Below are 72089 nucleotides of genomic sequence, written 5' to 3'. Positions count from 1 at the left end.
TTAAGGAGTCAATCCCATTTACAATTGCACCCAAAAGCATAAGATACCTAGGAATAAACCTAACCAAAGATGTAAAGGATCTATACCCTCAAAACTATAGAACACTTCTGAAAGAAATTGAGGAAGACACAAAGAGATGGAAAAATATTCCATGCTCATGGATTGGCAGAATTAATATTGTGAAAATGTCAATGTTACCCAGGGCAATATACACGTTTAATGCAATCCCTATCAAAATACCATGGACTTTCTTCAGAGAGTTAGAACAAATTATTTTAAGATTTGTGTGGAATCAGAAAAGACCCCGAATAGCCAGGGGAATTTTAAAAAAGAAAACCATAGCTGGGGGCATCACAATGCCAGATTTCAGGTTGTACTACAAAGCTGTGGTCATCAAGACAGTGTGGTACTGGCAGAAAAACAGACACATAGATCAGTGGAACAGAATAGAGAATCCAGAAGTGGACCCTGAACTTTATGGGCAACTAATATTCGATAAAGGAGGAAAGACTATCCATTGGAAGAAAGACAGTCTCTTCAATAAATGGTGCTGGGAAAATTGGACATCCACATGCAGAAGAATGAAACTAGACCACTCTCTTTCACCATACACAAAGATAAACTCAAAATGGATGAAAGATCTAAATGTGAGACAAGATTCCATCAAAATCCTAGAGGAGAACACAGGCAACACCCTTTTTGAACTCGGCCATAGTAACTTGTTGCAAGATACATCCATGAAGGCAAAACAAACAAAAGCAAAAATGAACTATTGGGACTTCATCAAGATAAGAAGCTTTTGCACAGCAAAGGATACAGTCAACAAAACTCAAAGACAACCTACAGAATGGGAGAAGATATTTGCAAAGGACATATCAGATAAAGGGCTAGTTTCCAAGATCTATAAAGAACTTATTAAACTCAACACCAAAGAAACAAACAATCCAATCATGAAATGGGCAAAAGACATGAACAGAAATCTCACAGAGGAAGACATAGACATGGCCAACATGCACCTGAGAAAATGCTCTGCATCACTTGCCATCAGGGAAATACAAATCAAAACCACAATGAGATACCACCTCACACCAGTGAGAATGGGGAAAATTAACAAGGCAGGAAACCACAAATGCTGGAGAGGATGCGGAGAAAAGGGAACCCTCTTACACTGTTGGTGGGGATGTGAACTGGTGCAGCCACTCTGGAAAACTGTGTGGAGGTTCCTCAAACAGTTAAAAATAGACCTGCCCTACGACCCAGCAATTGCATTGTTGGGGATTTACCCCAAAGAGACAAATGCAATGAAACGCCGGGACACCTGCACCCCGATGTTTATAGCAGCAATGGCCACGATAGCCAAACTGTGGAAGGAGCCTCGGTGTCCAACGAAAGATGAATGGATAAAGAAGATGTGGTTTATGTATACAATGGAATATTACTCAGCTATTAGAAATGACAAATACCCACCATTTGCTTCAATGTGGATGGAACTGGAGGGTATTATGCTGAGTGAAGTCAGTCGGAGAAGGACAAACATTATATGTTCTCATTCATTTGGGGAATATAAATAATAGTGAAAGGGAATATAAGGGAAGGGGGAAGAAATGTGTGGGAAGTATCAGAAAGGGAGACAGAACGTAAAGACTGCTAACTCTGGTAAACGAACTAGGGGTGGTAGAAGGGGAGGAGGGCGGGGGGTGGGAGTGAATGGGTGAGGGGCACTGGGGGTTATTCTGTATGTTAGTAAATTGAACACCAATAAAAAATAAATTTAAAAAAATGGTTTTTAGATCTAAAGGTAAAATCTAAGACTATGAAACTTCTAAGATAAAATAGGAGAAAACTTTAGTGGTTTTCTGTTAGACAGATTTTTACATAAAAAACATCAAAAGCCCAATCCATAAAAGAATAATTTGATAAGAACTTCATCAAAATGAAAAACTATTTTTCAAAGACACTCATTAGAGAATGAATAATAATAATACAAAAAAAAAGCCACAATTGGAAAATACTTGCAACTTACGTATCCAATACAGGATATTTATTTATTTATTTATTTATTTATTTATTTATTTATTTTAAAGATTTTATTTATTTATTTATGAGAGACAGAGAGAGAGAGAGAGATGCAGAAACACAGGCAGAGGGAGAAGCAGGCTCCATGCAGGAGACCTGATGTAGGACTTGATCCTGGGTCTCCAGGACCAGGCCCTGGGCTGAAGGCGGTGCTAAACCACTGAGCCACCCGGGCTGCCCAAGGATCTGTATTTAGAATATATAAACAACTCTTGCAAATCGATAGTAAGAAACTCAGTTTTTAGACAGATAAAACATTTGAACAAATGCATCACTAAAAAAGATATACGGATAGCCAGTGAGTGCATAAAAAGATGCTCATTATTAAGTAGGAAAATGGAAATTCAAAGCACAGTGAGAGGGGCATGTGGATGGCTCAGTCAGTTAAGAGTCTGACTCTTGATTTTGGCTCGGGCTGTGGTCTCAGGATCATGAGATTGAGTCACGTGTCCAGCTCCCCACTCTGCGGGGAGTCTGCATGAGATTCTTTCCCCCTCCCTCTCCCTCTGCCCCTTCTCCTGCTGTCTCTCTCTCTCAAATAAATAAATCTTTTAGAAAAAAAAATCACAGTGAGATACTACTACACAACAATTAGGCTAAAATTAGACTGAGTAGACTGACAATTCTTCTGGGTAAACAGGTTTCTTCTCCCAGGTGAAATAAAACATATGTCCCTACAAAGACTTGTACACAAATGTTCACAGAATCCTTTTTTGTAGCCACATGGGAAACATTTGGAATGTTCATGAATAGGATCATGGGCAAATGGGCATAGCTACACAGTGGAATACTGCTCCACAATAATGAGTTTCCTGATACATGAAACAAGAGTGAATCTCAAAATAATTATAAAAAGTGTATTCACAGAGTAAAAGTAGTTCAACAAAAAAGGAGCCCACCGTTCACACCTGGATTTATACAGAATTCTGGAAAGCAAAAATTAATCTAAAGTCATAGAAAGCTGATTAGTCGCTAATTTGTATTGGCGTTCAAGGGAAAGGAAAGGGAAGAATCAAGGAGGGGTGTCTTGCTGGCTTAGTCAGTAGAACATGTGACTCTTGATGTGAGAGGTTGTGAGTTTGAGCTCCACTTTGGGTATGATTACTTAAAAACAAGAACAAAATAAAATGGTACAAGGAAACTTTAGGAGTATTGGATATGATCGTTACTTCAATTGAGGTGATGGCTTCCAAATTTCATATATCAAAACTTTGCAGATGGTTTTTTTTTTAAAGATTTTATTTATTCATGAAAGACACACAGAGAGAAGCAGAGACACAGGCAGAGGGAGAAGCAGGCTCCCTGCGGGGAACCTGATGCAGGACTGGATCCTGAAACCCCAGGATCACACCCTGAGCCAAAGGCAGATGTTCAACCACTGAGCCACCCAGGCATCCCAGATTATATGCTTTAAATATGCACCATTTATTTTGTATCAGTTATGTCTTGATAAAGTTGTTGTACTCTTTAAACTTCTGATATTAAAATAACAGCTGCCAAGGAATTCTTGATTGTCTGTGCACATAAATTTTTGAAGTATTCCTTAATATAGTGATAATATATTCGGCCATATTAGGATATTTCTTTTTCCATGGAAGTGGATTTTCTAAGTGAGGTTTAGTATTTACCATATTGAAAAACGCTTATGTGAACCCTTTTATTTTTTTAAAAAAATTTATTTTTTATTGGTGTTCAATTTGCCAACATATAGAATAACACCCAGTGCTCATCCCATCAAGTGCCCCCCTCAGTGCCTGTCACCCAGTCTATGTGAACCCTTTTAAAGATAAATCTTTATTTAATGTATCACAGCCCCCATTGCTTTTTGTAACACAAAATACAGAAACTGGGAAATCTTTTTCTCTATGTCACAGACGACATGGTGACGGGCAGCCCACATGGCAAAGTGCGGAATCCGAAGCTAGATACTATGTACAGGTTTATATTTGTTTTTCTGCACAAGCAATTTCAGAGTATTTGCAAAATTACATTCCACTCAAAAAGGAAATACATAATTGAAGTGATCAAAACAGGAGAAAAATACAGACTGGTGAATACTAATCCCAGAGAAAATATTAGTGAGCAACAATTATCATAATCAAGGATTTTCTTGTAAAGTGACAGAAAATCCAGCTTGTTAGCTCCAACTGTTGTGATGGTCATGTTACAACAAATGTAAATCAAACCATCACTCTGTGGGACTTAAACTTACACAGGGATGTATATCCGTTACTTCTCAATGAAACTGTGAGGAAAAAAAATCTAGTGCAATGGCAACACAATACATATATATTAATATTTGGTGACTTTAAACTGAATTGGTAGTACAGGTATAATGCTGGCTAAAGAAACAGAATGATATTTACGCTTTTTCCGTAATTTTAATACATTATTAAAACTCAAAATAGGTGTCATGTCAAAATTATGTCTTCAGATATGAGAATAAAGCTCCTTCTGGAAAACTGTATCATTAAATGACATTTTAGAACCTACCAATACCTTGAAAATCATACAATTGAAACCACTTACTTAATTACATTATTTATAAGTAACTCTAAAAGGAAATAATCAGTTATTACTAAAGATTATACAGTGGGTATAGGATTCTTTCCTATTCCAGGGGCAATGTCTCGTAACAATTTCTTGGATGTTCTTGGATATTTCAACACACGAGCACACATTTAATCTATTTAACACCATTGGGAGGAAGCTAGAAAATTGTGATGATTTGCAGTAAGTCTCAGAGATTGTTTTCCATTAATACTTAAACACCCATCTCATTTTCTTTTTTAATATGAAATATTTTATTATTTTTTAATATGAAATATTTTAAATAATGGTTACAGATACAAATTCAATAAACACTTTAAAGGCACAACCTAAATTGAACAAGTATTAATATTTTATTATTTTTTCATCTTCACTTTTTTTTGTTTTTAAAGATTTTATTTATTCATGAGAGACAGAGAGAGACAGAGAGAGAGAGAGAGAGAGGTGCAGAGACATAGGCAGAGGGAGAAGCAGGCTCCATGCAGGGAGCCTTATGCAGGACTCGATTCCAGGACTCCAGGATCATGCCCTGGGCCAAAGGCAGGCGCTAAACCGCTGAGCCCCCCAGGAATCCGTCATCTTCACTTAAAAAAAAAAAAATTAAATTGAAGACTCTTTGATACTGCTTTTCTTTATCCCATCACCTTCCATCCATTCCCCTCTGACCATTCTCCTGAATGTTCCCTTTGCCGTTCACATTCCTATCTTTTATTTTATTATTATTTTTTTATAAATAATCTTTTTTTTAAATTTTATTTATTCATCATAGTCACAGACTGAGAGAGAGAGAGAGGCAGAGACACAGGCAGAGGGAGAAGCAGGCTCCATGCAGGGAGCCCGACGTGGGATTCGATCCCGGGTCTCCAGGATCGTGCCCTGGGCCAAAGGCAGGCGCTAAACCGCTGCGCCACCCAGGGATCCCCATTCCTATCTTTTAAAAAAAAACTCCTCTCTCTGGCACGTGCTCTCTCTCTCAAATAAATAGAATCTTAAAAAAAAAAAACAAAAAAAAAACAAAAACAAAAAAACCCCTCATTACCTGCGTGTGTTCTGTATGCAACTGGTACCATTTTGTGTGTAACAAAATGTCCATAATGGAACTGTACCTGGTTTGAGCAATGTCTACTCAATAAAATATAAACATGAATCCACTTCATTTTTCTGTACTTCTTTTACTCTGCTAAATCTCTTCTGTACTTTTATCTACATCATGGACAGATGTCAGAACTTTCTAGTCATTTGAGGCTGTTAAAATTGTTTAAAATTCTAATTTCATCTTTTTTAAAGATTTATTTGACAGAGAACACAAATAGAGGGAGTGGCAGGCAGAGGGAGGAGAAGCAGGCTCCCCGCAGAGCAGGGAGCCAGATGCAGAACTGGATCCCAGGACCCTGGGATCATGACCTGAGCCAAAGGCAGATGCTTAACAGACTGAGCCACCCGAGTGCCCTCTAATTTCATTCTATTTAAATATTAGCTCTTATAGTTGTTTGGGACTTCATTAATATATAGTCTATATACAATAAGTTTCACAAGCATTAAGGATGGTATTAAGGATTCCACTATGCAAGGAAATACACAATAAAGTATTTATATCCCCCCATGTGACCACTACTCAAACTCTGATTACTCCCAGAAAGTTCCCTCATGTACCTTTTAAGGCAGTATCCACTGCCTACCCCCCTCCCAACAAAATGGAAATACTATTCTGACTTCTATCATCATAGCTTAGTTTTGCCTATTCTGGTATCTCATATAAATGGAATCTGACCATGTAATATAATGTCTGGCTTCTTTCACTCACATCATGTTTTTGAAATTCATCCATGTTGTTACAGATACCAGCAGTTCATTCTTTTTCTTTTTAGTACTGTTGAATGGTATTTTGTTGTGTGAATATTCACAATTTGTCTATTCTGCTGTTGATGGGTTTGTGTTATTTCTAATTTTCGGCAATCGTGAATAAAGCTGACATGAACGACGTGTACAAGTCCCTTTGTGGACATCTGCATTCAATTTTCTTGAGTAGATGCCATCAGATAAAACTGCTGACTCATAGAATAGTATGTGTTTAACTACAAACTGCCAAACACTTTGAAGGGAGTTGTCACGTTTTACACTCTCAACCAATGATATATGAGGATTCCAGTTACCACATTTATGGCAACACTTCATAGGGTCAATATTCATTCTGTTAGGTGAGTAAAAAGTATCTTCTTGTAGTCATTTCCTTTACTTTTAAGTGGAAAACCCAACACGGTTAACAGTTACTGTTCCACGTGCATGCATAGAATATCTCTGGAAGGATGCCCAAGAACCTGAGCATGCTGGTTTTTCTTTAGTGAGGACTGATGAGCCTCTATTTCTCTGGGGCACTGGTGTGGCGAGTAGACTTTTCACCCTGCAACCCCTTAATTCCTTTTGAAAGTTGAATCACGTAAATGTATTATATATTGAAAAAAGAATTTTTTAAATCACTACGTTCAACCATGAACCTCCACCCCACTTCTATCCTAGACTAGGCTTGTGAGTGGGGGGATGCTCAGGGTATGGTCAGGTTAGTTTCTAGCAACTTCACCTCCTTCCTCTTCTAGGCTCTACCTCAAGGCAGGAGGGAGGGAGGGAAAAGGACACACTCATCTGTCTGTCTGGGAGTATATCTTCCTCTTTGGGGGGTGCTGCAGCTCCTCTAACATGGCTGGCATTTGACACACTCTTCGTGGCAGATCCAAAGGCAGATCTATCCTGGGTCACATATGTGCGGTTTCCTTATGGGCTGGAGACCAAGGAATTTGCAGACTTTCTGCTGTACCATTCTCTGATACGGAGCATCCAGGTCCAGCCTGGCTTCTTTCAGCCCTTCTCAACTCTGATCCCTGTGGGCATCAGGCTACAACCTGTGGCCTCTCATTTGTGGCCTTGCTATGGGTTCCACCCAGTTGGCTCAGGCCAGCGCTCCCTTCTGCAGCATCCCCTGCCCTATGGGAACCTCACAAATGTGGAAGTGATACAGGCTTCTTGTCTGCGTCTCCACCTGACTCTCTCTCACCACATCCCTCCCCCTCGCAGCTCAGCAAGTCACGATTGATGAGCCTACAGGTAATTTCGCAAACATTCAGCATGAGAATGAGGTAAGTCTTTCTCCTTCTTGCAGGCACTGTGGAAATGTATAAGTGTCCGAGAATCCTTCACACTTGGATCCCCAGCCAGAAAGGGGAGGAGTGGGGTGAGAAAAGCCAAAGAAAAGGAGAGAAAAGCCTCGGTGCTGTCCTCTAGGAAGATGGCTCAGAGTTTCAGTAATGTTTTCCTCGTGACATCACTGAAGTTCTTACATAAAATGCCCGAGTCAGCTGTTACAGGGCCAGTTCTGCTAAATCTTATTAACCCTTGTCTGTGTGTGTCTAACCGGGTGGAGAGAGCTGCTGCATGTGTGCTGAGGATGGGGTGGAGGTGAGCTACCCCGTGTGGGACGCCTTTCTGGTCCAGGTGCTCCTCAAATTTTAATATGCATACAAAACAATGGGTGATCTTGATAAAATGCAAACTCAGATTCAGGAAGTCCAAGTGGGATTTAAAATTTTGCATTAAAAATGTTTTTAATTGTGTAGAATACACAGAACATTTACCATCCTAGCCGTTTTTAAGCTTACAAGTGAATGGCATGAACTAGGTCACGCTGCTGTGCAACCATAATCACCATCCATCTCCTGAACTCTTTTCATCTTGCAGAACTGAAACTCCATACTCAATAAACAATAACTTCCTATTCTCCTGGCAACTAGCTTTCTACTTTCTGTCTCTACGAATTTGAGAATTTGACTATTCTAGCTACCTCACGTAAGTGAAATTAGACATTATTTGTCCTTTTCTGACAGGCCTATTTCACTTAATATAATATCCTCAGGGTTCGTCCATGTTGTGACACATGTCAGAATTTTTTTCCAGCTGAGATTCGTGTTTCATTTGGCGGACTCCGTAGAGTACACTGACCTCCCTCAAGTGGGTGGGCTTCATCCAATCCACCGAGCGCCTGGATACAGCAAAAGGCACAAGGGAGAGAAGTTTGCCCCTTTTCTCCTGCCTCACTTTGAGCCGGGACAGGTCAGCTCATCTTCTACCCCAACTAGGATTTACATCATGGGCTCTCCTGGGAGCTTCAGACTCAGACCAAAGTACACCACCGGATTTTATGGGACTCCAGCTTGCAGAGAGCAGATTATGGGATTTGTTAGCCTCCATAATCTAGACTCAATTCCTCATAATAAATCTCCTTTCGTTCTTTTCTCTGAAAACTTCTATTGGTTCTTTCTCTATGGGGAATCCTAATACAGTAGTTATGCTATTTTTCATTTTTTGAGGAAATGCCATACTGTTTTCCACAGTGACTATTCCATTTAAGATCCCCAGAGCCCAAGTGTTCCAATTCCGCCACATCCCTGCCACAGCCTGTTATTGTAGGTTTTGTTGTTATAGTGGCCATCCTAATTGCATGTGAGGTGGCATCTCACTGTGGTAAAATCACATCAATGATTACTGCTGTTGACCATCTTTTCAAGTGTCCATTGGCCAGTCACATATTTTCTTTGGAAAAATATCTGTTCAAGTCCTTTGCCATTTTTAATCAGGTTTGTTTGACTTTGTTGTGGTTCCGTTTTTTATACATCTGGGTATTAACTCTTATCAGATATGATTTGCCAGTATTCTCTCTCATTCTGGGGGTTGCCTTTTGTGTTATGTTCTTTTCACAGATGTGTTTAGTTTCGATGTACTCCAATTTTATTTTTTCTTTTGTTGCCTTTGCTTTTGGTGTCATATCCTAGAAATCACTGCCAAATCTAATGTTGTGATCATTTTCCCCATTTTTTTTTTAACATTTTGTTTTCTTCATTTATTTTAGAGAGACAGCATGTGCGTGAGCTGGTGCAGGAGTGGAGGGGAAGGGAGAGGGAGAGGGAGAGGGAGGGGGGGGAGAGAGAGAGAGAATCTAGAGCAGACTCTCCACTGACTGTGGAGCCCCAGGTGGGGCTCAATCCCATGACCCTGAGATCATGATCTGAGCCAAAACCAAGAGTTGGAGGCTCAACCCACTGAGCCACCCAGGGGCCCTAGGCTATGTCTTCTTCTAAGAGTTTTATAATTTTAGTGCTTAAATTTAGGTCTTTTTTTTTTTTTTAAGATTCATTCATTCATTCATTCATTCATTCAGAGAGAGCAAAAGAGAGGCAGAGACACAGGCAGAGAGAGAAGCAGGCTCCATGCAGGGAACCCCGTCGTGGGACTCGATCCTGGGTCTCCAGGATCACACCCTGGGCTGCAGGCGGCGCTGCGCCACCGGGGCTGCCCAAATTTAGGTCTTTGATTCCAATTTGACTTACTTGTATATGCTTTAAGATATGGATCCAGTTTCATTTTACATGTGAATACCTAGTTATCTCAGCTGTATATGTTGAAAGGATTGTTATTTTGCCACTAAAGATCTAGATACTGTTGGTGGAAATCAACGGGCTATATGTGAGGGTTTATTTCTAAGCTCTCTATTCTATTCCATTGGTCTATAGGTCTTTCACTGTGCAAGTACTATATTGTTTTGATTACCATGGGTTTATAATAAGGTTTGAAGGAAGTATGAGAACTCCAACTTTGTTCTTTGTTTTCAAGATTGTTTTGGCTATTCTAGGTCCCTTGATTTCTTACGAATTTTAGTATGGAGTTTTCTATTTTAGAAAAAAATGTCATTGGGATTTTGATAGTGATTGTATTGTAGAGCACTTTTAGTAGTACTGGTATCTTAGGAATACTACAATGCACACATATGTCTTTGCATTTATTGATGTCATCTCTTCTTGGAGCAACATTTTGTAGTATTGTAGTACAAGTCTTTTGCCTCCTTGGTTAAATTCATTCATAAATATTGTTCTTGTTACTGTAAATGGTACTGTTCTCTTCCTTTTGGATCGTTAACTGCTAGTGTATAGTAACACAACTCATTTTTCCTGTATATTTTGTAGACTTTATTAGTTCTAATAGTTTGGGGGAATTTTTAGAGTTTTCTACATATAAAATCATGTCAAGTATGAACACCAATACTTTTACTTCTGGCAAGAACTCTTCAGGACTACTTTGAAGGTGAAAGTGGGCATCCTTTCCTTGCACCTGATCTTAGAAGAGCTTTTTTTTTTTTTTTTAAGATTTCAATTTATTTATTCATGAAAGACACTCAGAGAGAATGAAAGAGAGGTTGAGACATAGGCAGAGGGACTGGATCCTAGGACCGTATAGATAGCTTCTAATAGTATTGACATTCTAAGAACATTAATTTTTCCAATCCATAAACATGTATACCTTTCCATTTGTCTTCTCCAATTTCTTTCATCATTTTCTTGTTTCTGATCTTAGAATGAAATCTTTCAATCATTTACCAGCTAGTTCAATGTTAGCTGTGGGCTTACCATACACAGCCTTTGCTGTGTTATGTTCCTGTTAGCCTAATTTGACAAGATTTTTTTCATAAATGAACATTTGATTTCATCAAATGCTTTCTTAAACCTACTGAGATATTCTCGTGATTCTTTTCGTTCATTCTATTAACGTGATGTAGCACACGGATTGATTTGTTAATGTTAACCATCCTTGCATCCCAGGGATAAATCCCATTTGATCATGGTGAATGATGCTTTTAATATGTTGCTGAATTTGGTTTTCTAGTATTTGAGAATTTTTTCATTTATATTCATCATTACTGATTCAATCTCTTCACTGGTAACTGGTCTATTCAGATTTTCTTGTTTCATTTTTTTGTGCTCTAGATCTGTATCATTTCTTTCCTTAGTCTAACTCTGACCTTGATTTATTCTAATTTTTTTTAGTACCTGAAGGTGTAGAGTTAGATTGCTTATTTGGGATCTTTCTTGTTTCATAATGTTGGTATTACTGCTACCAACTTTCCTCCTAGGACTGCTTTTGCTGCATCTTGAAAATTCTGATATATTCTATTTCCTTCTCAATGTCCTAAGAAGCTTTATTTCCCCTTACATTTCTTCTTTCATTCATTGAATGTTCAGCTAACTTTTGTTTAATTTCCATGGATTAATGAATTTTCCAGGTTTCCTTTTTGTTATTGATTTCTAGTTTCATGCCATTGAGATCAGAGAAAATATTTGGTATGATTTCAATTTTCAAACTTGTTTTGTGGCTTAACATGAGATTTATTTTAGAAAATATTCCATGTATGCTTGACAACAATGAGTATTTCATTGTTGGATAGAATGTTCTGTATATGCCTGTTAGGTCCATTGGGTCTTTGGTGTCGTTCAAATCAACTGTTTCCTTATTGATTGAATGTTTTATCCATTTTTTGAGTGGTTATGAAAAACCCCAACTATGACTGTATTACTGTTTATTGCTCTTATTAGCTTTGTTAGTTTTTGCTTTATCTATATATGTATCTGATGTCTGGTACATAAGTATTTACAATTGTTTTATCTTGATGGATTGGCCATTTTATTATTATCGAATGATCTTCCTTGCCTCTTTTTACCATTTGTATTTTGTGTGATCTAAGTATAGCTACCTCAGCTTATTTTTATCATTTTCTTGAAATGATTTTTTCTAACCCTTCACTTTCAATCTCTGTGTGTCTTTTAGAGCTCAAGTGATCCTCTTGTAGGGGGAATATAATTGGATTTTTTTTAATCCAGTCAGCCATTATATGTGTTTTGACTGGAGAATTTCATCTGTTTAGGTTTGAAGTAATTATTCATAGGTAGGGACTTAGTATGACCATTTGGTTAATTGTTTTCTGGTTGTTTTCTAGATCCACTGTTTCTTGGTTCTTGTCCTACTGTCCTTTTTCATGTTTTGATGTCTTTTAGTAGGAGTATGCTTTGACTTCTTTATCATATTCTTTATGTAATATTTGTTCCCTTGTGCTTACTATGAGATTTACATAAAATCTTAAAATTATAACACTCTATTTTAATATGACAACTTATCTTCAATGTATCTCCTAGACTTTACACTTTTATTTCTCCTCCCTCTGCATTAGATTTTTGTAGATCAAGTTTTGACCTTGGTATCAGAGTCTTAAATAATGGTGGAAGATATACATTACTTTGTTTACAGAAATTTTATATAATCTTAAGTGATAAGTCATACTCTATTTCTACCATAACAGATTTAATTTTCTGTTCTATTTAAAGATATTTAAACTGCCCTTTTTATTTAGAGCTAGTTTTAACTAAGCTATACTTGCATTCTAAGTTAGTATGCTCCATATGTTAACTATATATCCACCAAACGCTTTCAGTTAGATTATCCATTTATTTTCTATATTTAAACTTTGATCACCTCTTATCCAATTTGACTTTTTGTATCAAGCAATAGGCTACAGTGAGAAAAAGGACATGGATCCCAACCCAAAAGGGGTTGTAATCTAAACAGACATGTACACAACTCACTACGAGGTGTACCATAGTTTTAGTGTTACAATACATTGTTAAAAACTACTATAATGGTACTCAGAGAACAGGAATATTTCAGAGCAGGAAGGTCACAGAAGAGGTTGCATTTGAACAGGCCATGAAAGATTCAAACAAACCTTAAGAATGCCCTTATGTTAATTATTCTCAGTAAAATTACTGCTCTTTCCTGCAAAATACTCAGAAGTTGTTGTTGTTAATGCAGTTATTCCAATTTTTATATATTTCTACATAGGGCAAAGTCATTTTTTTTGTTAAATACATGCAGTACCAAGAAAATGAAGGTAATGATAATGAAATATTAAGGAATCACATCTGTAATGTTTATTAACATTGTATAATCTTGTTTTTTATCTTCAGAAGACACATCAAATGAACAAGTCCAAACAACACATTTCATTCACTACAGAATGAACTAGATGACAGAGCATGCATAATGTTTCATATTCAATACACAAAACAAAGTATAAGTTAGCCTAGATCATACTAATAGTGAGAACTTAAAATACAGCATGTTAGTTGTGGAAAAATTCATAGATAGATAATATCAATGACAAAAACCAATCATAATACTTTGAGGTTTGTATCAAATAAATTCACTGAGAGAAATATCCCAAACTTGCATTGTATAGATCAGAGGAAATCATTGATGACAGAGTTATAAGTCAAAGTTTTCAGTAACAACTCTGTCACTTAACCTTTTAGCACCTCTGGTTTCTCAGTTGTCCAAATGGTCATGACCCCAATCATACGTCCTTCGAAGGAGTTATGCTGTTACTACTAACTCTGTTAGGTAAATATACTTTATAAACTATGATTCACTTATCAAATACAGTTGTTACTGGTCAAGTGTATCTTAAGCCACTTTGAATTTTTCACGCTTATCTTAGAGAACAAAAGTTGGCAACATCACATCATGTATCCAGTTAGGACTTTCCCTGTTTTTATTTTTACTATTGCACTGATTAAATTTTGTGTAGAAAAAAAGTTGAGGGGAGAGCCTGGGTGACTCAGTTTGTTGAGCAGCTGATTTTGGCTCAGGTCATGATATCAGGGTCATGGGATCAAGCCCTGTGTCAGGCTCCTCAATTCAGTGGGTAGTTAGCTTGAGAGTCTCTCTCTCTCATTCTCCCTCTGCTCCTCCCCTTGGCTTTCTCTATTTCAAATAAATAAGTAAAATATTAAAAAAAAAAAAAAAAAAAAGGAAAGGAAAAAGTTGAAGAGTCCTCTCCATAGTCGGCTAGCTGTGGGACCTCAGATATTTTCAACTCTGCTAAGGCTCTGTTTCCTCATCTGGAAAGGAGGGATCCTAATAACATCTCCCTCCTAGAACACTGTGTGGATTAAATAAATACCACATGTGAAGTGCTTGGCACAATGCCTCGCTTGTGGTAACAGTACACTAAATGGCAGCTTGCATTATTACATTCCGGATGTTCTGGGAAAATGAGAGAGTACTCGTTGATACATTCATGGAAGTCCTAATGGAGACACCAACTTTCCAAAGATTGTGCATCTAGTCTGTACAACTCCTAAAGAGCTATAAATGGTGTTTTGAAATACACCATCCTGTTAATATCTTTTTCCCCTGGAATTATTCATTTAGAGCTTTTCCTAGCAAGTCCTGTTAAAATTTTTTAATTCTACCTACTGATTTCTTCTCCTTGAAAGAATTTTTTTTCCTTTTATAATCCATCAGTTCCTGTACCCAAGGATGTCAATACTTGGAATGTCAATAGAAGCACCACCTTTGCTCCTACATATGGTTTGGAGTATTCAGGTCAGTCCTGACTGACAGGATAACAAAATAAAGAAAAGAAAGGCCTATTGAAGGTTAACCAAGCTAGAACTATTCCAAAAGAAATAAAGTCAGTTCAGTAAATGTCATTCCATAGGCCAAAATAAATCCCACCAGGGAAAAAAGAGTTTAAAAAAAAAAACCCCAAAAACCTCAGGGTGCTTAAAGGTCTTTGAAAACATAAAAGAAGAATCCCGTAAGGAAAGGATTGATAGATTTAATTTCTTCAAGTCGAAAAACAACATAAATAAAACTAAAAGGAAAGCAACAAACTAGGGAAAATATTCGCAACACAGATGAATGATTTAGGTCTTTATTATAGAAGGAAATAATAAGAGTTGTGTGCAAGGATCTATGTGAAAGGATTTTATAATAGTGATAAATGAGACATTTCAGTTTATAAAATGGGGATAGTTTATGCAATGGCCAAACTATGAAGTGTCTACACTTATTACAAAATTATGTCATAAAAGAATACTTTAAAAATGGTAGCTTAAAATATATTTTTAAGTAAAACACTTAAAAACTTTAAAAACGTTCAGTTATTTAAATGAAAATAGTAACAGTATGTTTAATAGGATACAAACTAAGTATGTATTTTCATAAAATATGAATGATGGTGAAAGATGTGATCATGGCTATTTCAACTTTTCCTTTGCTTTTTTGTGTTTTCTAAAATTTCAACAATCAATATATAGATTTTAACCAAAATGTTGAAAAATATACTTTAAAAACACATCAACAGATTGAGGGTAAATGGCAGCTGAGGAAATCTTGCAGCATTTAACAAAAAGTTAATATTTTTACCTTAGTGCTGCCTCATCTTTTCTGAGATAAAGCTTACCTTTGTATTGTTAATTGCAACATGTGAATAAAGATGTTGCAAATGTTATATTTATTAATAGATACCACTGAAAAAAAAATAAACAGCATTGATATAAGGGGTCCAACCATAGGGTTAAATAAAATTATGCTCATTCAAAAGATAGAATAATATGCATCTATGAAATACTCATGTTTAAAAGAGTAACATTATCAAAGAAACATGTATAGTTGTCTGAAGTGATTCAAATTATATCTTTGTTCAAAGTCAAAATGACACGTTAGATTGGATGAACTTATCAGACATACACAGCATTCCATTCAAAAGCATCTGAATACGCATTCTTCCCAAACACATGGGATATTCTCCAGTAGAGACCACACATTAGGCCACACACAAAAAATCTCAATAAACTTAGTAACACTGAAATCCTGTGAAGCAATATCAAGCATCTTCCCCGATCATAATGATAAGACACCAGAAATCAATTTAAAGAGCAAAACTGGAAAATTACAAGAATGTGGAGATTAAACAATATGTGACTGAACAACCAAGGTCAAAGAAGAAATCAAGAAGAAAATTAAAAAATAACTTGAGAAAGATGAAAATGGAAACACAAAAGGCTAAAACTTTTGAGATGGAACAAAAGCAGTTGTGAGAGAGAAGGTTGTAGCAGTAAATCACATCAATAAAGAAGAGAAATATCAAATAAACAACTAAACTTTACAACTCCAGGAACTAAAAAAGAAGAATAAGTGAAGTTCAAAGTTAATACAACAGAAAACAAATCAAAGATCAGAGTAGAAAAATCTAAATAGACTTTAAAATTTATAAAGAAGAACAGTAGAAAAGAACAATGAAACTAAGAGCTGGTTCTTTGAAAAGACAAACAAAATTGACAAGCCTTTAGCTAAAACTCATCAAGAAAAAGGAGAAGTCTGACATAAATAAAATCAGAAATCAAAGGGGAGACATTTTAAGTGATACCACAGAAAGAGAAAAAAATCTTAAGAGGCTGCTATGAGCCAATATATACCAACAAATTGGACAACTTAACAGAAATTGATAAATTTCTAGAGACCTATAACCTACCAAGACTGAATCATAAAAAGCCAAACAAAAACAAAAACCCCCAAATCCTGAGCAGAACAACTACTAGTAAAGAGATTCAATCAGTAATCCAAAACCTCCCAACAAATCAAAGTCTAGGACCAGACAACTTCACTGGTGAATTCTCCCACACATTCAAAGAATATCAATACTTCTCAAACTGCTCCAAAAAAAATTAAAAGAAGGAACACTTCAAAACTTTCAGAGGCCAGTATTACCCTGATTCCAAAACCAGACAAGGAAATCACAAGAAAAGAAAATTACAAGGAATCCCTGATGAATATAGATGTAAAAACACTAAAAAATTTAGCAAACCAAATTCAGTAATACATTAAATACATAAACACCATGATCAATAGGATTTATTGCAGGGATGTAAGGATGGTTCAAACTTTGCAAATTACTCATTGCGACACAACACATTAACAAAATAAAAGGTAAAAGTCACAGGACCATCTCAATAGAGGCAGAAAAACTATTTGACAAAATTCAACATTTTTCATGATTAAAAAAAAGTCAACAAAGTGGGTATAGAGGAAATGTACCTCATATAGAGGCAAAGGCCATGTATGACAAGTCCACAGCTAACATCATATTTAAAATGATTAAAAGCTGTAACCTTATCCTTTAACATCAAAAACAAGATAAGGATGCCCCTTGCATTCACCTTTATTCAGTGTAGTATTGGAAGTCCTAGCCAGAACAAGTGGCAAGAAAAAGAAATGAAAGACATCCAAATAGAATAGGAAGAAGTAAAATTATTCCTATATGAAGATCATACTATATAGGGATAAGCTTAGTAAAGATTCCACATAAAACCAATGTTAGAAATAGTCAACAAATTCAGTAAAGCTCCAGGATATAAAAATACACAAAAAAATCTGTTGTGTTGTTGTACACTATTAATGAACTATCAGAGAAATCAAGAGAATAATCTCATTCATAATTATATCCAAAAGGATAAAAAACTTTGGGAGTAAATTTAATCAAGAAAGTAAAAGACCTATATGCTGAAAACTAAGACATTTATAAAAAAAAAAAAAAAAAGACAGATACAAGTAAGTGGCAAGGTATTCCAAGCTTATGGAGACACAGAATACTGTTAAAATGTCTATACTACCTAGAGCAATCTACACATTACAAGCAATCCCTATCGATTCCAATGACACAAAAGAAAAAAAGGGGAAGTGCCTAGCTGGCTTGATCAGTAGAGCATGTGATTCTTGATGTTAGGGTTTTGAGTTCAAGCCCCACACTGGGCGTAAAGCTTACTTAAAAAAAAATTCCAATTGCATTTTTCACAGAAGCAGACTCAACAATCCTACAATTTGTATGGATCCTCAAATGACCTCTTTCTTGAGAAAGAACAGCAAAGCTGGAAGGATCATTCTCCCTGATTTCAAACTGTAAAGCAAAGCTCTGGTAGACACATAGATCAATGGAAAGGAACAGAGAGCCTAGAAATAAACCCACGCATATATGGTCATTTAATTTATGACAAAGGAGTCAATAATATACAAGGAGAAAAGAATGACCTTTTCAATAAACAGTGCTGGGAAAAGTGGACAGACACAAGCAAAAGAATCAAACTGGACCACTTTCATACAGCATACAGAAAAATAATTCAAAATGGATTAAAGACTTGAATGTACGCCTGAAACCATAAAACTCCTAAAAGACAACAGGATAAATTCCTTGACATTGGTCCCGGCAATGAATTTTTAAATTTGATACCAAAGTAAAGGCAACAAAAGTCAAATTAAGTAAGCAGGACTACATCCAACTAGAAAGCTTCTACACAGCAAAGGAAATCATCAACAATATGAAAAGGCAACCTACTGAAGGGAGAAGATATTTGCAAATCATGTATCTGGTAAGGGTCTAGTATCCAAAACACAGAAAGACTTAAATAACTCAACAGACAAAAAAATAAAAATAAAAAAATTCCTAAATAGTCCAATTAAAACAATGGCTGAAAATCTGAACAGCTGTTTTTCCCAAGAAGACAGTTGGCCAACAAGTCAATGAAAAGGTCTTCAACATTACTCACCATCAGAAAAATACAAATTAAAATCACAATTAGGCATCATCTTACACCTGTTAGAAGGTATGAAAAAGACAGGAAATAACAAGCGTTAGCAAGGATGAAGAAGAGAAACCTGTGCACCTGTGTGGGAATGTAAACTGGTGTAACCACTATGAAAAATGATACAGAGGTTCCTCAAAAAATTGATAATAGAACTACCATATAATGCAGCAATCTGACTTCCAGGTATTTATCCAAAGAAAATGAAAACATTAACTCAAAATGGTATATACACCCCCCACTTTTTTTCAGTATTATTTATAACTAGAACATGGAACTGCCTATGTGTCCACTGACAGATGAATGGAGAAAGAAGATGTGGTTTAGATGCACAACAGGATAGCAGTGAGCCATGAAAAGAATGAAATCTTGCCATTTGCAACAACATGGATGGTCCTTGAGGTCATTATGCTAAGCAAAATCAAGCAGACAAATACCATAATACCTCACTTACATGTGGAATTTAAAAAAAAGGAGATAAAAGTTAATAAAGTTAATGTTATACATCAGTTATATCTCAGAAAAATTTTTAAATAAAGGATGATACTGACCATAAAACTATTTCCCTATTCTATTAAAAAAAAATTCAATGCCTTCCTTTCTGTCCCAGCTTCTCTGACCATTTTACTCAAACTGCACTATTCTTTCTATGCTCTTAATAACTTTCACTATACAACACTTTCCTTTTATTATGATTGTCTATTTCTGTAGGCATCTATTGAGAATTTGTTGAATTCATTTTAAAAAAACGTATCTACCCATACACCAAAGAGTATGCTAAAAAACTAGTTGTAGCTCTTGCTAGATGGGGTGAGTATGGTGATTTTTCCCCTTCTTTATCAACCCCTAGGTTGTCCTAATTTTCTGTGATGAATATGAGTAACTTTTTTTTTTTTTAAGATTTTGTTTATTCATGAGAGAGACAGAGAGAGAGAGATGCAGAGACACAGCAGAGGGAGAAGCAGGCTCCCCACGGGGAGCCCGATGCAGGACTCGATCCCAGGACCCCTGGACCATGCCCTGAGCCGAAGGCAGACGCTCAACCACTGAGCCGCCCAGACATCCCCATGGGGGAACTGTTTTTAACAAGAGAAACATGTGTGCATGTTTGTTTACAGGATGTTCAACTGGCTCTCTAGTTTTACCCCTTTTACCCCCTGAATCCTTCCCAAAGTTCTTGATTTTCAAAGGTCTCCAGGAGAAACACTACCATCTTTCTCACCAATCTGTCTCAGGGTTTAAGATCCTTCAGAGTCAAAAAATCTCCCTGTAAATGACTTCATTCTGCTTGCCCCTGGCAAGGTTTCATGGTGCCTGCTTGTCTACTGTCAGGCAGGAAGGCAGATGTTGAAGAAAAAAGGAGAGAGATTCATTTTTTAAAGTGATGGAGTGAAGACAACGAAAAGAAAGGTAAGTAGCAGAGAGAAAAAAGGAGGCGGGCAGCGTAATTACCAGCTGCATATACGAATTGACGCTTCCACGTGCTAGTGTCCAGCATAAGGGGGGGTTCGCATAAGGGGGACCGTGACAGAGTCCCCACCCTCGAGGGTTTGGTCCTACAGAAAGGAAAAGCTCCAGGTCCCGCGTTTATGCCACATCTCCTCCCCAAACCTCAGCAGGCATTTTTGACTCTAGGTATCCTGCCTCTTAGCAGCTGCGTGAAGTGGGCAGCTGCCAGAGACCCACTGGGCAGCAGTGTGGTAACTGCACAGAGTGACACCGGATATTGTCAAAAGCGTGCGACAACTTTGAATTATCCTTCTATGGATTATCCCCTCTCTGCAGTTTTATTTTATTGGATGGTGTCTCTTTTAAGGGGGGAAAAAAACCCACAGAGGGTTCAAACTAAGCATTTAGGAAAATAACTTTTCTCTGCCTTGTAGCTGTAGACACCCTGACCTTCCATTCATTTGAGCTTGCCTCATTATTTGCGGTGTCGAAAATAATCAATATACATTTACCAGAATCCCAGGAACTATGCTAGGCATTTTGGATAATTCATCATTGAACAACTCCAATCTCTTTATTGGAGATACTGGTGGGAAATTATGAAGCGCAAAATATAGCACAGCATCAAACCAAAGCTCCTTGAGCTAAAAAGAGAGAGGAGCAGACAAGTTCTATCTACTGGTTGCAGATGGTGGAGAACTTTCAGTCACAGATGAAGGAAAATGGGAAAACTCAAATTATTTGTTTTATTTTCCTGCCTCCACCAAGTCCCCCACTTTGTTAATTGGTACAATGGCTGAGTTGTTTTTTTGTTTTTTTGTTTTTTTTTACCATGTTCTGTCCTGTATTTACTATTTTTCCCCTAGTGATAATGTTGTAAAGTGTTATAGACAAGTTAATCCAATCAATTCCACAGACTCAGTTTTCTTAGTCTTAACAAAATATCCTAATGATGATAAATGTAAAAAAATTGCGCACTGAGAAAGTAAAAATTGTGTATTAATTAGTTCATATAAGCTACATATTTTTTAAAAAATAATTGTATCTTGGGATGCCACCCAGGTTGCTCATTGGTTGAGCATCTGCCTTCAGCCCAGGGTTTGATCCCGGAATCCCAGGATTGAGTCCTGCATCGAGCTCCCTGCGGGGAGCCTGCTTCTCCCTCTGCCTGTGTCTCTGCCTCTCTCTGTGTGTCTCTCATGAAAAAATAAATAAAACTTTTTAAAAAAAGTAATCATATCTCTATTTCAGGGAAATCTAAAAATACTTATTCTGGAAAAGGGCAAATTCTGGCAACAGTAAAAAAAGAAAAAAAAATCAGTAGTTGCCAGGGTTGGGGATGGAAAGAAGTAAATAGGCAGAACACAGAGGATTCTTAGAGCAGGAAAAAATACTTGGCATGATATTATAATGGATATAGGTCACTACATGTTTGCCCATGCCTAGAGACTATCCAACACCAAGAGTGACCCCTAAGGAAAGCGGTGGACTTGGGTGATTATGATCCGTCAGTTCATCTGGCTTGAAAAAAAAATGCACCGCTCTAGTGGGTGATGCTGATAATGAGGGACACTATGCATGGGTGGGGATGGGAGGTATTATTATGGGAAATGTTATGGGAAATATTCCATCCCCTTCCTCCCTCTTCACTTTGTTGTAAAAGAAGGAGAGGAGGGGAGAGGAGAGGAAAGGATGGGTGGGAGGGGAGGAGAATTCATGTTTCAAGTTTGTGCTTTAATTATAGTTCAGTTCATCTGGCCAGTTAAGTCCCCTAAGTGAGGAGCTGTCAATCACCAGTGCTAATCAGGTGCTACTACATCCAATGAACAGCTTTCCTGGTTTGAGCAGATGTTGTGACATGATGATAATTAGCCTGATGTGGTGACCACTGTGTGGTCACAGCAACCTTGCAGCCCTGTATCTTCCTTGTTAGCAGTGCTCATCTCCCTAGAGAGGCCTTGAAGACTCACAAACTAGTTCCCCAACCTTTCTTATAGTTGGAGCACGGGTTTAAGACCCAGGGGCATCTGAGAAGTTGGCTGAGGGGCTTCTGGGGAAGGTTTTCTCACTAACAAATGGTTTCTTAATAATGTTATGGTTATTTTTCCCCAAATTTTTATTTAAATTCTAGTTGGTTAACATATAGTGTAATATTGTCATCAGGAATAGAATTTAGTGATCGTGTGTGTGTGTGTGTGTGTGTGTGTGTGTGTGTGTGTAATGCTATTGTTATTAATACACGCACTTTTCTGCCTTGTGCTGGATGGATGTGATGTCTGGAGCCATGGCAGCCTTCTCGGACTGGAAGATAAAAGCCAACATCCAGAACATACTATAGCAGAAAAATGCAAAGAATCTGGCCTTCTGAGGACATCTCTGAATCCTGCACTGTCCTTCAGAGCATCTATGACAATAAACATCCTCGCTGCTAATGATCTTCCACTGATTATTGTGTTAGAAGAAGTCAAAACGATGTGACCTATTAGTGTCCTTTGGCCATCCATGCTACATGATCAGACATTTTCAACTAAGTAACTTATTTTCCAAATAGGCCCATGTCAATCAGTAACGTGTTTAGATAAGAGCCGTGCCCTGTCCTGTGGGAATTAGGAACTGTGGGTTCCACTGAAGTGGGGAAGTCCACTAGTTAAGTGATTGCTATTGAACAAGTCCTAGGACACTTTTTGTGTATATTTCCTTACCTGTAAAATGAAGCATTGACACTGAGAAAGCACTTTGGTCCTTTTCTCTGACTCTGTGTTGATAGTTTTATCAAGGGCTTGGTTCCTCCAGGAAGCAGACAAAGAGACACTTGGAGGATTATTAGGAAGTACTCTTGGAGGGGGTGTGATAGACACAGGATCGGCCAGAGAGAGATCAAGAAATGCAAGGCCTGGGGATCCCTGGGTGGTTCAGCGGTTTAGCGCCTGCCGTCAGCCCAGGGTGTGATCCTGGAGTCCCAGGATCAAGTTCCACATCGGGCTCCTTGCACGGAGCCTGCTTCTCCCTCTGCCTGTGTCTCTGCCTCTCTCTCCCTCCCTCCCTTTCTGTGTCTCTCATGAATAAATAAATAAAATCTTAAAAAAAAAAAAAAAGAAATGCAAGGCCACCTCAATGGAAGCTTTGGCTGGGACATTGGAGTGAGACCCAACATCAGTGTGTCACTTGAAGAGACCACCCCAGAAAGAGTATGCTACTGTGGGTCAAGTGTCTCCCTCTCCAACCCGTCTACAGGCTCCTGGTGGAGGATCTGGGAAGGAGCATTCCAGCAGCTGGAGAATATGCTTTCATTCCTGAAGGGGGTCTGAGGAGGGCATCAAGGTATCTGATATGGACGGGACCAAAGGTGATTTGTGTTAACAACGTAAGATAGGTCATTATTCTCTGTCCATTTTAACCACTGAATTAAAAAAAAGTTCACTATGGAAAATCTCAAACCTTCCAAGTCGAGAGAACTGTATAAGAGTTCTTATACAGAACTCTTTTCTATCCATCCCTCCAGTCTTTTAAGCAAACTCAAAATAGTGTATTAACTTATGGTTAATTAAACTCAACATAATATGGAACATCCATATGTGTCTCTAATCTTAGAGAGGTTTTTTTTTTTTTAATGTATATATAAAGATTTGAGAGTGAGCAAGAGAGCACGAGCAGGGGGAGGAGCAGAGACAGAGGGAGAATCAGACTCCCACTGAGCAGGGAGCCTGAAATGGGGCTTGATCCCCAGACTCCAGGATCATGACCTGAGTGGAAGGCAGACACCCAACCAATCAAGCTACTCAGGCACCCCTAATCTTACAGATTTTTACAATAATATTTTAAGTCACAGTCTCAGTAACATACAGCCCTCCTCCCCCTGCTGTAATTCATTTCAAGGGCTTCTCATGGAGCCCTGGAGAGATACCCTCACTCCCAGTGGTTTTCACTTCCCCTGCACCCCCTCATCCTGTAGTAGGAAACCAAGAAGTGTGGACCAGGGGTTTAGACTGGCTGGGAGCAGTGGGTCCCATTACCAGGCAAGCTGACTAGGGGTCCCCAGTGAGCACTGCATTTATGCCACCAGTGTTCACATGAACAATGGCGAGCCAGGCATGCAGCATTAGCCGGTAAATGATGATTTTGTGGTTCCCAAGGTCAATAGATCCAGGTTTAAAAATAGTGCTTGTTTTAACTATGCTCTCACTTTTCAAAAATTCTTCCACATAATGGCCCTGTTCAATCATTCTCATTTCCAAACAACCATGTCCACTGACACTTCTAATAAAATGAAGGGCCTCAGTCCTACTGCCATAAAAGGGATCCTAGACCTAAAGGGATCACTAACAAAGTGAAAGGTTTGATTCCTCTTATAAGTCAAGTGGAGCGTGTAGAAAGTGAGACAGTGGGGGCCAGTTCAGAATGAACCGATCTCCTGCCCTACGTGTTATCTCAGGAATTCACGTGAGGGCTGCTACTTCATTTTGTGGAGTATGCATCTTTAGCTCAGTGTTGTTTACTCCCCTGTGCAAAGCTAGACAAATGTTTTTGAATTCTTAAGTGACTGTGGAGAAGCATGAAGGCCTGAGACACTGGCTTTTACCACTGCCCCACACAGCATGTTTATTCAAGACCTCAACCATCAGTCCCTGTTTACGGAGAGCACAGCACGCTGTGAACTGAACACAGGGCATGCGCACTAGGGCAGACCAGATTAGGACAAGAGGAGCATGTATGCAGCCACTCCTAAAAAAGCTAAAGATTTGATTGTGAGGAAGAGCTAGGCAAGCATGGTAATCTAATAAGCACAATTACTTGGAAGCACAAAAATAAACTGGCTGTATGCTTGTAGATACAAGAATGCTTGTAGATACAAAGTCTGGATGCATCTTTATGGCTTAAGTCCATAGGAACCAGGTGCAAATTGTTAGTCTCCAACTATCACCTTCAAGCATCACCTTCAAGTTTAGTTTTCTGTCATGCTGGTTGAAAAGTTGTTCAGATAATGCATTCAGGGTTTAAAAATCAAAGGGCAAAGAATAAATTTGCAGAGTAAAATACCAAGTATATACAGTGATCCTAGGATACTCATGAGAGACTTTTATTTGAGGCATACATTTCCAGGTCACAATGGGGAAAATAGTTTTTGGTTTTGTTTTGTTTTGTTTTTTAGTTAGTCTTCTTACGTTCGGTATCATTGAGACTGGGTAAACACTGGTGAGATTATTTTTGCTTCCACGAAATAAAGACTTAAACATTAGACAGAAAAATCCTAAGAAAACTATTAGCAGACCAAACCCAAGGATGTAAATAAGTTATATATCATGATCAAGTTGAGTTTTTTCCTTACATTGCAATGTTATTTTAACATTAGAAAATCAACTACAGAAATTCATCACAGTAACAGCTGAAAGCCATGTGATTATCTCAGTAATGAAAAAATGTTGAACAAAATTGGATATATAGTCATAATAAAAACATTTTATCCAAGAAGGAATAGAGCTATACTTACTGACCACTGATAAAGGGTTTCTACAGACAACATTACATATAATGGTGAAATGTTGAGAGCATTCCTTTTAAAGTCAGAAGACAAAGTTGCCTGCTATTATTAATTCTATTCAACCTTTCCAGTTAAGGCAAGAAATTTAAGTAAGTATACGAATTGGAAAGTAAGAAAACTATTTTCCCACAAAAAAACGACTGTGTAAAAGAAAATCTACAGATAAAGAATTCCAAGTTTCTAAATACAAAAACCAAAGGACAAAAAAAATCAATTGTTTTCTCTTCTCCACCAATGAATGCTTCTTTAGCATCATTAATATATCATCAAAAGTTAATATTCTAGGAATAAATTTAAGAAAAGTATGCAATTTATATGCAGAAAAGTATAAAGCTTTTTTGAAATACATTAAATAAAGCTTAAATCAAATCATATACCATGTTCATGGATTGAAAGGTCAACATCAGTAAGGTGTCCATGTTCCCCCACAGGATATTTACAGTAAGATTCCAATAAAAATCGCTTAAGTTTTTTTCATGTCACTAACAAGCTGATTTTAATATTTATGTGGAATATCAAGGGATAAAGAGGGAATTTAAGAGATATCACTATTCATGATAAAACTGTAATAGTAGATTCAGTAGTTTATCAAATTAGGGATAGAAAAACTGATCAAAGGAACAGAATAGAGAGCCCAGAATGTGCAGGTGTGTGGGCGCGCGCGCGCGCGCGCACACACACACACACAGTTTTTAACATCAGTCATTGCACTGCCAGGATTTTGATAAAAGTTACTGAGACACTGGGTATCCATATGGCCAAGAATGAAACTGAGTCCATACCTTACGCCATGTATGAAAATCAATTCCAGGTGGGCTGGGGACCTAAGTGTACAAAGTTAAGTTATTAAATGGTTAGAAAATATGGGAGACCATCTTTGTAACCTAGGATTAAAAGAGGATTTCCTTAAATAAGACCAAAAAAAACAAAAACAAAAACAAAAAAAACCCAACTATACAAAGACTGAGAAAGGAAACTACCTTAAACTAAGAACCTCAGTTCATCAAAATTTGCCATGAAGACAGTGAAAGGACATGCCACAAATCAAGAGAAAATATTTGCAAAATACACAACCAATAAGCGGAAATGGGCAATGGAAAACAGGCCCTTGAAAGAAGAGGAAATCCAGACGGCCAACGAAAAGATATGCAACCTCAGGAGGAACTGGAGAAATGCAAGTTAAAATCACTGTAAGGATCCATTTTTCTTAGCACCCAATTGACAAAAACAAAAGCAGAAACCTGACAGTAGTCACTATCAGCAAGGCAGCACACACACTGCTAGAGTTAATCTGTGCAGCCAGTATGGAAAACAATTAGGCATTATCAATAAAGAGGCCCATCCCTGTGACCCAGTAATTCCACTCCCAGCTATTGATCTCTAGGCCTCAAAAATTCTAGATGACCTATCAGGACACATGTATACAAAAATTCACAACAGCACTATTGCAATATAAGCTATGGGGAATATCTCAGATGCCCATCAGCAGCAGAATGGAAGACTGTAACAGTGAACCCCAGTGAATTATATCTTGCCACGTGCAGCAGAACAAAGGTCTCTTAGGGACATAATGTTATTTGAAAACAATCAACAAAGAATAGGTTTTACATGATTTTATGTATATAAAGTTCCCAAATATGCACAATTCCAAAAAACCAATTTTTACAGATGGAAGCACATGGTAAACTCACTTCATAGTGAGGAGCTACTCATTGGGAATTCCAGGTAGGAGAGGATAGGGATCAGGAAGGGACACTGGATGGTGGGGAGTTCGAAGATATACACTCGCTCTTTACTTACACTCTTTATTCACTCTACATTGTTCTTTATACCTTATGGATCCTCCGATTCTTTGTGCCAGCTTAATAAATGCTAAGTTTTTAAAAGGAGAAATACTGATCTGCAGCAATCTTTATATTGATTGCATCTAATTTGTGGTTTTGAAAAGAATACTTTACTATAGTAATCATCTCCTGACAATAATCCTGGAAGAGAAGTCAAGAATAAATCCTTGTTATCCCAATAAACGTGACAGGAAATCTTCAAAGAGGAACTTCAGGCAGAGGAGAGGAGAAAAAATAAAACTACTGCCAGCTTACATGAAGCCAGAAGTCTTCTCTGGAAATGGAGCTACGGAGACACATACCCCCACCCCCTTCCCCAAACCAAGAGTGGCTGAAATTCCATGATAAGGCTGTAAATTCTCTTCCCTGGCCTGGAGTTTAGTGTAAACACTCCAAGAGCCTGAGGGACCCCAGACAGAGAGAAATGGCTGGGCTCTACTAGCTGCTTCTCCTCTAGGGGAATGCTCACTGTCAACTGTTGAACCGTCAAACCCAAACTCTACCCAGGACAGTGTGCCCCCGCTGTGGGGGGAGTGCTGGGTGCAGGGGGCACGTCCTGGGGAGGCAGGTGGAGCAGCTCCAAGGCCAGGGCAAGAAGGAGGGGGGCGGGAGGGCCCCACAGGACAGGGGGCAGTGCAGCCAGTGTGGCCTCTGGATCTGGGACCCAGGGCCAGGCCACAGCAGCTGCACCGACTGCACCCGGCTCAGGCTCCTCCTCGCATCTCCTGCAACTTGCAGACTCCACTTCCTTTTTAGGAGCAGGGGCTGACCTTGAGCACCTTCGGGGTCCCACATCAAACTGGCCTCTGTAAACAAAGACACAGAACAACATTCCAGAACTGCTCCCCAACTGCCATTTGGGGAATAAAAAAGAGACATATGCTGGGCACGAAGTTGCGGGATGCTTATTTCCGTGTTCATGGGGGAGCTGAAAGCCCATGGTGCAATGACCTGGGTGCCCGGCCATCCAGGACAGAGAACGAAACACACCCCCGGGGTTCAGTGAGAGCCAGCCTGAAACTTCGCAGATAGCAGCTGGCGAGGACAGCTCAGCCTGTCCACTCTGGCCCTCAAACCTGATGGGATATATAGTATTTTTGTTTGAGGGGAACCCTCGATTCTACCATTAAGGACTCCTTGAGGAGGAGTTCAACCATTTTATATTAAAAATGAAAGAGGATTCAGAAATGTTTTCTGTGGCTTCTCACTAATGCATCTACATGCAATAAAATGAACTAATTCTAAGTGTACAGTATTGGAGGGAAATTTGTACAACTACTGTGATTAAGAGGTAGAACATTTCCAACAGCCCAGAAGCTCCCCCTGTACCCCCCCCCCCCACTCCTCTGGTGTCAGGCAAACTCTTATCCGCAGTCACTATGAATTAGTTTTGCCAATTTCAAACAAATTAAGTCAGCTCATGTATTTTTAATTCAAGGTTTCCCTCATTCTGATAAACTCCTATTTTCTGGGGGTATTTAAAAAAGATTTTATTTATTTAAGAGAGAGAGCATGAGCAGGAGGAGGGGCAAAGGGAGAGGGAGAAGCAGACTCCCTGCTGAGCAGGGAGCCCCACATGGGGCTCGATCCCAGGACCCCAAGATCATGACCTGAGCCGAAGGCAGATACTTAACCAACTTGAGCCACCCAGGCGCCCCTGCAGTGTTCATGTTAATTTTCATTGCTCAAAAATGGCAAGACATCATGTTTCCCCCAGCAGGTTTTTTCAGTTTTAATATATCTCTGTGGCCCGAAACGGAACACTTGTGGCCTGGTTTTAAACTTAAAATCCAGAAAAGTTAAAGATTTCCAAATAGAAGTGAAAACCTATCAAGCTCCTGTAGGGATATTTTCGAACACCACCCCAACATATCTGCTCCATAGGAGTTAACGGGACAAGGTACCCATCTCGTGACCAGGGCTGGCTCCAAGTGTCGGCTTCTGGGGGAACGTGACAAGATCCATTTACAACATCCAAATACAGAAAGAACAAAAAAATGCTGACAGGCCAGCCAATTGGGAAATGGTGAAAAATCTTAAAGCTGCCAATTGCAATCTCCTATGAAAATTTCCTCTCTGTGCCGTTGCCGGCGGGGGCCACAGGAGGTGGGGAGGTCTCTGAGTTTCTAAAATGCCTTCCGAGAGGCAGGATGCTGTGGGCTAATAATTTAGCCTGTGTCCCACGGATGGCCAGCTGTACCTAAGCCAGGTAGAGCAGGAGTCACCGCGCCACGGTGACACCTTCCCCAGCACAAAGCATCCGGGGACTCAGGAACCAGGTGGCCTCCCAGGACAGCTGCGACCTTCCAGGCCATTAGCTTTGCAGGCTTTGACAGGCTGCAAGTCACATGATCCTGAGACCTGACCCCCCACGGCAGAGGAGGAGAATACGGGCTGTTTTCTTGCCTTCTATTTTTGTTACCCTCCGTATCTATTCTAATGGCAATTAAACTCGGGTGCCCTTGCTTATCGCTGCTGGCTAACGTATTTAATTCCACCACTCCCCAAGGGAATAATCCCCAATCTCAAGCCTGTGCTGTATTAAAGACCCACGAATGCTTAATCAGAGCAAACGGAGGATTTGGTTTGTATAAACAGCAAAAGCTCATGTCTTTTATGTCCAGAGAGCAGAACTCAAAGAACGAAATGACGATAAATCATTTCAAGAAACAGCGTAACGTAAATGTTGTATGTTTATTTAAAACTTCATACAATCATTTGTCTAGAGCTACAGCCCAGCTTCGAAAAGGGGCTTTGCCATAATGAGGTTCGGAGGCCAGCAGCGTTCAAGAGCCAAAGACATATCGCCTCCTCCCCCAGACCTGGCTTATGGGGAAGATGGTAAGCTCTTAAGTACAACACATGCACCCAAGAGGATAATGCACCTTTTACACAGAGCTTTTTTAAGTAGTTCTTTGTTCAAGTATCAAGTTTCACAAAAATCTAAGATGCTTTTATAGAGAATAAAAGGATGGGATTTCTCTTTGTCCAAGTTGAAGTGAGAAATCCAAGTTGATAGCACCCTTAATTTCACTTCCAACAAACGTAGAGGAAGGGGAAGAGGAGGAGGAAGAGGAGGGAGGAGGAGGAGGAGGATAAAAGTATGGAGGGGGTGCAGTTTGGTTGCCCAGGGAGGACATGTCCACTCTGTGGGTTACCTAGGAAGTAAATGCTCAGGGACTTAGAGCTAGGGCAGGCCCTGGCTTCAGGCTGCCTGGGTTTGAAATTTGATCCTGCCACTTTTCAGCTGATTAGCTGGGGCAAGAGCTCACTTTCCCTCAGTCTCCTCATCTGTAAAATGGGATGATAAGGACACCAGCCTCACAGAAGTGTTGCCAAGATTCAACACCTATGGAATGCTTAAGGAGTGCCCAGTGCCCACTGAGTTAGAGCTGGCTTTCAGTGGGGGAGAGAGACCTTCCATGTGCCTCTGACCACAGCACGAAGGGAACCTCGGTCATGATTTTACTAGAAGGTGGTGATGGGTAAGCAGTGATAAGGAGAGAGTCATTCTGCCCTGTGACCCTGAACACCAGGTTTCCTGGAGAGACAGAGCAAAATTGTTCTCTAATTGTTTCTAATGTGAAGGGGACACACAATTCTGTCTCCACACTGCGCCAAAACCACTATCTTTGAAGCAAGAGCAAACCCTTATTTTCTAAGTTTGCATGGTCTTTTAAGGCGTGCGTTCTGTTCTCTTTCGTGCAGTGCACCACAGAAGCAGCTGCGCCGTTGCGAGCTTAATAGGTTGTGGCTGTCATGATGGCAGCACCCGTGATCACACCTGAGGCTGGATTTTTTTTCTTTTTTTTTTTTTTTTTGAGGCTGGATTTCTTCAAGAAACACAACACTGCCACGGTTCATGAGCTCAGAGCCTGACTGGTAGCAGCAAAATCTTCAAGTCCGCGTTCATCTGGTTACACTATCCTGTTGATAGTGTATATAGTAGATTTGCTTTCATTCCTCATGGATTTATTTGATTGTGAAGTTGGGGAGGCATTACATAGGGACCCTGATGAACTTTCAACCCTGTGATAACCCAACAGAGAAGGAAATGAGTGGTGGGGACTTAGTTAAATAAATGCTGATACAGAGTCATGTGTTTTGTGGCCACACACTTCTAATAGATACAAACAAACTCAAAGAGGGGGGTGCCTGGGTGGCTCAGTGGTTGAGCACCTGCCTTTGGCCCAGGGCATGATCCCCGGGTCCTGGGATCAAGTCCTGCATCGGGCTCCCCACAGGGAGCCTACTTCTCCCTCTGCCTGTGTCTCAGCTTCTCTCTCTGTGTCTCTCATGAATTAAAAACAAAAACCAAAAACCCCAAACTCAAAGGACGTGTCCTTAGAAAGACAATAAGGTTTATGAGTAGTGGTAAGAAGGGATTCTTGGGAAGGAAACGACTCTGAAGAATATATAATGCAACCTCAAAACAAAATACTCCAATTCTGCAGTTTGGGAAAAATACTAATAAAAATTTCAGCATAACCCAAAGGCAAGTATGGTTTCAGGAGTCTCATGGCCACCAAACACAGCCCTTCTCAATCAGGAGGGAGAGGCTATTACAATGCTAGGCTATGGCACTTGCCGTTAAGAGACTTCACTTTCTCTAGTAAAGTCTTATGTAGTGTGTACAATGGTGCATTTCTTATCTAGATAAATAGGACTTTTAAAATCAATTATTCAGTTGAGATTAGGTTGCTATTAATGATCAATGTGCTTATGTCATCCAGCACTGTCAAATCCTGTTTTAAGACATGGAAACAGTAAGATAATATGCCTGGTGCCTTAGTTTTCCCACTTCCACTTAATTTACTTCCACTGAAAGATGACACTTGCTGAGGCGCCTGGGTGGCTCTGTCGGTTAAGCAGCTAACCCTCAGTTTCAGCTGAGGTCAAGATCTTGGGGGTGCAACACTGAGCCTAGCATCAGGCTCCATGTGCATGGAGCCTGCTTGGGATTCTCTCTCTTCCTCTCCCTCTGCTCATCCATGCTCTCTAAAAATAAATAAAATCTTTTAAAAAATGACATTTCCTTATAAAACCCAATCACTAGCTCTATTTATGTTAGAAGCATTAAGGAAGCAAATTTGTGAAGCCCCTACCTTTCTGAGGCTTATAATCCAAATACAGAGAGCTAAGATAAACATGTGAAACCTTTTAGGACAGAAGAGGACAAGTATTCCAAAAAAAAAAAAAAAAAAAAAAAAAAAAAAGATGACAAGTAAATTTTCGAACACATTTTTGAATAGATTTTACGGTCTATATTGTGATTAATTTTTCCTAAAATTCACCATGAAAATATTTGCTGGATAGGCAGAGGAGAAATTCACTTCCCAGAGGGTTGGTGGGAGGGAGAAAGTAAAATTTTGCTTGAAGGATGGGAAGGAGGGTGGGGTGGGAAAGCCTGAGGAGTATTTTAAGAACTGTACAGTCATCTACCCAACAATTATTTACTGAGGTTCTACTACATTCCAGGCATTGGGCTCATTTATGAGGTGCTGGGGGTATAGGCTAAATGAATAGATTTCACTCCTTGCCCTCTCACAGATGTCAAAAACAGGCCCAAATGGAATCGCTTATGCTAAGTCCTAGGTCACCAAACAGACTTAGTTTTTTGGCTCTTCCAGAAATGGAATTTTATTTTTTTTTTAAGATTTTTATTTATTTATTTATTCATGAAAATAAACAATTAATCAAATCACACAGAAAGAGAGAGGCAGAGACACAGGCAGAGGGAGAAGCAGGCTCCATGCAGGGAGCCCGATGTGGGACTTGATCCCAGGTCTCCAGGATCACGCCCCAGGCCGAAGGCAGCCCTAAACCGCTGAGCCACCCGGGCATCCCCAGAAATGGAATTTTAAACCAGTCAATCTGGAATCCCTTGATCAACTCTAATCTGCCTGATAGACCCTGGCCATGCCCTCAAAGAAAGTGACCTTGCAATAACCACGATGTGCCTTTTTTTTTTTTTTTCTTTTTTTTAACCTAATTTCCTTGTTCCCATTCCTTTCTGCCTATGGAAGTCTTTCATTTTGTTCAGTTCCTTGGGGCTCCTTTCTATTTGCTATAGTGGATGTGGTCCGATTCTCAACAGTTTATGCTCAAATAAACTCGTACAATTTTTAACATGTCTGTTTATCTTGTAACAGCTTACCAAGAGAAACTTTTTAATGAAAGTAATTATTTTTATTTTTGTTACCAAGCTTGTTTAAATGACCATTTTAGATGTGCCAAGTAGAAGGACACCTGCTGATTCATCTTCTCTCCTCTCCTTGCTTTCTGATCCTGTCCTCACGGGGAACACAAGTCAAATGCATTCTATCCTTCTCCCTATTAAAAAATTCTTTTCATAGGGGCACCTGGGTGGCCCTCGTTGAGCGTCTACCTTTGATCCCAGGGTCAGGGGATCGAGTCCCGCATCAGGCTCCCCATAGGGAGCCTGCTTCTCCCTCTGCCTATGTCTCTGCCTCTCTCTCATGAATAAATAATCTTTAAAAAATAAAAAATAAAAAATAAAAAAATTCTTTTCATGAACAACTGGATACACTCACATAAAAGACAGAGGACACTAAAGGGCTGTCTTCCTCAGGAGAAGTATTTTAATAGGAGATGGGAGTCACCATTAATGGTTTAATTCCAGATATTGGTGAAATTGCCCACAAGGCAATTCTGATGTGACAAGATGTTGGAGGTGGGGGCGGCGACACGGAGAGCCTTCCTCTCCCCTCACCCTGGCATTCACATCCCCAGGAAAATATAACTACAAGTACTCACTTACTCAGGACTTAACACTTCCTGGAAATTACTTGAGCTTTTGCAATGTGCCAATGAACTTGTCATCTCAAAGGATTTCTCTTAAGTCATTTAAGTGAATACAAATATAATGAAAACCTTTGAGCAGATTTATTCTGTTCATATCCCTTGTAGATCTTAGACTTTTCTTCCTACTCTGTGCTTCTCTGAATATTTTAGTATGTTATCCTTTTATTTTGGGTCAATGTTTCCATTAATAATGATCAATAAAAATAAGATTTTAACTATTTTCCAAAAGGAAGGACTTGTGCTGGACTGATCCTTCGCCAGAGATTCTGAGGAGCAGGGTTGGGAAGGTAAAATCTCAAAGGCAGCAGAGCATGGCGAAGACCTACGGCCTGTGGTTACCATGCCATTGACAGTAGGTAAGTTCTACCACCTAATAAACTGCATGGCTTTGGACACGTTCTTCAGCTTCTTGTTGGCAGCTTTCTAAGATGTGGATAATCCTCTCATCTGTCTTATTAGATTGCTGTAAGAACCTGGTGAAGACTGCATGGAAAAGGCCTAGCACTGACCAAGGCCGTACTGTAAGCTAGCTGTCATTCTAGTATCTAGCAAGTGGTCATTGCCTCCCATGCGCCAGGCCCTGTTTAAATGAATGTTGGGACACCGCAGTGAAAAAAAGTCCCTGCTCTCACAAACACAGTTCTTTCTTCCTTTCCTTTCCTTTTTTCTTCCTTTCTTTCCTTTTTTCTTTTTCTTTCTTTCCTTCTTTCCTTCTTTCTTTCTCTATCTCTCTTTCTCTCCTCCAAGATTTTAAAAGCAGAGAGGGCAGAGCAGAAGGGTAGGTGGGACAGAGGAAGAGGCAGGCTCCTCGCTGAGCAGGGAGCCTGATGCTCTGGGGCTCCATCCCAGGACCCCAGTCAGGATCACGACCTGAGCCAAAGGCAGATGTTTAACACACTCAGCCACCCAGGTGCCCCCAAAACACTGTGTTCTAATTGGAGCTCACAAGCAATCAATACTTCAGTATCTAACATACCAGCTGGTGAGAAGAGCTTAGAAGAAAACCCAAGTGGGTTAAGTAGAAAGACAGAAGTCACTAGCTGGGAAGAGGGGTCACCTGCAAAAGCAGATTAGGACAGGGCTCTCTGTTATTTAGGCAGAGACCTGCCTGAGGGGAGAGTGTGAACCTGGTGGATACCTAGAAGGTAGCTCCTGAGAGAGAGAGAGGTTGGATCAATATCATCCCAGGAGTCCAGGAGCCCTAGAATCTGCTTCCTCTTTGCTGGGGTCAGTTTAGGTTGCTCTGTGTCCTTTGACATGTCTGTTCTCTTCACTGCTCTTCAACTTCCTTGGTTATGAAACACAGACATGGGGATCCCTGGGTGGCTCAGTGGTTTAGCGCCTGCCTTCGGCCCAGGGTGTGATCCTGGAGTCCCGGGATCGAGTCCCATATCAGGCTCCCTGCATGGAGCCTGCGTCTCCCTCTGCCTGTGTCTCTGCCCCTCTCTCTCTGTCGCTCATGAATAAATAAATAAAATCTTAAAAAAAAAAAAAAAAAAGAAAGAAACACAGACATGTTTATGTGCTTCCCTGGAACTGATGGGAAGGCTGGAGAAAAAGAATCTGGAATAAGCTCAGATGAATAAGTCTCTGTCCCCCGCCCCCTCCCAGAGCTGTGGCCTCTGCAAGGAAGAAGAAGCTGCCATAGGAATGGAGAGGCTCCCCCATTTATGCCAGCCCTGGAACCAACACCCATCTACAGGAATCTGCAGCAGTGAAATGATCCTTCTGCTGCAGGTGCCTTGGGACCCAGCTCTTGAAGACAGTCAACTTCCCCAGATCCTGAAGTAGAAACTTCTAGGTCATTTTGCATCCCAGGGGGCCTGCATTTTAAGCAGGTATTCTGAATTCCAAAGTGCCTCAGAACAGTCTTGGAGGAGCTCTTCACACACGGACAGGCCATTGCGGGGAAGGATTGACTGACAGAGGTCAATCGCATCAACCCATTCCACAGATAGCCAATGTAGCTCTAATCCAAATCTGATTTGAAGCCAGTAATGGCCCCAGGAAAACTCATCTGTCTAACTCACAAATATGTCACAACTACCGGGAGCATTTAGTATTAATCTAAGTAGAAATATGTTTAAGCAAGAGGAAGGAGTTTCTCTTGGCCAGAGCATTCCTCAACCCAGCCATCATTTATTGAGCTTCTCCTATGTGCCATAGCTCCTGTAATAAAAACCATGTTCTCAAAAGGCACTTGAGGACCAGGAACCTTACCACCTACGAGTGGAGTCAGCAGAAAGCTCTCACGGCTTTGGGATCCCTGGGTGAGGGCAGGGATCTGGGATAATCAGCAAAGATGGATGCACTTATCTTGTACACAGTGGTCCTGTCCACAGTACCATGGCCTCATCGATAACCTGCAAGTTGTCCAGACGCATAGTCTCTCCTCTTGAGGAGGAGATGAAGCAGGAGATCGGCAGAGAGGAAAAGAGCAAAGGATGTTCTGGAATACATGATGAGACCGGAGAACTCTGCCCTGCTACAACCAGCGTGGCAAGCCCCGGTTAAAAGAAACTCTGGATAGGCCACAGCCCTCCTGGACTTACCCAAGACCCTCAGAAGCAGCAACCTAATCAAACATGATAGAGGAGACATGGTCACACTTTGAGCTAAGGCTACAGGCGTTCCTTAAACCCCACAGCCTGTTTTATCTTTGCCTGCAACGCTCAGTGTAGCCTCCTGCCACAGCCTTCCCACCTCCTCCCCCAGTGAGCCACCTGCTTCCCCATTTGGTCTTCATTTCTCCTAGGTTTTCATCATTCATTTATTACTCTACATCCCATTGTCACAACTGGATGTGGGAGCCCAGGAGAGGGGTCCCTGTTCCAGAGGGAGGAATCTTTGGAGTCAAGCGATGGTACTCTATTTTCAGTGTTCACTTGAGCCTCTGCGGTGGGTTTTACAACTCACAGGGGTGGTGGGTGGTTAAGACGTATATCCATACCCTTCTGGCTCTACAGTACGAGCCTTTAACCACCACACTCTTTGTGAGCTCTTAACATTTTTGTCTCTCCACCGTCAATTCCTTAACCTGAAAGAATCCGTGAGAAAATCGGTCAGATAGTTGGGAATTAGCGGGAAGGTTCCCAGGCCCAACCACCTGGATGTTCCCACACTTGGGATGGATGTAGAGTGGTGGCAGCTGTTAGGATGAAGGGCTCAATGACGTGGAGGGCAGTCCCCCCGAGGAATTCTCAATCCAGAGATTCCAGAAGCTTAGAATGAGGAAGCATCTCCTTCTGCGTGTACACACCCTTGTCACACGGTCAGGTAGCGGGTGGGACACTCATCAATTAAATCTACGGCAACTATGTTGAAATCGACCTTTTCCCCCCTGCTCTTTAGGATCTGTTCTTACTGACAACACTTTCGATAGCCATTACCTCCACCGTCAGGCTTGCCCACAACATGGGAGCTTGAGGGTTAATACAAGCCCTTGGGGACTATTTTCAGATTTGCAAGCACAATTTTTTGGGACTACGGTATCAAGCTTGGGGGCCGTGACTGAGTTTTCTTGAATGGTTTTTACACTCTGTTTGAAAACATCTTTCCACACACAATGGAATGGGGGGGAAATTCCTCACAAATAACAAGTCCTGCTGGCAGGTGTTTTCACTGCTCTAAAATTATAAAGCTAAGAGCTCATTCCTCTATCTTTAAAAATGGCCAGGCCCTATGGGCTCCCGTTATTGTTTGAGCACGACTATTAATAGACTTCCTTAGCTGGTACCCTGCAATCTATAGTACATGGCATGTTTTATGGAAACACTAACACAGACTCTATTTTGGAAGTTTCTTTTTCTTTCTTCCAGACTTGACATTTCATGTTTTGATCAGAAGTAATCATAATTTATTTTATTTTATTTTTTTGGGTACAAGCTACTTGTTTTAGTTTCTCCAAGTGGAGAATGTCAGTGCAGAGAAAGGTCTGTTTGTGAGTTAAAACCCTTTGAAACACAGAACACGTTTGATACTTGAAAACTGTTCCAAAAGTCTGTTTGGTTTCCCTCTTCAAAGTGATCAAATGAACCTGAAAAGTGTTTCAAATGAAAGCCCCACCGCTGTCTGTCATCTCCCAGACTTGATCAACACACCCAAGAATGAAAAGCCTCCTGGCTCGGCTCCGGAGCGTCGTGGACAACCACGCAGTCTATTCCCATTGCCAAAGAATGGATTCTGGTTCGAAAAAGTCATTTCTACACATAGCCACACAAACACAAAGGGACTACCATAAAATGCAGACCTAGTTTTTACACTAGCCCCCTGGTCATCCAATTCCCTTGCTTCTCATGTCATCCTGAGGTAACACTCCACTCCGATGACAAGCATCATGTTACACACATCACCTGGTAGCCTACTCTGCATAAGGGTTTGAACCTTGTCTTTCTCACTACACATTCTGGAGATGGGGCCTCATGAGCCCACACAGCCCTCGAGAAATATTTTCAGGGGCGCCTGGGTGGCTCAGTGGTTGAGTGTCTGCTTTTGGCTCAGGTCATGATCCCGGGGTCCTGGGATCGAGTCCCGCATCGGGCCCTCTGCAGGGAGCCTGCTTCTCCCTCTGCCTAGGTCTCTGCCTCTCTCTGTGTCTCTCATGAATACATAAACAATTAAAAAAGAAATATTTTTAAAGGCTGCTTAGTATTCCATCATGTTTTTGACAAGTCCCCTTTTGAAGGATGAGGAGGTCATTTCCAGGCTTGTGCTATTGGAAACAGTGCCTGGGTGAGGCCGGATTCCCAGGGATGGGGAGACCCCTGAAAGCAAGGGGTAAAACACAAGCACAGCAAACCAGCAGGCCTGCTTCCAGTGGCTCCCAGGAAAGGAAGCCCCATAAAGGGAAAGAACAGAGGGCACACACTTCTGTTTGGGTATGGATAGCTATGCACTTGCCACAATAGCATGGTTTAAAAGAAATGAGCAAAATAAAGTAATCGGAGTCTTTGTAACCTCAAAACATATATGGCGATCATTCTTCAAGTCAGCGACCTCCATTCCAGGACACATTTTTAGTGAACTTGGGGACCCAGACCTATCTTCATCTCTTTCTCTCATTCTGTCTTTACTTCATGCTTAATATGCAAAAACTCACTGTCTCTACTTGTTGCCCAAGATGATTTTTATGTATCGTTAGCAGGATTTCCAATACAAAATAAATCATTGATTAGTTGAGCAATTGTAAATTCAAAATTTACCCCCCCGCCGCCCTGCGAAGTAACACAGCTTAAAATGTTGAACCTGGACCTAAGGAAACCTCTAAATCTAAATACCAAATGATGGGAAGACACGGAGACGATCCAGCTCAAAACCACCTTCAAGAAGCCATCAGCCACACTGGCAGGTGAAGTATTCTACAGAACAGATAATCCAGCATTTTCCATCAAGTTCCACCACGGAAAGGGTAGAGACTGAGGTTTGTTTGACAATAAAAGAGACTTACCAGAAATAACAACCAAATACATGAACTGGATTTGGATTCAGATGATCTGTCAACAAACTAATGCCTCCTTTGAGACAACTGGGAAAACTTCAATAGGCCCTAGACGATAGGTATTAAGAAATTATCATTGGTTTCATTAGGTGAAATAATGGCCTAGTGAATTCATTTTTGAAAAGTCCTTTAAAAAAAAAAAAAGTCCTTAAACAGAGATGCATACTAAACTATTTATCAGGGAACTCATATGATTTCTGGGACTTTTGAATGTTCGAGAAAAAACATTTGAGAAGATAAATAAAATATGAGGAGCACAACTTGGTATTTGTTGAAGCAGTGGTGAGGACACAAGTTTGCTTCTACTCTTCTGCTCGTTTTGAGGTCCCTATGAGCTTATGAGGGCTTCCATAACAAAGACCACGGTAGCTCAAATAAGTCAGTGACTTAAACAAAAGAAAATTTTTTGCTTACAGTTTTGGAGGTGGAAATCCAAGGTCAAGTCCCCATTCTGGGGCCTCTCTTCACGGCTTGTAGATGACTGCCTGCTGTCTTTCTCTTCCCGTGGTCCTGTCTTCTTATTCTTCTTCTTCTTTTTTTTTTTTAAGATTTTCATTTATTCATGAGAGACAGAGAGAAGCAGGCTCCATGCAAGGAGCCCGATGTGGGACTCAGTCCCAGGACTCTGGAGATCGCACTCTGGGCCGAAGGCAGGCACTAAACCGCTAAGTCACCTGGGGATCCCCTGTCCTCTCCTTTCTTATAAGCGCTCCGGTCACGTAGGATCAGAGCCCTTGCTAAAGATCTGATTTACCTTTAATTATCTTTAATTACCTGCCGAAAGCCCTGTCTCTGAATACAATCACATTCTGAGATATTCGGGGTTAAGACTTCAACCTATGAGCTCGGCAAGGAGGAGGCAGTTCAATCTATAATCAGTGTCTATCAGCACTTCCGCACGGAAAAATGTAGTCTAGGTAAAATAACTGCTAGCTCGCACAGGAGGCAGTCAGAAGCAGCTTTTCTGCTGATGTTCAAAACAGTGTCAGGTGAGCCTGCCCTCCTCCTTCTCCGCCAGCACCTGCAACAGAAGCCCTGGGCCACTGACCATAACCCAAATCAGCTGAGCTGTTTCTGTTCTCTGATAAACACTAGACCTCAAACTCTAAGAACCCACTCTCAGAGGATGATGTGGTTTTTTGAGGGGCAAAGAGGACTCCAAGGTCACTGGGAAGCATTTACATTCTGAGAGGGCAGGAGGCGAGCTGTTCCCAAAGAGCCTGGTGTGGGGGGCCGACTGACGTATGAAAGGGTTGGTTGTATCGGGTTGACTCCAACTCCCATTTATTTTCAATATGCCTTAATAGACCTGTTTAGGGATGCCTGGGTGACTCAGTGGTTGAGCATCTGCCTTTGATTCGGTGCATGATCCCGGGGTCCTGAGATCAAGTCCCACATCAGGCTCCCAGCACGGGGCCTGCTTCTCCCTCTGCCTATGTCTCTGCCTCTCTCTCTGTGTCTCTTATGAATAAATAAATAAAATCATTAAAAAATAGACCTCTTTAACCCTACAGCTCCCACCTCCATTTTTCCCCACTTTTTGCCCACCCCATCCCTCTTATAAGTAAAGCCAAGGACCACCTGTAGAAATGTCAAACTACAAATGAATGTCAGGTGTCAATCTTTAAGAAACAGACTATTTTCTTAGTAATCTCACAGATTACTAAGTTTTCTTTTTTTGGAAACTAGCTTATTTTGCCAATGTATTATCAGGAGCCATGATCGAGTACTCCCACTTCAAAAATATATTTTGCCCACAAAGTGGGAAAAAAAACACAAGCAGGAGATACATGTTTAATGGTATAACTGTTAAATAACACATCCAATTGCTAGAAAATTCTACAACCATTAAGGGAGAATACCATAACTGAAAACCTTGAAATACTTTTGTACCTGAATCTTTTAAATTCTGGTGGGGAGGGGACACATAAAGTCAGAATACAGACTAATCTGGGCAAAATGTTTGTTAACACATTCACAAAACTAATGAATCAACAACAATAACAACGAAACCCCAATAATTCAAGAAAAGAAAAAATGATGGGGGGAGTGGATGCCTGGGTGCCTCGGTTGGATGAGCATCCAACTGTTGGTTTTGGCTCAGGACATGATCTGAGGGTGAAGCCAAGATGAACTCTACACTTAGGTAGAGTCAGCTTGTCCCCCTCTCTTCTCCTCTCTTCTTCCCCCTCCTCAAATAGGTTCTCTTTCTCTCTTTCTCTCAAATCAATCAATCTTAAAAAGAGAGAGAACAATGGGGAGAAGAAAGCCACAGAAGATGAAATATAAACGGATAAACATATAACAATGTCAAGTGCACTCAACATTGAAGAAATGCCTATTATAATTACAGCAAGACACTAGGCCTCCCTCATCTGGTGGCAAAGATCCAAAGACTGAGCAGAGGATTTGGAGGTAGAGGAACAGTGGGTGAAAATGTAACTAGAACATTTACAGAGCACAGTTGGACAATTGTCTCTCAAATTTTCAAATGCACATTCCCTTCCACTCAGGGATTCTACTGCTAGCGATTTTCAAGATTACGTTTCTGCGCACACAAGGACGTGTGAGCGTGGGCTATTACTGCAGGCTCCTTATGGGAAAAACTACCATTGGCGTCTAGTTGGATAAATTATGGCGTGTGTAATTATGGCATGTCTATATGCAGCTATAAATGAAAATGAAATAGGTTTGCTGGCATGAGATAATGTCTGTGATGAAGTAAGGGGAAAAGTTTTCAGAAGATGTCTTTTTGTATAGCAAATATGTATATATGTATGTATATGTATATATTTATATGCATGTTTGTATGTATATGTATATATGTTCATTTGTGCCGGCAAATGCTCAGATGTGCGGAAAGATGAGCTGGTTATAGGCACGGGCTCTCTGGGGAATGAGGTGCGGTGAGTGGGCGGAGAGTCCGGTGGTGGAGGTCACCTATGCTTTCTATGATTTTGTACCCTGAGAGCTTCAGACAAGTGTGAATTTGAGTTTATAATACAAAACCTTAAAGTGACAAGTCATCAAAATCTTGGAGGCTCACGGGAAATGTTGGAAATGCTGAGTGATACACAGGGGGCACAACTGAATTTGCAAAACTGTAAAACTTCCCACGGCAAAGAAAAGGGATCAGAATGCTCTCAGACTATCATAGTTTGTGATCTGGTGACGGCATTCCACGGGAAATTTTTTGGTCTGTTACCTCAATTTTCTGCAAACTGTTGGCATGGCTTTCCCCATTTTTAAAGTGATGGAAACAAACTGAAACAAGCATTTAAGTTTTCTTGGTGGACTTCAACTAAAAACCAGAAGTCCACATGGGCATCTTGCAGTGCATCAGTGAGGTGCAGAGCAGAGTTCGAGGAAGCCCGTGGCTAACCCAGAAGCCCAAAATGAGGGAGGTTATCTGAGATTGCCCTTTGGCCATCCAGGTCCTGTCTGAACAGAGAACCAGCTTTATGTCTTGACAATCCTGAGAATGATGTCATTTTTCCTTGCCTCAAATCCATGCTGTCCTCCATGATTTCTCAGGGCAGCCCCATAAACCATGGTGCATGCTTCTCTCCCACAGTCCCATTCTCTAGTTCTCTCTGGCCCTTAACTTGGTGCCCACTACCACCCCCCAACAACTTTTCAAATCCTTGCACGTGTTCCACTCTGACCTGAAGCTCTCCTGCATCCTCATGAACCCCATCTGCTTTCCTGCCATCATTGAACCTGGCTGTGTTGCCAGATTTCTCCATCAGGGCTCTCAAAGGGAAGCTGTTCATTCCCTTTGTTGCTCCCCATCAGGCCCAGCCCTGCCTCTCAGGATACTCTCTTCTGAGCTCCAGATCCATCTAGCACAGAGCCCATAACAGATCTCCTGCTGGGATGTCTCACTAGCACATAAATCTGATCCTCCCTTTGCTGTCTACAAGCCGGCTTCTCCTCCTCTGCTGCTTTTCCTCCTGGCAAAAGGATCTATTCAGGCCGGAAGCCTGGGCCTCCTCATCTTCCTTCTCCCCCACACCCATAACCCAGACATCACCAAATCTCATCTTCATCTTCTAAATACCCCTGGAGTCCAGCCCCTATTTTTACCCTCCCAGAGCAAGCCCCTCTCAAACAGACAATGGCTATCGGCTCACCTGGTCTCCCTTGGCCTTCTTGCCTCTTTCCCATCTGGTCTGCACCAAGCACTCCTACACGCACAGCATGGAGATATCAGATCCTCCTCGAGACCCTCAAATACAAGCCTCTGCTCACAGGGTGAAGCCCAAGCTCCTCAGTCAGCTCTGCATGGCTTTTTATGATCTGTCTACACTCCAGCCTCCTTCATCTCCCAACTGTTTAATGAGAAGATGAAAGTACCTGCCCTTGGGGAATGAACAAGTCAACAAAATAACCTTGACCGCAAGTGCGATGACAGGAAAGAACCGGTTCAGAGATAGAAACAAATGGGGTGGAAAGAGCTGACCTCCCTGACACGAGGTGATCAGGACGGGTCCCTGGGAAGAGGTCACAGTTAGGCTGCTTGCAGAAGGATGAGGGGGTACCCGGCACAGTGAGACCACGAGGAAGTGTCTTCGCACCTGCAAAGCCTGGAGGCTCGCATCAGTGGTGAGGGAGGGATAGAGAAGAACCATGTGGCCGAAGAATTCACAGGTGCAGGAGCACGAGGCGAGGCTGGGGATGCAGGCAGGGCCTCACAGCCACATCAGGCAAGGAGCTGGGATGTTAGTCTAGAGACATACCCTTCCCTGATTACATTCCAGGCTCGCTGGGGTCCTTTCATTTCTTTGGATAGTTTCATATCGTGCCTGGTGCAGGACGATCCAAACCCAACGTGCTCTGTGTTGGCAGAGCTGGTTTCTTCTTTTGTCATCTGGCTGAGGCCAATACACCTTCAGGTCTCAGCTAACATCCATTTCCTCCCAGTGGCCATGCCTGGCCTCTCGGCTAAGGCCGGACCCTGTTACAAACTCTCCTGTCTCTCTGTATTTTTCACTGGCGGTGCTTATCACAACAGAGATGGATTGACTGCATTTCTGTCTGTCAACTGCTCTATCCCAAGTGCTGGGCACAAGTTAGCTACTTTAAAAATATTCTTTTTTTTTTTAAGGGTGTATTTACTTATTTGAGAGACAGAGTGAGCAGGAGGGAGAGGGAGAGAGCATCTGGAGCAGACTCTGCATTGAGCACAGAGTCCAATGTGGGCCTCCATCCCACAACCCTGAGATCACAACTTGAGCAGAAACCAAGAGTTGGATGCCTAACTGAGCCACCTAGGAACTCCTAAAAATATTAAGTAAATGAATAAGTGGCACACTTAATAAATTAAGTTGGAGGAGATTTAGAATCCCCTTAAGCCAAGCCAGTTGGTTTATCAACGAAGGATGGGGTCCAGAGAGGAGAAGCCCTACGTCCATAGTCACTGAGCTCACTCACTGAGCTCTGGACCCAGAGACAGGCCTCCACATTTTTTTTTTTTTTTTTTTTTTTACTGAACTGTATAGTACTCAAAAAAGGTCCTGGGGGAAGTGAATTCCTTGAGACAAAGTTTTTCTGGCTGCTAATAACTGACTCAGGAAAAGAAAAATGATGTAGACAGCATTAGTATTTCACTGATGGATTTCGTTACATAGATTAAAGTGTCAGCTTGGTAAAGTTCCAGCATGTCTGTGGTCTGACACCAGTTTTAGAAGGAAGGTAAAGACATCCAGGGCCGGCTCCCCAGTGAGCCGGGCAGCAGCATCCCATGGGTCTTTCCCTCAAAACCTCAGTTCAGTTTGTCACGGTGGGTCTGGTTGGCCCCAGAGAGACCCACGGCTAGAAATCATAACAGGGGTGTGCACTTGAGGCCCGAGACCTGTTGGCACTGAAGTGTGGGAAAAGTTCTCACAAGGCCGGCCCACAGGCAGCCTGGTCCAGACCGGGGTTATTAATCTTTCATGTCCCCAAGCACTCAAGTCACTGAGTTTTGAGAAGGAAAAATAAAGTGGGATGGCAAGGAGGCAGCGTGGCAGGCTAGAAAGCAGAACAGAAGGTGACCTGAAGTCACGTAACTAAAATCAAGAAGGTTGAACTGTCTGCCAGTCTCACGACTGAGTTCCAAGGCTGTGAAGCCTGTTCAAGTCTGAGAGATCTGAACACATTTTCAGGCAGTGGGGAGAGCACCTGTGATCATGGGGTCCAACTGCCTTGGTTCCAATCTTGGCTTTGCCATATGGAGCCGTGTGCTCTGAATATCTTTCTGCCTCAGTTTTCCTCATCTGTAAAGTGGGTCTCCTGGGGTTGTTCTGAAGATCACAAGGGATACTCTATTAAAGGGGCTGCTAGCGTATAATACGTGCTCAGTAAACGTCGGCTATTACTATTATTCTCTTCTGACATAGGAAGAGTGCCCAGAGAAGACAGACCAAAGAGAGTGGTCACTTATACACAGTGGACGGACGATAATTGCTCAGCTGCCACCTGTATTTGTTTTTTTTTTTAATTTTTAATAAATTTATTTTTTGTTGGTGTTCAATTTGTCAACATACAGAATAACACCCAGTGCTCATCCCGTCAAGTGCCCACCTCAGTGCCCGCCACCCAGTCACCCCCACCCCCCACCCACCTCCCCTTCCACCACCCCTAGTTCGTTTCCCAGAGTTAGGAGTCTTTCATGTTCTGTCCCCCTTTCTGATATTACCCACTTATTTTTTCTCCCTTCCCCTTTATTCCTTTTCACTATTTTTTATATTCCCCAAATGAATGAGACCATATGATGTTTGTCCTTCTCTGATTGACTTAATTCACTCAGCATAATACCCTCCAGTTCCATCCACGTTGAAGCAAATGTGCCACCTGTATTTGAATCACATCAAAGGAAAGGATGCTCAGGACACCAATAAATCGGCAAGTTCCCAGACCGTTCATACATCTTGACTTCATGTTTGCAAAATTCCACACAAAAGACTGTTAGCATCCATTATCTCTGGGAGGACACAATAGGACAATCAGTGGTTTTTATTTTATTTCTTATTTCTAAATTTATTTGGAAACATGTATTACTGTTGAAACCCTCCCCTCCCCTTTCTTTTTTTCACATTCAGGTCAGGGGGAGAGGGTGAAAATAAATCAAATCTTTGTCAATGGCTTTATCATATTTACAGTTTATCCATCGTCTGGGACCCTGACTCATTCTCCTTCCGTACCTGTCCATTTGGAAGGTAGTCTTAGAACTGTTTCTGAGCTTCCAGTTGCAAAACAAAACAAAAGAAAACCTGGAGGAGTGAAATGTCAGTGAGACATTGAAACAGGAAAAGGATGCACATGATAATTATTTGTTAAGTGACTGAACGAGTCACATGATACTGTAGGTAGACTGTCTATGACACTATGGTTTCGTAGACTAAGATCCATGCTCCTTAATGTAACTCACAATATCATTTCAGTTTTACAGGAAAATACCCCACAAGCCTTACCAGCCTGTAGGTACAGACGGAGCTACCTTGTTACATTGACAGTAATAATTCAGACTCCACTGGTGCTTGTCCCTACCTGCTTAAGGCAGGATCCCTTGAAACTAATGAAGTCAAGGGATAAGGAGAAAGGAGAGACAGATGTTAAAAGAAAATTATGTTCTGTTGTCTTGAAAGTGGTTCTTTCCAGTTGATTTTTAACCAATCAAACTATTAAAATAACTTGCAAAATGCACTCTTTGGAAAAGTCTATCACATATTTTGCTTCTGTGAAACCAGGGGTGTGTGTGAATGTGGGGGCTTATAGGCAGGGGTAAGCTTTCGCAAACACCCTCTGCCTTCAGCCAGTGTCTTTCGGGAGGAAATGAACGGTCTTAAATGTTTTCCATCTTCCCTGGTACGACGTCAGTGCTGGGTACGTATCACAGATAAACCACATTTTAAATCTCAGAATAAACCTTCCAAAGCTCTCCCACTCATTGGCCTAAGAGGGTTTCCTAGACTCTCCAAAACCAGGCAGTCCTTTCGTGGTGAAGCTGGGACTCTTTGTGCTAAGTCTGGTTGGTTCTCTTTTCTCTGTATAAAATACTTACTGATTGAACTGGAACCCAGGAGCACTTGCTGGAAGGCCCCAAATGACTTCTGTCAAAGCCCTCAATCCTCTTCCCCTCAGTAATCCAAGCAGTAGAACAGACCACTCGAATTTAAGGACTTAATGAGTAAAATAAGAAAAATTCAAAAGCACTTCTGGCTTTCAATACCTCATTCCTTCTGAAATATTTTAAATAGTGGTTTGGGGAAAAGAAAACGTGAGGATGGGTAGATGAAGAGTTGAATTAAGTTCTTTTCCTATTCATCGGAAGCATTTTATTAGCTTGCTGCAGCTTATCCAGAAAAGCCCAGAGACCTCCAGGGCTCACTGTGGGTTCTGAGTTGACCCCCCCTACCTTTGCCCCTATGCATTCCTTTGGACCCTCCCCTGCCTGCTTGCCACCTCTTATCCCTGGGAGACACCTGTCTTAGAGCATTAATGAAATCACTAATGTCTGGACCTGACACCCTAGTACCACTGTTTCTAGAATGACATTTATATTATGCTCTGTGTCCTGTATCTTTCATGAGCGAGTTTTTATGTGTCACTAAAAAATACTGGATAACACTCTTTATTAGCCCCATGGTACGCCAGCCCATCAATACTTGTCCAGGCCTGATGAGATCATGCTATGGTTCTTAATCAGAGTGAAAGAGAGCAAGAAATACCTTTATTAAAAAATCAATTAAAAACCAGTTGCCCCAGGTACACAAAAAGCATCAGCAGGGCATGCATGACAAGAAGGGTAATAATAAAAGGAAGTAGCAGGAGGCCATACTCAGGAGAAGGCCTAGAGATTACTGGTCACGTCTGTTCACTTGGCAATAAACTTTTTGTTTGGCTTTAGGTCACACTCTTTCCTTCAAATATAAAAACGCAGCCACCTACCACTTTCAGGTGCTCCAGATGATTTTTCAGGGAGTGGGGATGGATTTCTGGAGAAACATCAATAGACACATCTGTTCCTCAACATACCCGGCCACAGGCAGGGAGCCTGACTGATGTCCCCTTGCAAGATGGTGCACACCTAGGATCTCTGCTTCCAAAGCAGCTGGGCTCATGGTTTACCGTGCAGATTTCAGGGTCCCGGTCCCAGAGAGTCCTGGTTAGCCATGCTGGGAAAAGCCACAAATCTGTGTTTTAATCAAGCATTTCAGGTGAGTCTTATGCAAAAATAAAGGCTGAAGGGTGCCTGGGTGGCTCAGTCAGTTATGTGTCCGACTCTCGGTTTTGGCTCCGGTCACGATCTCGGGGTCATGGGATTGGGGCCTGCCCCAGGCTCTGCCCTCAGCACAGAGTCTACCTGAGGTTTTCTCTCTCTGCCCCCCCCACCACACTCTAAATAAATAAATAAAATATTTTAAAAATTAATAAATAAAGGCTGAGAACCAGGCTTGTAAGAAATGTGGGATCCTTCAAGCAGAAAGTGCACCTTTCTGCTTTGAGTGGATGCTGGATGGTCCACTGAATACATGTGTGTAACCATCTGCCTCGGCCAAGATATGGAACACCCAAATCCCCTACAACAGACCCCTTCGAAGTTCCACTGCAGGCCGGCCTGACTTCCACCCAGGCACCCACCGAACCGATTCTAACCACTACAGGTTAGTTGTGTCTCTTCCAGGCTTTGTAGGAATCAGACTCTCTTGCATCTGGCTTCTTTTGCACGATGTCATGGATAGGAGATTTTTAATGAATGTATGGCACTCAGCACAGTGCGGGGCTACATTTACGTAATGCGAGCAGTTCATCATCGTCATCACCAATATTTCAATTATTAAATTGAAATATTTAAGTTATTAAAGTATTTTGGTTTTCTTTGCTATTCAGAAATAAGGGGATACATATGGTGGCCACAGAGCCTAGGGAAATACTTCTTTTGTAGGCTGATAGTCTTCCTGTTGGAAGGTCCGACTCCCTCAGGGAAACCCCAGGATATCAGACACAAGAAGGCTGATTGGCCAGGACAGTGTGGCTGCCACACCATCAATAACCAGGGCTCTGTGACTCTGACTACAGCAGTTTATCATGATTTCCCAGAGAACTGAGGCACAATTGTTGGGTATGAATATTCCTGCTTAAGAAATACTGGTTTACAAAGCTTGTGAGTAGTGCAGCCAGATTCCCTCAGATATGGGAAGAAACTTTTACTGTGAGTACCACTCTACCTACCTCTCAATTTCCCCAAAGCTGGCCATGGAATGGCCTGTGGTCTTTTTACTTGCTTCCCAGCTATAATTATGACACTTAGAATACAGTTATTTAGAAAAATAGGGAGAATACGACAAGACACAAATATTATTCTTGTGTTCGTTTTTGGCTCAATTGGAGTTCTTTATATGGGAATGTAGATAGCACAGCAGCTAGTGTTAGGTTTATTTTCTTACTTATGTATTTATTTTTGTCAAGAAGGCCTTCAACCTGAAGTCCCTCCAGAGCAGATTAGAAATCCCTTCCAGGAAAATGAAATCTAGGCCTAAAAAATATTCAGTCCTAGGGCTCTCTTTAGTAAGGTATTCCCCTGGTACAAAGCCCAATATTAGACATTATGCCCTGCGTGGAAAAAATAACATTCATATGAAATAGTTTGCATTTGGAAGAAAAAAGGGATAGCAAGAAATAAAAAAAGGCAGAAGCAGTTCTTTCTGCTGGTAACAGAACAAAGGGGCTCCCAGGAAAGACATACCGTTCATTTCATGGTGACCAAGGCATCTGACAGTGTTGGGACCTAGACGGTAGAGCAAGGACTCAGAATCCCCTTGTGTGAACTCTTGGAAAAAGCACCCAAGGCCCTACCAGTCCTATTCACTCATGGTTAGTTTGGAAGAATCCCTTCGCTTTGCTTTTAGGGTATAATTCTGTGGGCATTCTTATTCATTAATTTGTTCAATAAATATTTATGCAGTGCCAATTTTGCGTGAGGTACCAGGCAAGCGACAAGCTTCTTTTGGCTCTGGCTGAAAATTTTCAAAATAAATTTAAAAGTAAAATTTAAAAATCCCTCATTTTAATGTGGAAGGGCAGACATGCTAATTCCATGAAAATTTTGTTTGTTGGCTCTATTTAAAATTTTGTAGGATTATTTTTTCTTTCATGCAAAGATGCAGGGTTGGATCTGTCTAGGTCCTACGTGGGCCCCACTACATTATGTTCTGTGTAGCTTATGTATGTCTTGTCTCCCTTGTGAATTGACCTCTTTGAAGGCGGGGATTGAGTTTTAGTCATCTTTCTCTTTCCACGGCTTACCACAGGACTCAGGATGCAGAAACTACTCAATTTTTTTTCCAAATTATTTTGGATTAAGTAAATAAACAGGAGCTTTTCTAATTTGCCTCCGAAAATGTACCTACAGACATAAAGACTTAATTTGAATAGAAAGTAATTAGATGAAGAATCATTCAGAGTTGATTTTAAATGCTCATTCCTGGGCCATCCTTGGGGAAAGCTTCATGAGGTCTGGGATGGGTCTCAGGAAAGCAAGCATTTAATAAGCTCCTCAGGTGGTTCTTAACATCAAGCATATTTGGGAGCCTCTGCCAAAGTAAAACATAATAATACAGACGGAAGATGAGCTGAAAAGTAAGGAATAATGTTTTAGCTGGAGGCCTTATTTGTATGGACAATAAGCACTGGAACCTAAACATAACTTAAAAAAAAAAAAGCTGCTGGTAGTATTCATTAGCACCGAAGTTCTATTTCAGAGCCAGCCTTCCTTTCCCTGGAGGCATAATACTAAGTGATTTCAGTCTGCCCTAGTGCTAGGAGGCCTGTGGCCCTACCTTCTGAGGTTGTCGGACCTGAGGGTCCCATAGCCAGGACATTCATCACCCTATCTCAATTCCATATGTAAATGAGGGCCACTCTGAGGCTGTCTGAGAGGTAAATTTACTACGCATTGATTCTCACAAATCCTGGGGGTCCTGCGAAATCCTCTTAAATAAGTATCAGACACAGAAACAAAACAGGGGAAATTGAATAGGAAACACCATAGCTCAGAGTGAAATGCGAATGTTCATCTGTTCTGCTGAAGAACACAGGCCCAGTGTGATCCACCAGAAGCCCAGGCCCATGCTGGTAAACACATATTTTAAAGAAAAGCCTCAGACATGCCCCAATTATTGTATAGACGTCCAGGTTAAAGCAGGACAAATGGGGCGTTCGCACTAATTGGCTGCATGGACAAATTCAAATTTTGAACAAGCCAGAGAAAGGGTGAGATTGTTGCAGCAACACATTGCAATCACTTCTTATAAAAGCATTACTTAAATGGCATGGTGAAACATCATACAGCCCCTTGTAGAACCAGTCACGAAGTGCCACTTGCAAGCTAACGAATCCACAGTGTTAAGCAATGATGCTTCCGGCAGTCAAGGGCAGATAACACGAGCCAGTTAGCTTTCCTCCAGTCCAGACTCAAAGGTGATAGTCTTGCATGCAAATATGCCTATTTGCATTTTAGTGTCATTGAACACATTGTGTATCTACTTTATTAGGGTCTCCTCGGCTAGGTGCTCGAGATATAAAGCAAAATGAGTCTTGGTCTCAAACCATGCAGTGTTTAAAATCTGCTAGGATAGCTACCTAAAATAAATAATATCATAAGGGTAGACTGGAAAAAAAAATCCTTAATCATGATATAGACCAGTGCTTCTCAAACTTTAATGTGCAAACGAATCTGGGGATCTTGTTATAGTGCAGGTTCTGATTCAGTTGGTCGAAGATGGAGCTCACGATCCTGCGCGGTGACACAATGGTGTTGATGCCAGCGTCACACTTTGAGTAACGAGACATTGGGCATCGGAGCAGAGGTATCAAGCCGGCAATCGGGGACATGCCTCTGGAGTCCAGAGAGAGGTCCAGATTCAATTTGGGGAATCACAGACACATGGATGACGTCGGAAGCCCTGAGACCAGCTGAATGAAGCCCCTAAGAGAATGAAAGTGGAAAGAGACCAAGGAGTAGGGGTCGGAGGATGCTTTTCAGCCATGCAAATTCAGCTGAATCAAAAGGTAGTGAAAAAATAGGAGCTCAAAGTCTGGTTGTAAAGGGGCTCAAACGCCACTTCAGAGAATTTGGGCTGAAGAAACCATTCTTGTTCTTGATGGTCTCGGGGGAAATCCAGCAGTTCGCGGAGCCGATGGCAAGATGACATCAGCCTCCACTGTCGCAGCACCCGGTGCTTATACAAATAGACTCATATTAAACAAGCTGGGCTAATATGCTAGTCTGGGGCTCCAGTAATTCCACAAAACATTTAAGAAAGCAATTGTGAATGACTTTCTCAATGCTGCAAGCCAGTTATTCCCGTAACCGAGGGCAGACTATAAATATGACACATCTCTGTTTAGTAATTGCCTTTTTTTTTTTTTTTTTTTGGATTGAGACTAGCAATTTTCTTGTCAGAGCCAGGCATGCAGTAGAAAGGGAGCGGAGATATTTGGACAGCTCAGGCAGTTTCTGCAATTTGAAAAGCCATCTACAGTTAATTTCTTTTAAATTAACATGGCAGATTCAGCATTAGCACCAAATTTGTTTTCTCTTGTGGTCTCTTCGGTCTGATACTCTTTAGAGCTAAAATCTTTGTTAATCCTGTTAAGTACAGACCTGTTGTGGCTTGTTCTTGCCCTCACCCTAGACTGACTTGATTGCTAGAGTTATTTTGGCAAAAGGGGATGGGAAAATTGGAAAAAGTGGATTTGGGTCACAGGCACACAGGTTCCCCGATCCCCTCAGCTTGGTCATGAAACCAACTGTAATGCACTTTCAGGACTGCATAAAGGGGACTTCCTCTTTATCTAGAAAGCTCTATTTTATCTACGTAGAACCGTCTGAGGCAAAAGTGACCGATGTTTAATGTCTGTTAGTTCTGCTGACTACCCTGGTGTTTGTTATATTTGTTTTCCCTACCTTTTAAAATATTTAACTTTCTTCACACTAATAATTTAAAGAGCTCTCCTGACGACCCAGGGTTAACCAAGCCAGAGGCAAAAAGTCATTTCCCTCCATCCTGTCTTTCTTGTCTCTACTTGCCTCGAATCAGAAACCATGGCAGGAGATGAAAAAAGAAGTTGTAACGAACTTTTGCACCTTGATGTGAACTTAAAACTACTTTTGGTGAGGGTGATTTTTTTTTAATATTGAATTTTTTTTTTTTCTGATTTACACACAGTAAAATTCACTTTTCTGGGTGTACAGCTAAGTGGGTTCTGGGAAGCACCCAGTCTGCAACCACAAGCACCGTCAAAGTATTTGGAGTCAAGTTGCCTTCCCTCACCTCAGTGCCTGGCAACCTCGAATCTGTGTTTGCCCCTATGTGTTTGTTTGTTTGTTTGTTTGTTTAAAGATTTTATTTATTTATTTGAGAGAGAGAGAGAGAGAGAGCAAGAGAGAACACATGAGGGAGATCGCATGAGCAGAGGGAGGGATAGAGGGAGAAACAGGCTCCTTGCTGAGCAGGGAGCCCGACACAGGGCTCGATCCCAAGACCCTGAGATCATGGCCTGAGCCAAAGGCAGAAGCTCAACCCACTGAGCCATCCAGGTGCCCCTGCCTCTACGGTTTTGTCTTGTCCAGATATCATTATCTTTTCAGGACTGTCACTTCCTTAGATGGGATTTTCAGATGACTTTTATTTCCTCCGCTCTGTGAGCAATTCTTCACAATCAAACACAGTATCATCTTTTATTTTCGGAGCCATTTGGAAGTAAACAGTAACCGTGACATGGTTTCCTGCCCTAAAGCTCTTCCTTCATTTTTCAGGCCCCAAACAGCTAATGCACATCTTCTGAAATTTCTTAGGGATGTACAGATGTTAATGTGCAAGAGGGTTTCACACGCAGCTGCCGGAGAGAGCTAGAGGCAGCTCGCACTTAGTCTTCGGGATCTCACATGCGCTTTCTGTCAACATCCCTGCGAAGGGGTGCAGAAGGAGCCAGCACCGAATTTAATTCCACCCTCAAGGGCTCCCCTGCACTTCCTTTCCGGTGTCCATTCTGTGTCAGGGCCCACAGTGAGCCGAGCTGACACAGAGGTGACAGCGTCTCTTTTCTCCTTCTCCACTTAATTATTTTTAGCAGAGACATAAAGAGGTCTCAGAATTGCTTTCAGCGCCTTCTTTTCAAATACGGCATTCCAAGTTCAAGCTCAAACTTAAGCGTAATGAGCCTGTTATCAACACCTGCCAGAAAGGAGCATAATGAATGAATCTGTTCAAACACCCTCTTGACAAGACTGCTTATATCTTTCCTTATGAAAGCACAGTATAGATTTATTCCCGTCTACTTTTTTACGCGGATCATTTTCAGAAACTCTCGGGGTGCCTCAGCCACGGTGGGAGTTTCGGAGGCAAACAGCTTCACTCTACAGACACCGCAGAGAAAAAAATGAAATGAGAGAGGAACCCCCCCTACCCCTCTGCCCTTGCTTCGAGAAGTCACGGTGGGTTCCCCCAAAGCGATCAGAGACACGTTGTGACTTGGGAAATGCATGTGCCGTATCCGTGGAAGTCAAGAAGCAAACGTGATTATGTTCTTTAGTAATGTAAAGAGAAGACAATTTTATAACCCACATTAGGAAAAACCCCAGAGGCTCAGGGGCCATGTGAAGTAGCAAATAGATCGATGGACAGAAGAACACATGCGACTTCTGAAGGACCTCTCCTGATTTTAGCGTGGGCTATTTTAAGGGGCTTAGTGTACATATTTAGACATTAGTTTTAATTCGCCATAATGTTTTTATGATATCAAATGAACAGAAGCTAATTGTTTTCTTTAGTAAGGCCCAAACCTAACACAGACACAAAAAAATTCATTTAAGAACATAAAGTTCCAAAAAGAGTAAAAGAGCCATATGGTCTGTCATCTTTTAATACTTATAGCTGTACATGATTTCTCAACGTGAGAACTGTTTTGTATGTATTCTTTAGATAAAGCAAAGGGCTGCTTAATATATTTGAAAAAGCAGCAGCCAAAATAATCAGCCCCTAATCTACATTCCCATTATAACACTTTGGACGTTTTAAATTTACGTATATGGTCTACTTGAATACGCAAGCAAGTATGCCTCTGCAAAGAAAAGACAAATATTTATGTACAAATAAATAGTGTTTTAGCAAACAGGCACTCAGATGTGAGGGCTGATATTTTACGACTTGACTTTTAACCTCGATAAAACATGCTCACAGGGCAACATTTTTCTTTGTGGATAAGTCATAACTTTGCCAAGCAGGGCTATTAGGGGCCCAATTACTGACATGGGGTGGAACCTACAACTACTATGGAGAAACGTTACTTAAAAAGGAAGGCTGATTTTCAGGAAAATCCCCTCAGGAGACTTGAAGTTCCCCAGGTAGTGTCAGACGTGCGATGCAAAATTCCCTATTGGAAATAGGGAATACCACGCGGCAGCAGTATTTGCAAAGCGAGACATGGCAGGAGCACATAATTTCTCCACAGAAGGTGTCTGCAGGTTTATATTGATGGAACACTCACAGCATGAAATCTCAGGCTGTTTTTAGAATTCTCATGGGCTTGCCCAAGAGCATGTTTATTTCCCTATCTATGTACGGGGAGGCATGCCCTTCGGTGTAAAGTCTAAGAGTATTTCCTGGGAGTGGACTTGCCCAGAGTCTAACGGAATCGAGTTGTGGGAAGCTCTAAATTGATTTCATCACAGAGCCACAACATCTCTAATGCCCCTGAACGGTTATCAAAGTAGCCAAGTTTCTCCACCTTCTGCCAGGTGCTGGAGGTGTGGGGGGAACTTTGCAACACATATTTATCTGCAGGCATCTCCTCCCTCCTACCTCCACTCAGACCTGGACTCAGGCCCTAGGAAGTTTACTTTCCGCCTGATGACCAAAGACTGTGTGGTAATAACTAAGGATTAATTGGACATTGCATTTACTAGGGAATAGAGCGGCTGAAACACTTTGCCTCATGTCTCTGTGTCTCAATCTCATGGAATTTCTTTTTGGGGCAATGAAAAGGGCCCAAACACAGACAAGCCAAAGAGGAGCATCAATCCTGATGGGCTAAGGCCCATCTTGTACACTCTCTTCTGCTCACCAGGGACCAAGTGAGAATGGGGGGCAGGATCCCCCACAGCCAGCAGAGCAACAGTCTTTCTGGTTTTAATGAAGACGGAGCTAGAGGAAATGAGCTGAAGTCACAGTATGAACATTTGGATTGCACGATCTTCTAGTTGCGAGCAAGATTCAACATTTCAGGTTGCTTCCAAATGATTATCTTGCTATCTCCACCCAGCAATCCATCATCCCAAGATGGGGGCTTCTTATTACTACTCATTTAAAAATCAGGCCACGAGATTCGTGTCTTTCTTCTCAAACAAACAAAATTCCTGGAGAATTTAGCAACACCTATGACCAATGCTCCAGAAACAACAGCCAACATTTGAAGTATTCATGATATGAAAGGTATTCTCCTTAGTATTTTATATTCAATTATTTAAGTTATTTATTCAAACCTGTGAACTATGCATGTGATGCATTTTATATGCATTATTAAATTTAATAATTATTAAATTATTAAATATTATTAATATTATGCATATTAAATATATATTTGCCTTTAATTATTCATCCCCACCTAGGAGATAAACGATGGATGAGAAAAATGGATGTCCTTTAGTGGAACAGCACTGGATTTAGAGTCTGATTAAAATTTCAGGTGCACTGGTGGTACAGCTTCCAGGTCAACCACAGAAAGGCTTAAACAAGCAGCCCTTCTTCACCTACCAGTTCTCTGGTTTTGGGTCAGTTACTTTGTCATTCTTCCTTCTCTGTCCTCTGAGCTTAAATGAGGATAAAGCCCCCCGGAGTCATGGGTGGATATAAAGAGCTGGTGTGAATAATCTGCCTAGAGTAGTGTCTAACATATAAAAGTACTCCCTGTGTGCTGATTCTCTACATTATTTTGACTTCCTAGCCAAATATCACCAGACAAGCCACTTCTGCCCACACTGAACCCAAGGAAATTCTGATGGTAACACCTGCCTAACTCACAGGCTCCAAAGAGATAATACACATGACAATGAAAATAGTTTTCGTTATAATTCTCCAGAATTACAAAGTTCTAGAGAAATGAGATACCATTTTTAGGACTTCTAAGTGTGTCTCTAACCCTGGCCAGTCCTGAGATCCACTCCTAACTGTCCATTTTTCCATGGAATTAAAAGGTATTAATTCCTTGACTTCATTCTCTGAGTAAATAGGAAGTACTTCCTCTGGGCTCACAGACAAGATGTAGAGAAAAAGGCGGCATGTGCTCTCGAGACATTTGCAGTGTGGGAGTTGAGACAGACAAGGAAACCAGTGTTGACCACACAGCATCCTAAGGGCTGGGGTGATGGGGTGGAGGGAGGCAGGTGGAAGCCGTAGACTCGGCACACAGAGGACAGAGGGGCCACAGAAGCCTCTCTGGGGTACACAGTTCAACACCACCACATCCCCAGGTAACTCATGGTGAACCGCTTCAACCTCTTTCCCCAGTAGGGGAATGAAGTAAATTCATATCCATCAGAGGCCTTATGATGGTTTGCTATACAGGGGGGACAGTGATCAAGGGCCTCTTAAAGAACTCCTGTGTGTTGTAACTCTCTAGGGTTGGACGCCAAGAACTGGAGATCTCACCATAAATCCTCAGATTTGAGCTGTTTGGCAGGGTGGAATCAGTGTGTCCTGAAACAGGCTGCAGAAGATCGTGGCTATGACCATTCTTTCGTTACAGATACCTTAATAGTCAGATATCATTAGCCAAAAGAGTTTTGGAATCATAATTATTTTTTAACCCTAGATATGTCACTCCACCATTCCCAGCCTTACTCCGATGCTTCTCAAACTCTTCCTCTGAAGTGCCACCAATGGCAGCCAGGAGGAATCAAGGGCTGGAAATAGCTTGGGGTCTTTGTCAAGCACCGTTTTTTTTTTTTTTTTTTTTAAGTTTCATCTTTTATCCTAAAAATGAATGCCAATTTTGCATATTATATATATTATTTTATATCTTATACTATACAATAATATTATTTTCTGTCCAAATCTTATTTTGTTTCATTTCTTAATATCTCTGTGCTTTCCAATCATAAAAGCAATGTCATTGTAATAAATCAGGAAATTGTATCAAAATATAAATTAAAAAAAATCATGTGTGGCTCAGTTGGTTAAGTGTCTGCTTCGGTTCAGGTCATGATCTCAGGGTCCTGGGATGGAGTCCGACATTGCACTGTTCAGCAGGGAGTCTGTTTCTCCCTCTGCCTCTGCATCTCTGTGCTTCTGTGCTTCTGCTTGGCTTGTACTTATTCTCTCTCTCTCTCAAATAAATAAAAAAAATTTTTTTTTAAATTAGGCTAACTACTAAACTACTAGCCATGGTTAGTGCTTTTCCTTCTACCTATTTCCACATACACATATACAATAAGTAAATATACCATTACATGAATACATACATACAATTTGAAGTTATCCTGTATCTATATGTTCAAGGCTTTTTTCATTTAAGAGTAATTATGTGGTGAACATTTTTATGTAATAGTTTGATGAGTTTAAGACTTTGAAGTAAGGATTTGGGGGGCATATGGCTGGCTCAAGTGGTAGAGCATGCGACTCTTGATCTCAGGATTGTGAGTTTGAGCACCACATTGGGAGTAGAGCTCACTAAAAAAAATTTTTTTAATAAATATTTTAAAAAATGAAGCACAGGATTTGTAACCTGGGTTTGAATTCAAACTCTTACTTCCGTACTAGCCTCAAGTATGGGAGAAACTGAGGTTAATGATATTACTTTGTTCAGAGGGTGGTTGTAGGGATGAAGTAATCCAATACGTGTGAAGTGCTTAGACACCCCCTGGCACAAAGTGTGTGCTGTATAGGATCAAGTGTTATTTCTTCCCACTAATTTAAGAGGCTGCTTTTTCATATGTTGGTTTCCCTTATGTATTTTTGCCTGTCCTGGATCTTCTATTTTCTTCCACTGAGAACAATTGATTTATGTGCCAAAATGACCTTACTTTACATGCTGTCTTTACAATAAAAAGGCTAAACTGACTAGGCTAATTCCCCTTTTGTGCTTCTTTTCAGGATTTTTAAATTGTTTCTTGTCCATTTTTCCATATGAACTTTAGAATAACTTGCTTAGTTAACATTTTTCTTATTATTTGCACTTAAATTGTATTTGCTGAATATTTGAATACATGACCATTTAAAATCCTTCTATAATTTACTACTCTTCACCTTCGTTACGTATTGCTTTATTTGTATCTTTGTCTATTCTATTTTTCAGGCCTTCTCCTACCATGATATGCCTTAGGTCTGATATGTATTCAGTTATTTTTAAAGAATTTTGCCTCCAATTCGACAGAAAAAAGAGATGAGAGAAACTAAAATAATATCCTAACACTTCGAAAGCATGATCTATATACCTATGTATTGAAATAGCTTTCCCAAAGCATAGTCCTTGGAACACTGGTGTTACAGAATGTTAACAGGTTTTATTACAAGAGAAATATAGTAGGCTGTGTGAAAAAAATGTATTTCAGAAATTCTAAGTTAAACAGAATTAAATAAGTTTTTAGTCTGCAAGAATTCTCACAAACATAATAGTGCTCAAATACTTTCTGAATCTCCAAAAGAGATATATTTCACAGAAGTGCCCAAGTGTTTGACCATGTGCCCTTTTCTAGAAGGAACATACCTTAGGGATTAAGCTCCTAGACGCTCCACAGTTTGGGAAATTCTACTGTGAATGGGTTGCTTCCAAAATTTTGAAGTGGGTACCAAGGGAGATTTTTTTTTCTCTTTCCACAACCACCATTCAGAGAGGTGGACTATTCATCTTTAAAGCTAGGACAATTGGTCTTGAGTCTAAAGGGAACTCATCTCAGATTTGGTCTGTGGGCTGTGAGTTCCATGCTTCTATGATAGGGTGTGTTTCACCTCTTCCAATGTTTTCATATGGGTTTTAGTGGGAAATTGGGAGAGACCCAACAAGCCAAATACTACTCTAAATGAGAATCCCAGTCCAATATCCTATTGGTTACACACTGACATGACAACACTAAGTCAGAATGGTTGACAAGCACAGAGCAAATGTTTCCTAAAATACACACTCAATTTATTTTTAAAATTCTTCATTTGGAAGAGAATTATTTTTCTTCTCCAGAGAATTGTTATTATTTAAATAGAAAAACACCCTGCACAAGTATTAGGCTATGTACCAAAATAAAGGTTGTTTTTTTTTTCTTTCTGTCTTCCTTTTTTTTTTTTTTTCTTTTTTTGGCAGGCGGGAAATCATTTTCATGCACTCTATTTGTTGGGCCTTGGGGTAAAATTATATTTCATAGTTCCCTTGTTCCCAGCCTATGGTAAAAAAGAGATTGATGTCTGAAATTTCAACTATATTTGTTTTACAAATTTGTTTGATTCTCTTGAGAATAATTATCTCATATCATTTAAAGGTTAGTAATTCTTTAGGAATGACCTCTCTGTTATAATTAGAGTAAGGGTATTTATATTTAGCTAGGAAAAGTGAAAGCCAATGGGCTTAGTTTCTGGAATTACTCTTTTATTAAACTGTTGTTCCTTGAAACAAATAGAAGTCATAGGGCCCTGCTCAATTGAATAATCACTTTTTTTCTTCCATTTTCTGGAAACATAATGTTATAAAACATGGTAAAATAACATTTAGGAACAAACATCTCATAATAAAATATTAAATATATATAAGCTAGGGAAAGGTGTGGCTGTTTGGAGGGATTTCCAATGACTTCTTTCCCAGTTTGTTCCAGTAATTTAGTTAGTCCCAGACACCAGATTCAGGATTTCAGCAGAGCAGGAAGGAAGGAACAATAAAATGAAGACAGGTTGGAAAGGGGTGGGAAAAAAAGGAAAAAAAAAAAAGGAAAAAATCTGATTTTATAAATGGTGAATCCAAAAAAAGAGAATCATAATCTTTTAATAACAGCCCCCCCACCAAAAAAAAAAAGAGAGAAAGAGAGACAGAAAGAAAGAAAAAGAAGAAAGAAAGAAAGAAAGAAAGAAAGAAAGAAAGAAAGAAAGAAAGAAAGAAAGGACTTAGCTTTGTGCAGGCAACTGAGAACTTTGGTGAATAAATGGGCTAGAAAGACATGGCAAGGTAATTTAAGAGAACCTTCAAGCTCTATCCTCTCACATCCAAGACAAAGGAGAATGGGAACAACCCAACTTTGAGATTTTGAGTGAAGTGGCTCTTTCACTGCTCTCAGAAGAATATTAAATTGAACATTAGATCTTTGCACACATTGATGTTGCTCTAGCAACATAGGCCCTCTGCTGTTGGGTCATGGCTCAAGACAGTAAGAGGACTCTTGAACCTAGCCCCAAGATACACAAAATGTTTCCTATGGGTCCTTAGATTCTAATAAAAAACTCAATATGGAATGTATTACTCATTTCTGTAGCAACTGCAAATAATCCTATGATCAGAAATAAAAACTAAAGACTTAGCAAAAACATTGGATAAATCACAACTACTTTCATCTCCTACTTTATATTATGCCAGTTAGCTATTAGCCTACTGTACTTGATCTGATACCACCGTGACCTGGAAAAATACTACATCCAGCAGTAGACATAAATGTTAGGGTGAGCTTTTAAAGCCCATGCAGTGGTCTCTATGAATTGAACAACAATTAGAGCTTTTTATAAAGCAGGAATCCCTAGGACAAATGTCCTTCTATTAAAGAACAAAAACAAAAACAAAATCCTCTTTCCAGGGACAAAAGGAATCAGTCAGAAATCTCAAATATCTCCCAGTAAAAAAAGAAACTTGAAGCCTAGGTCAGTTGCAAAAATTGAGTATGATTTTAGGCCACAATGTGTTATGGAATATCAATCTGAAAATTTAATGTAGAAGGACACCCAACAGAAGCAAACTGCTCTCTAAGGATACTTTAATAATCTAGGGTGCACTGGGCTTCCTTAAAAAAAAAATCCCTACTAATTATGAGTCACTGAAAAAATTATAAAACAATGAGAAAATAATCTATAATAAGTGCCAGCAGACATAACTAATAGGATAATTAGAGCTCAAACATGTTAAAATAATTACAATATACTTTATAATGGTTCAAGAAATCAAAGAAGGAACAGAAACCATGATGAAATAGTAGGACACACCAAAATTAACTAAATGATTTTGAACAAAATCAAACAGAACTTTTAAAAATAAAAACATTGGCCCTTAAATTAAAAATTAAAAGCAGATTGGCCACTGCTAATGAAAACATTATAAATTAGGAGACAGAGTTGGGGGAATTATCTACAGAATAGCAGAGAAAGATTTTAAAAATGAAAGAAAGCAGACAATAAAAAGGAGAGCTTAAGAAACATGCAGAAAAGAAAGCAAAAGTCCCATCTGCATACGAGTTTGACAAAGAGAATAGAAAGAATGGGGGTGTGGAACTAAATTGCCATGAGCCCTGAATATCTTTTTTCTTTGTTTCTCTTAAGGAGGCTCCATGCCCAGTGTGGAGCCCAACACAGGGCTTGAACTCAGATCTTGAGATCAAGATTTGGATGCTTAACCCATTGAGGCACCCAGCTGCCTAAACCTTGAATACTTTCAATAGGACATTTGTTACAATTATAATTGAAAACTAGATGGTGGGCGGTTCATTTGCAGCTACTGAAGGATGTCAGGAGAATGGGTTAGAGTATTGAGAGAGCTTTAAAAAATGCTGAACACTAGATTAGCTATCAGTCTTCATTTAGAGAAATAAGGTTATAAAATAGTTTCCTCAAACTCTCTTTAGTAAGAAAAGTAAAGAACCTTTCTATAACATTCAGGGCTTTTTAAAAAAGCATTTCCAAGGACTGCTGACTTACAACCTTGAGACTATATTTGTTTTAGGGAACTACATGTATTCCTTTGTTCCACAGGACTGTGTTTGCTCACTTTAAACTGTCACAGGAAGTTGTAACATTGTGACATTTCTCAATCTCTTAAATTAGTAAAACAAAACAAAACAAAAAACAAACATCTCACATTTTCCCAAAGAAAATGATATTATGCAGGTATTTTTAAAGATTATTTGAAATAGCAAGAAAAGCCTCTCATTCTTCTACAGCTGATACAGATGAAAAGCTGGAAAATTTTCTGAAATTGGGGAACGACATGAATCCACATGTTAGGAAACAAATTAGTCCAGCAGGATAAAAAAAGAGTCACTGCATACCTAGGCATACCAGAGGCCAGAGTGAAACCCCAAAGAAAGCTTTAAAAATAAACCAAAGGAGAAGAGACATTACCTCCCAAGGAACAACCATTAGAATGACATTAAACTTAGTATTCACTCATTCATTCCTATTTTCGGCAAATGCCTCAGATATTTATGAAACCCCTCCATTACTCCAGACATTTTTGGACGTGCTTGGAGTGGGTGTGTGTAAATCTTCAAACAGAGTGTATTTAAAAAAAGAAAGAAAGATAAAAGGTCAGAAGGTGAAGAAATAACATAACTGAATTTAAATAATTATTTAAATAAACTGAAATAACCTTGTGATAATGAGCTCACTAATCCTAGCCTCTGTGATCTCATCATATAGAACTCAATCTGTCCATTTTTTCTTTTCACGATAATAGTCTGTAGTAGTTATAATGGTTTTCAATGGCTGCTATAACAAATTCCCATAAACTTAGTGGTTTCAAACAACACAAACTTCTTATCTTACAGTTCTGGGGATAAGAAGTCTAAGATCAGTCTCACTGGGTTAAAGTGCTGGCATCAGCTGGGTTGGCTCCTGCTGTGGCTCTGGGGGTGAATGTGTCTCCTCTCTGTTTTCAGCATCTGGAGGCTGCCTACATGCATGGCTTAGGGCCCCTCCTCCACCTTCAAGCCAGCAGAGTAGCATCTTTTCATCTCCCTGTCTCTCTCCATCTTTCTGTTTCACCTGGACACTCAAGATCATCTCCCCGTCTCAATATCCTATTTGTATTTGCAAAATCCTTGTGCCATAGAAAACACACTCACAGGTTCCTGGAGATGAGGACATGGACATGGACATCTTTAGGGGGACCATTCTGTCAACTAGAGTGATGGCTTCCCCTTCCCTTTGGAAGAACAGTCATCTGAAAACTCTGTATCTGGCTGAAGATAACAAGAATATTTCAGGCAATGAACGACCGAGAGTCAAACAGGCCCTGACCCTTGTTGAGATAAGCCCTGAGGGCTTTTCTTCAGTAAGAAGAAAATTGAATACAGAAGGAAGGATTGAGGAGCAAGATGCAAAAGTTTTTACAAATGCACACATATGCATTAACTATATTAAAAGCAATGATACGATGTATAATTCTAAACGTTTGAAAGACACAGTGGCATAAAAATGCTGGAAAGCAATCATATGGAGGATGAGGTGGGGACCCAGTACTGACATGAGTTACAGCAACCCCAGGCTCTCAAGAGGCATGGGAAGAAGGCAACAATGTTGATTAACTGCAGAGATCACATGTTACCATTTTTGAATAATCTCTAAAAGAACAGAAATATACAGAAATGTAGAGGGAGAAAAAAATTCACCCAAAACATACCACAATCCACAGACTGGAAACAAATCATATGTGCCTCACAATATAGCCTCAAAATATATGTAACAAAAATGGACAGAACTGCAGGATTATATTAATAAATGTACATTTCTAGTTTTATTTTTTTTAAGATTTTATTTAGTTTTTCATGAGAGACACGGGGGGGGGGGGGTAGGCAGAGAAGCAGGCTCCATGCAGGGAGCCCAATGTGGGACTCGATCCTGGGACTCCAGGATCACACCCTGAGCTGAAGGCAGGCACTCAACCACTGAGCCACCCAGGCGTCCCCATTTCTAGTTTTAACATTCTGCTCTTGTATGACAAAAGAGGCAAAAAATACTAAGAATATATGATAGATGAACAATTCAATTAACAGACTTGAGCTAATGAATTTGTAGAGACCCCTGGACCTGCCAGTGGAGTCCGTGTTCCTTTCTAGTACACCTAAATATTTGCAAAAATTAGCCAAACACTAAGGCACAAGGTGTCAGAAATGCCAAATAATCTATATCAGTGCTGCCCAATGGAAACACATGAGCTGGGCAGCCCTGGTGGCGCAGCAGTTTAGCACCGCCTGCAGTGCAGGGTGTGATCCTGGTAGACCCGGGATCGAGTCCCACGTCAGGCTCCCTGCATGGAGCCTGCTTCTCCCTCTGCCTGTGTCTCTGCCTCTCTCTCTCTCTGTCTCTCATGAATAAATAAATAAAATCTTAAAAAAAAAAAACCCACGTGAGCTGTGTATGTAATTTTACAGTTTCTAGTAGCCACATTTAAAAATGTGAAAGGCAGGTGAAATTCATTTTAAAAATATACTTTATTTGACCCAATCTACCCAAATTCTATTACTTTTTCATCCTAGGTCTTAGAAATACAGTGCATCTCAATTTGGACTAGCCCTAAGGCAGGCATTCATCAGCCACATGTTACGAGTGACTACCGTAATGGATAGAGCAGCACCATGTCCTACAGACCACCCTCTCATAACCCAGGGTATCATAACTGGAAATTAAAACCAAAAGAGCATATAAACAATCACAAATTCTGATGTTTGGAAATTTTAATAATACATTTAAACACATCTCAAATATAAACATTTGGCAAATTAAAAAAAAATCTTACTTGCAAATAATGCATGGTCAAAATCAAATGAAAAAAAAACAAAATATTTAGAATTATACAAATTAAATAAATATCAACATAAATTTCAAAATCTGGAGGACGAGATGCACAGCTTTACCTATCCAGAGATGAACAGACGACTTAGTAGTTAGTAGTAGTTATTAGTTAAAGAATTAGTTAGTAGTTAAAGAATAGGCTATTCATTAAGTAGTGCTGGACATTGGCTTATCACCAGGCAAAACATATACAATCAACATCTTGTCTCATGCCACACACAGAAAATGAAGTTTTGTTTGCCAGCAGAAAATACCTCCACTTGGACAATGGGGTCATGTTATCACAGGGCTTCAATCATGGATCAAGGATATTTAAATCAGGACAAAAGAAAATATCTCTGGCCCCAAACCTTCAATGATTACCTCCTTATCTCTCATATTGTTGTGAGATGAAGCAGTTAGATAAAAGGGCCATAATTTATAGGCTAGTATGGATCTAGGATTTGTGAACAGACAACAGAGCGGAGGTAGTGCTCACTGTTTTAGAATTGCCTGGAACTCACTATGTGGACTTGGGCAAGAAACAACCCTAGTTACTTAGTCTTGGTTTTTTTCAGCTGTAAAACAGCGGTAATAATGCTTACCTCTCAAGATAGTAAATAGGTTATTATATAGTCCATCAGGATCTAGAAAGTGTAGGATCATGTACTCCGAAGCATGTTGTCCAGAGGGCATTGAGGGCATCTGCCCTAGTGCCCTGCACATTCTTGCAAGCCTGCGGGGCCTGAGGAGTTCCGTGGCAACACATAATATCCCAGAGGTCCAGAGGTAGGCATGAAAGGTGAGAGCTGAAGTCAGGCACGCTTCTCTTTGAATCAAGGGCTACCTCTTATTAGCTATTAGACCTTAGGCCAGTTACTTAACATCTCCAGTCTCAGAATTTATGACTGTAAGCAGGGCTAATGATACATACCTGTATCTCAATACAGGTTTCAGCAACAGACACCAAAGGGGCAACGTAAGCAGAAAAGGATTGTATTAAGGGTACTGAGAAGTTGCAGATGCCCCAGGCTGCAGCCACAATCCATGTCCAAAGTCATGCCTCAAACTGGTCCCATGGAGAAGCCACTGCTGACACCAATGCTCCCTGGCTACCGAGCCACTTCTGCTTTTGGAACCTTGGCTATGGCTCTCTTGAACAGAACAGGGTGTAGGCAGTACCTGGTTCTTCATGCTATTAACTCCTCGATTTGGGTCCAGAACAGGTACATCTGCCCGATGGAGCCCAAATCACTTGTCTGTGTCCTAGCTGCTCGGAAAGTAAGTTTTCAGGTTCTGCAGAAGGAAGAAGTGAATCTCTGCCACCACCCAGACCCCAGGCTGGGCAACCATCCAAGAGCAAGGGAGTTCAAACACCGGTTGGCCACAGAGAAGGTCCACAGCACCTGTCTGAAGGATTACTGCGAGAAGGTGAGCTTGGCAAGACAAAGGACGCTTGGTACATAGCCCGACTTGAGAGCTCAGCTGATAGGCTTAAAGACAGCATATAGGGGACGTGACGGTATTTCTGGAAGAACAGCAGAACACACTGTGACCAGGAATTGGGGTAGATATGTTAGAAGATATCTTCTTGTGTTCCTACCCACCAAGTTAACAAACATTCCCAGAGATTCTGAATTCTAAATTCACACAAAATGCAAAGGATCTCGAACGATGCTGAAGTCATGCTGTGTTAGGGAAGAAGATGGAAAATCCTACGTTTGGCTTCCTTTTGGAGGGGACTCACTTTATGAGAAAACAACAAGAAAAACCATGTTGTCACTGTCGGGTTAGGCAGGGGGACAAGGCCTCTCCAAGTGCAAGAAGTAGATGTTTTTATTTCTGTGGGTTTTCTTTTTAAAGCAGAATTTAGACTGCTTTGATAGAGACACTTATAGCAGGAACATAGAAGCTCCTGCAACTGCTTCTTTTGGTGAAAGAACTAAATTCATAAAATGTGACACTACTTTCCAGACACTGTTCTTCCTACCAATGAGCTCAGATGCGCACACACACCAGTGACTTTGCATTATAGTTCTGCACTCACCTGTAGGAAGAAGCAGCAAATGTAGATGGCGTAAAGACTCCCAGGGACTGACCGTGGGGATTTTTGCCATTCTTATTATTTTGCAATTCCTGCCTAGATGTGTATTTCTTCAATCCTGGCCTCATTTGTTGCAAATTCCGGGATGAAGATTTATATCAGACCCTGAGAAGGTGTGAGGGAGGGACTGTAACTTCTGTTTTCCCGCCTCTTCCCACAAAAGCTGGTGCAGGGTTGCAAGACCTCGAAGGAACGTTCATCAAAGATTATTTACTCTGCGCAGTCTGTGTGCTGTGCCTGGCAGGCCACAGCCAGCACTCTGCTCCTTAGGGCAGGCCATGGGCGCCCCAGACTCACGCTGTGAGAGTGATCATCGTGAAGCCGTGTTTATTAAATAGCCCTATGCATGTGGTACTGGCCTATGTAAGTAGAGCAGTCGTGGTCCACACCCTTTGGGAGCTTACAATATCAAATAGGAAATTTTTCACAGCCTGGAGGTACACCGGTGAGGTAAGGCGCTCAAAGCATCCATTCACTTCACAGAGCCCGGTTTTCTCTCAGCCAGTGGTTACTCTGTCTGGCCTCCAGGCTCTAGCTGGGCTACCAGTTAGAAGCAGCTAGACTTCAGATCATTTAAAAGATCTATTTTTGAGGAACAAGGGAGAAAAAAGTCCATTATTGGAAGAATTCACTGAAACCTCTGTGCTAAGTCAACCCTTGTACCAGAACCTCCAGAAGCCCAGAGTGACTTCTTGTTCACAAGACCCAGTGAGCCCCATGCAGGCTTCAAAGGTGAATGGCCTATTGTCACTTCTGTCCAGAAGCTTACTGGTGACCCAGTTAGGGGTGAGGCATGCCTAGTTACTGGATTATGACAGAGGCCAGCAGGTATAATACAATACATGTCCTATTACACAATTCAGGACATGCAGATAAGCACATGGAAGAGAAAACTGTTCCTCCTGACTTGTGGGGAATCATAGAAGGCTTCAAGAAGATGGTATTTGCATGAGGTCTTAAAGTCAGATGAGGTTCTGATGTACAAGGACCAAGGGGGAGATACTGCAAACTTTTGGATGGGTTCTGGAAGAGTTGAGGAAAATTATGAACTTATGGGTCAGGCTGTCCAGTAATTCTTTCCCACACAGGGTCTATTTCATCTACTTAAAAAAATCCTTGGATTGATGTTGGAAAGTAGGATTGGGATGTGTTCCAAATGCGGCTAGGAGCCTCCCCTGTTCTACTTCTTCCTGCTGCCCTTACTGCTAGCTCCATTTCATCTGGAAGAAGTGCCACCTCAAAAGCACAAGGATGACAACAAGAAGAGTAACCACAACCCCCTCTCGCCATCCCCACCAGACTGCAGCAGTGCCATAGGAAAAAAGACTTCTGGGATTGTCCCGAAATACATCATCATCCAGCCTTCCCTGCCTTTCTAGGCCACAGTCAGATGAATAAAACAAGGCCTTTCCACACAGTGGTAAACACGTGTGGCCATTTTCTCCCATCCTGAGAGTCAACAAATAGGCCTCTAACGACATTGTGTCTGCCAGGTGCTTGGTAGCGGCATTGACAGGGAGAGGGGCCAGTGGCAGCTATGGAGGGCTTAAAGAGTAAAGGGCCCTCAGTGGATGATGGAATCCAGCCCCCTGCCTTTAGTCTGGAGGACACACAAGTCATGAAGCAGAAATAGTTTTTTCTTACTCAGAGAGTTTTTCTGGGAGATATGGATTAGAAATTGGTGTGTCTACCCTGATAGCAGATGATTCTCTCTTGAGCCTCCCACTGCCCCAAGCTGTCCCTTTTACTCTTCCCGTTGATTTGGAATCACACACTCAAGAGGTACCCGCCTGTCCTTTCCCTCCACGTTGTCATTATTATCAGAGAAAAGGGTGACCTTAACCAAGGGTCATCTTCTTGGAAGAAGCTTTGCACCAAATTGCAATTTAGTTCTATCCTGCAATTTCCTCCACCCATATTGATCTCAAATGAAAGCACACAGTCATAGATATCATTCATATCAAAGTAAGCTATTATTAACTATCTTATTTTTTCTTTTTCTGTTTTTAAAGATTTTATTACTTATTCATTCATGAGAGACACAAAGAGAGGAAGAGACATAGACAGAGGGAGAAGTAGGCCCCCTGCACGGAGCCCAATGTGGGACTAAACCCAGGACCCTGGGGTCACAACCTGAGCCAAAAGCAGACGCTCAACCACTGAGCCATCCAGGTGCCCTATCTTATTTTTTCTAAAGAAAAAGGTAGGGGGCAGCCCGGTGGCTCAGCGGTTTAGCACTGCCTTTGGCCCAGGGCATGATCCTGGAGTCCCAGAATCGAGTCCCACGTCAGGCTCCCTGCATGGAGCCTGCTTCTCCCTCTGCCTGTGTCTCTGCCTCTCTCTCTGTGTGTCTCTCATGAATAAATAAATAAATAAAATCTTTTTTAAAAAAAGAAAAATGTAAATACTGTCTTGGTCCAGGATTTTACAACCTTACATCCAAAACCAGCCATGTTTGAAAGAGCATTTCAGCTACATAAAACAAGATCTTTCTCATGTCAGTAGCTAAGTTTAGAAAGGACTCATTCTTTACGTGCATGAGTTACTCAGGAGTCTCCCTGATTTTGCTGGAAGCTTTCAGTCTTCCCATGTGTACCTACCTCTTCATCAACCTGACTCTCAGTTTTTTTAGTGGTGTCACCAAAACGAAGTATGTTCTGTTTCTATAATAGGGTAATAGCACATGTTTGGATTCCATCTGTGTGTGCTGTTTAGAAGAAATTAGATAGTGTTACCATAAATGAAATTCTTCTGGAAGCCTGATAACTTGCATAAAGGGATTTCCTCCTGTAAAATGGAAGCAATTCTAAAGATTTTGTGACACTGAGTGAGGAGTGGTACAGAAATTACTTGGAAGTTATCTGCTTAAGAACAAGCAGCATTTGGGGATTTGTTGCTAATATTGTTATGATTTGTGTTATAATTATTCTGGCTAAACTTGTTTCATCAGTCTACATATTACACACCAGACAAAGTAACCCAGGCAGGAAATTCTCCATCAGTGAATGCACAATATGGATCAGTTACTCTAGATTTAACCTACCAGTAAGAGTCTTCTTTTGAAAAATAAGTGGGTATGTATTATTTCATTCTAAACACCAGGAAGAGAAGTCTTTTATCATAAACTTATACTCTTTAAT

The sequence above is a fragment of the Canis lupus genome, chromosome 11 (genome assembly GCF_003254725.2).
Source record: "Canis lupus dingo isolate Sandy chromosome 11, ASM325472v2, whole genome shotgun sequence".
Classification (NCBI taxonomy): domain Eukaryota; kingdom Metazoa; phylum Chordata; class Mammalia; order Carnivora; family Canidae; genus Canis; species Canis lupus.
This window is presented reverse-complemented; position numbering follows the sequence as displayed.